At 36.6% G+C, this 72,089-nt stretch overlaps 3 protein-coding genes across 4 annotated transcripts; all 3 read left to right on the top strand.

Annotated features, from left to right (window-relative positions):
- Positions 1 to 33,575: 33,575 nt before the first annotated feature.
- Positions 33,576 to 35,036, top strand: LOC127098067 (F-box/kelch-repeat protein At3g23880). Its single transcript, XM_051036568.1, has one exon. It carries the CDS (start codon positions 33,710 to 33,712, stop codon positions 34,904 to 34,906), a length of 1,197 nt encoding a protein of 398 aa, XP_050892525.1. The 5' UTR covers positions 33,576 to 33,709; the 3' UTR covers positions 34,907 to 35,036.
- Positions 35,037 to 37,580: 2,544 nt separating this feature from the next.
- On the top strand, positions 37,581 to 40,107 carry LOC127098066 (thioredoxin-like fold domain-containing protein MRL7L, chloroplastic). Of its 2 annotated transcripts, XM_051036567.1 has the most exons (6): positions 37,581 to 37,748; positions 37,890 to 38,035; positions 38,143 to 38,699; positions 39,087 to 39,168; positions 39,271 to 39,382; positions 39,492 to 40,107. In XM_051036567.1, the coding sequence occupies exons 2-6, from the start codon at positions 37,892 to 37,894 to the stop codon at positions 39,617 to 39,619; spliced, it is 1,023 nt and encodes a 340-aa protein (XP_050892524.1). In that variant the 5' UTR covers positions 37,581 to 37,748; positions 37,890 to 37,891; the 3' UTR covers positions 39,620 to 40,107. The 2 variants fall into 2 exon arrangements, with proteins under 2 accessions (XP_050892524.1, XP_050892523.1); XM_051036566.1 differs by lacking the exon at positions 37,581 to 37,748 and having other exon boundaries at positions 37,755 to 38,035.
- Positions 40,108 to 44,693: 4,586 nt separating this feature from the next.
- LOC127098065 (uncharacterized) lies at positions 44,694 to 53,687 on the top strand. The gene is made up of 11 exons (XM_051036565.1): positions 44,694 to 45,268; positions 45,822 to 46,105; positions 46,192 to 46,386; positions 49,186 to 49,532; positions 49,960 to 50,251; positions 50,624 to 50,782; positions 51,236 to 51,601; positions 52,657 to 52,722; positions 52,835 to 52,883; positions 53,042 to 53,165; positions 53,258 to 53,687. Exons 1-11 carry the CDS (start codon positions 44,935 to 44,937, stop codon positions 53,367 to 53,369), a joined length of 2,328 nt encoding a protein of 775 aa, XP_050892522.1. The 5' UTR covers positions 44,694 to 44,934; the 3' UTR covers positions 53,370 to 53,687.
- Positions 53,688 to 72,089: the final 18,402 nt, after the last annotated feature.

Genomic DNA, 72,089 nt, shown 5'->3' with positions numbered 1-72,089 from the left:
GCAGTGTTTAGCAACCAATTTCCTTTCTAGTGTGCGTGGATCCCGTAGAGTACTACGGATGCGTAGGGTGCCTAACACCTTCCCTTCGCATAACCGACTCCCGAACCCATTCTCTTTGGTCGCGAGACCATGTTCTTTCCTAGGTTTACTTCGAGCGTTTCCTTTCCCTCTTTTGGGATAAATAACGCACGGTGGCGGCTCTGTTGTTTCTTTCTTTTCCCGCCGGTTTTTCGCGCGATGCGACAGCTGGCGACTCTGCTGGGGACGTAGAGAAGTTGACCTATGCTGGTCCATCTTCCCTGAGCGAGTCTCTCCTAGCGCTTTCTAGGATTAGGGTTTTGGTTGCTTTCTGCTTGTTGTATTTTGTTGCATTCATTGTATATATTTACATTTATTGTTTGCATTGATTGTGTGCATTGATGTTTGCATTCATATTCATTATTCATTACTGGTTGGCTGTCTGTTTTTCTCTGTGTGGGGGGGGAGTCAGTTGAGGTAAAAGGTCCAATACCCAGACCATGAGTGCAATCTAGGATACCTAGGAATAGAGTGATTCATGGGAAGCGGGTGGTGTACGCCACTTAGCGGAACATTGATATCACGAGCAGTTCAGACTCTGATGGGGTATTATCGGTGCATACATCGGGTGTGCACAGGATAATATTTCTTGAAAGGGTTGTTTATCCTGCGTTTCTCTCAGCCTTACCCTGGCCTAGACTACACCCGTGAGTGGGGAAGGGTTATTCATTACAGGTACTGTTGGTGACTCGGTTCTGTTGGTGACTTGGTTCTGTTGGTAACTCTAGTTCAGACGACAGTTTTCAGTTGACCTTAAGTTGGATTTATGTTCCGATTTTGGCTAAAGTTTCAACCCAGCAATCAGAGTTTGCGCAACCAGCCAGTCCAGTCTGCATCATGTGCATCATAGCATATTTATTTTTCAAAAGAAACGCATTGAAAAAAAAAAAGGTGAAAAAAAAAAAAAAAAAAAAAAAAAAAAAAAAAGAAAAAAACTAATCTCTGCATGCATATCATTTCTCAGGTACATTCACGAGCTTGTCTACTGATAAAGATGGCGACAGTCCCAGAGCCGAAGCGGAAGACCTGTGTCTATGTTTTCCATCGTGAGCCGTTGACTCCACTAGTCGAGTTGGGGAGCCTTGTGATAGGTGACCGTCTGAGGAGTTTTGTTGGGCAGTATGGAGATATCTTGACATTGTTGAAGACAGTAGTGGATCCAGTACCTCTGCAGACGCTACTTCAGTTTTATGATCCAGAGCTCAGATGCTTCACCTTCCAGGATTATCAGCTTGCACCTACCCTTGAGGAGTACTCTATCCTGTTGAGTATCCCTATTCAGCATCAGACTCCCTTCTTGGACGTCCCAAAGGAGGTCGACTTCAGATTGATTGCCAGAGCTCTCCGGTTGAGCGTTGAGGAGGTTGGTAAGAATTGGAGGCCCTGTGGGGAAGTAGTAGGTCTGCCTTTGAGGTTTCTGTTGAGGATTGCCAGAGTTGAAGCAGATAATGGGAATTGGGAAGTTTTTCACGCACAGCTAGCTGTCATGATCTATGGGATCATCCTATTTCCCAGTATGCCGAACTTCATAGACCATGCTGCTATCAGCATCTTTATCAGAGGGAATCCAGTCCCTACCCTCCTTGCTGATACTTACTATGCCATCCACAGTAGGCATGGTAAAGGTGGAGCCATTAGATGCTGCTTACCTCTTCTGTACAAGTGGTTCATGTCGCTTCTGCCAGCCAGTGGACCATTTGTAGATACCCAGAGCACTCTGAAGTGGACTCAGAGGGTCATGTCGCTCACTTCCTACGACATCAGATGGCAGTCATACCGAATGGACGTGAGGGATGTTATCATGAGATGTGGAGAATTCCCGAACGTGCCACTTGTGGGGACCAGGGGTTGCATCAGCTACAACCCAGTTCTCTCCCTTCGCCAGTTAGGGTTTGTTATGAGTCGAAGACCTCTCGAAGCCGAGATAGCTGAGAGTGTGTATTTTGAGAAGAAGGATGACCCTGTTAGGCTGGAGCAGATAGGGAAGGCCTGGAGATCAGTTGGAGTAAAGGATGGGTCCATCTTGGGGAAGAAGTTTGCCATAGCCATGCCCGATTACACTGATTGGGTAAAGAAGAGAGTGGAAACTTTGCTGTTACCCTACGATAGGACGGAATCATTGCAAGAGCAACCACCCTTGATCCTTGCGGATAGTGTGTCTGCTGAGCACTATAAGCAAGCCCTGATGGAGAGTCGGCGTCTGAGGGAGAAGGAGCAAGACACTCAGATGGAGTTGTACAAAGCTCAGGCTGATAAGCTGCATTTGGCCCATCAACTCAGGGAAGTGCAAGGAGAGGATGCTAGCAGAGCGAGGGGGAAGAAGAGGTCGTATGAGGAAATGGAGTCCCTGATGGATGCAGAGCATAGGGAATGTCTGAGACTGCAGAGAGCAGAGGTCGGTTATCAAAAGAAAATCAGAGACTTGGAGAAGCAACTCAAAGACAAAGACAATCAGTTGAAGAAGGAGATGGAGTTGAGACAGAAGTCAGAGGAGTATCTTGGAGGAGAAGTCTTGGAGCTGAGGAGACAGTTGAAAGAGAAGATCACTCCGCTACCAGATTGTTCAGAATGCTCACTGTTGATAGACCAGTGTCATTACCTGAAGACCCTCATCCCTGAAGACCGTCTGCCTTAGACTGTATCTTTGTATTTTGTTGCTGAATCACCTCCAGGCTTGTTGGATGGGATTCATTGGTGTGTAATCCATCTCTTGGATCTTTATTGTTGAGAATCACCACCAGGTTTGTTGGATGGGATTCTCTTTTCTTTGTACTCTGTTTTCGAACATTCAGTTGTATGACTTCTTTTGTACCCTTATTCATATATAAGGCTGTTGATTTTCTCTGTTGCTCTCATTTTTCCCTGTATTCTGTTTATCTCTTTCTTGTTGCTGCAGGTTGCCATCTTTTTCAAGATGAGTCAGGCTCCTTGAATGCCTGAGAAATGAGCATCTCATGTGCATCATGCATATCATTAGACATCATAATCATATCATTTGCATAACAGGTGTTCTTGTGCAGTCTTCTCACTGTGGGTTCCTGTGTTCAGGCAGGATAGCTGATTCAAGACAACACCGCTACTCAACAAGGCTCAACCATCAACGCAACATGGATCAAGTACAAGCCGAGTTGGCAGAGATGAGGGCAAGCATGGCCCAGTTCATTCATATGATGCAAGGGGTTGCACAAGGCCAGGAAGAACTCCGAGCAATGGTCCAGAGGCAAGAAGCTACATTGCCACCGCCCAACCAGCCTCTGCAAGAAGGAAATCCAGTTCCTGAGGTCCCTGCCGTTGCTATTCCCGTCAACGACTATGCTGTAGGTGAAGAGTTGAGGGGTATCCGAGTCAACGGTCAACCGATTGCTCCAGATGCTGTTAGTCCCAGAGTCATCCATGCTCCGGTCCGTAACAGGATTCCAATTGTTGACAGACAAGAGGATTTGTTTACTATGCTCAGTGAAGACGACAACATGTTGGGTAGAAATGATGCGAGAGATTGCAAAGTAGAGGCCCTAGCTGAGAAGATCCGGGCAATGGAATGTCAAAACTCCCTCGGTTTTGACGTTACAAACATGGGATTAGTTGAAGGACTTAGAATCCCGCATAAATTCAAGGCGCCGTCATTCGACAAATACAACGGTACCTCTTGCCCTCGCACCCATGTGCAGGCATACTATAGAAAAATATCCGCATACACAGACGATGAGAAGATGTGGATGTATTTCTTCCAGGATAGTCTATCTGGGGCATCCTTGGATTGGTACATGGAATTGAAGCGGGATTCAATTCGGTGCTGGAGAGACCTGGGTGAGGCCTTCCTCAGGCAGTACAAGCACAATATGGACATGGCTCCAACCAGAACTCAGTTACAAAGCTTATGTCAGAAGAACAACGAGAGCTTCAAAGAGTACGCCCAGAGATGGCGCGAACTAGCTGCGAGAGTTCAACCCCCTATGCTGGAAAGGGAGTTGACTGACATGTTCATTAGCACTCTGCAAGGTGTCTACATGGACCGGATGGGAAGCTGCCCATTCGGAAGTTTTTCTGACGTCGTTATCTGCGGCGAAAGAACTGAGAGTCTAATCAAGGCTGGGAGGATCCATGATGCTGGTTCCTCATCTTCTTCAAAGAAACCCTTCTCTGGGGCACCTCGCCGTAGAGAAGGAGAAACCAATGCTGTACAGCACAGAGGGAGTGCATACAGAGCTAACAACAACAGGGACCAGTATCGTCCAATCGCCGCAGTGACCATTCCTGCGCCTCAACCGCGTCCACAACAACAAAGGGTTCAGCAACAACAACCGCAACGACCTCAACAACAGCAACAACAACAACAACGTCCCTTCCAGCCTCAGCAGAGACAGAGGTTGAATCCTGATAGAAGATTTGATCCTTTGCCCATGTCGTACGCAGAGCTACTACCCGAACTACTCCGGTTAGGGTTTGTAGAGTTGCGTACGATGGCAACTCCTACCGTACTGCCACCCGGTTACGATGCAAATGTAAGATGTGACTTTCACTCTGGGGCACCAGGCCACCATACTGAAAGATGTCGGGCGTTTCAGCACAAGGTTCAGGATCTGATTGATTCCAAGACAATCAACTTCTCTCCGGTTCCGAATGTGGTAAACAATCCTATGCCACAACATGGAGGGCATAGGGTTAATAACATTGAAGATGGAGAAGCTGAAGATCTGGTTGTGAATGTTGAAGATGTCCAGACTTCCTTACTGATTGTCAAGGGCCGATTATTGAAGGGGGGTGTTGACCCGGGCTGTAATGAAGATTGTGTGGGCTGTTCAGAGGTTGTCAACGGTTGTGACCAGTTGAAGACTGGTATTCAGAGGTTAATGGACGAAGGCTGTCTACAGTTTAGCCGTGCTACCAGAGATAATGGGGCAGTGTCTACTGTCACCATTTTTTATAAGCCGGCTGAAGGAAGAGGACGTGGGGCTGTCAGTACACCCACCACCAGCAATACTCCGGTTACCATTTCTGCTCCGGTAACCATCAGAGCACCTGCTACTATTGTTGCGCCTGGCAGAAGGCAGAATGAAAATAGTAGGGCTGTGCCCTGGAGTTATGACAACGCCTATCGCCGGGATAGGAGGGCTGGTAATCAGACAAGGCCAATTGTTCAAACACCAGTTACGATCAGTGCTCCTGTGAGGATCCCTGCTGTTACAAGTCCTGTGGTGGACAATGTTGGAGGACAGGGAGGTTTCACAAGGAGTGGACGACTGTTTGCTCCTCAGCCTGTGAGAGATGCTGCTGCTGAGTCATCTGCAAGGGCTAAGGGCAAGCAAACAATGGTTGATGAAGAACCGGCTCAGAAGGAGGCTGAGGGTTCTTTCCAGAAAGATGTCGAGGAGTTTATGAAGATCATAAAGAAGAGTGATTACAAGATTGTTGATCAACTCAACCAGACTCCGTCGAAGATCTCAATACTCTCTTTGCTGATGTGTTCTGAGGCACATCGGGACGCCTTGCTGAAAATGCTGAACATGGCATACGTCCCGCAAGAGATATCGGTCAACCAGCTGGAGGGTGTTCTAGCAAACGTGAGTACCAGGCATGGTGTAGGTTTCACTGACCTAGACCTAACGCCTGAGGGCCGTAATCACAACAAAGCCTTGCACATCACTATGGAGTGCAAAGGTGCAGTATTATCACATGTGCTAGTGGACACCGGGTCGTCCCTGAATGTCCTTCCAAAGCAAATACTGAAGAAGATAGATGTCGAGGGAGTCGTGCTCACTCCCAGTGACCTGATCGTGCGTGCATTCGACGGATCCAAACGTTCTGTGTTTGGTGAAGTCACCTTGCCAGTGAAGATAGGTCCTGAGATCTTCGACATCGTGTTCTACGTGATGGACATTCAGCCTGCTTATAGCTGTTTGTTGGGGCGTCCTTGGATTCACGCCGCTGGGGCAGTCTCGTCAACTCTCCATCAGAAGCTCAAGTATGTCTGGAACGGTCAGATTGTGACCGTCTGCGGTGAAGAGGAGATTCTGGTGAGTCATCTCTCCTCATTCAAGTATGTGGAGGTGGATGGCGAGATCCACGAAACCCTGTGCCAGGCATTCGAGACTGTGGCATTAGAAGGTGTAGCTTGTGCAGAGCAGAGGAAGCCAGGTGCTTCAATATCATCGTACAAGCAAGCCAAAGAGGTTGTTGACTCCGGTAAGGCTGAAGGCTGGGGCAAGATGGTTGACTTGCCTGTAAAAGAAGACAAATTCGGCATTGGGTACGAGCCTCTCGCAGCAGAGCAGCATGTACAAGCAGGTCCGAGCACCTTCACCAGCGCTGGGCTGATGAACCATGGAGACGTCTTTGCTACTGATGGTGAAGATAGTGGTTGTGATTTGGATGTCTGGGTCCGCCCTTGTGCACCAGGCGAGGTCATCAACAATTGGACGGCAGAAGATGTAGTCCAAGTTACTCTACTGACAGAGTAATTTTCTTTTGTTTTTATCATTTTGCATGAAAACCCTACGTTCTGCCCAAGGCGTAGTGGTTCATTGTAGGGCCACATCATGTTCAATGTTTATAAATAAAGGACGTTTTTCAATCAAATTTTGAGATCTTTGTCTTTCTATTTTCGGTTTTCCACTTTTTCAAAAAAATAAAATGGCAATGTTTTTGTTTTTTGTGACTTTATTGAAATCTTTTTCTAAAAAAACAAAACATTAAACATGCAGAAGTGATCTTTTGGCACCCACTGTGAACGACTCTGTTATGGCTCAGTATGATTTCAACAATCCCATCTACCAAGCTGAAGAGGAGAGTGAGGAAGACTGTGAACTCCCTGCAGAATTGGTCAGACTACTGAAGCAAGAGGAAAGGGTCATCCAACCTCACCAGGAAGAGTTGGAAGTCGTCAATCTGGGTACTGAGGACGCCAGAAAAGAGATCAAGATTGGGGCTGCTTTAGAAGACTCTGTCAAGAGGAGGCTAATCGAGATGCTGAGAGAATATGTGGAAATATTCGCCTGGTCATACCAAGATATGCCGGGTCTGGATACAGACATCGTGGTGCATCGGTTACCTCTCCGAGAAGAGTGTCCGTCGGTCAAGCAGAAGCTTCGCAGAACTAGTCCTGATATGGCTGTCAAGATCAAAGAAGAGGTTCAGAAGCAGTGGGACGCAGGTTTCCTGGCTGTAACCAGTTACCCACCGTGGGTTGCCAATATTGTTCCCGTGCCGAAGAAGGATGGCAAAGTCAGAATGTGTGTCGATTACCGGGATCTGAACAGGGCGAGTCCGAAAGATGATTTCCCATTACCTCACATCGATGTATTGGTGGATAATACGGCTCAGTCCTCGGTATTCTCTTTCATGGACGGTTTCTCAGGCTACAACCAGATCAAGATGGCGCCAGAGGACATGGAAAAGACGACATTCATTACACCTTGGGGCACGTTCTGCTACAAAGTGATGCCATTTGGGCTGAAAAATGCCGGTGCTACCTATCAGAGGGCAATGACGACTCTCTTTCATGACATGATGCACAACGAAATCGAAGTGTACGTGGATGATATGATTGCGAAGTCCCAGACGGAAGAGGAGCACCTGGTTAATTTGCAGAAGTTGTTTGACAGACTGGTCAAGTTCAAACTGAGGCTGAATCCGAACAAGTGTACGTTTGGAGTGAGATCCGGGAAGCTCTTAGGCTTCATTGTCAGTGAAAAAGGGATTGAGGTTGATCCAGCTAAAGTCAAAGCCATTCAAGAGATGCCTGAACCGAAGACGGAAAAGCAAGTCCGTGGGTTTTTAGGGAGGTTGAACTACATTGCAAGGTTCATATCTCATCTAACTGCTACATGTGAACCAATTTTCAAACTACTCAGAAAAAATCAGGCGATCAGATGGAATGATGACTGTCAGAAAGCTTTTGACAAAATCAAGGAGTACTTACAGAAACCTCCAATCCTTATCCCTCCAGTTCCAGGGAGACCACTGATCATGTACCTTTCAGTCACCGAGACTTCGATGGGGTGTGTATTGGGACAGCATGACGAGTCTGGTCGAAAAGAGCATGCCATATACTACCTAAGCAAAAAGTTTACCGACTGTGAAACCAGATATTCACTGCTCGAGAAAACTTGCTGTGCTTTGGCCTGGGCTGCTCGCCGACTAAGGCAGTATATGTTGAACCATACTACTCTGTTGATTTCTAGGATGGATCCTGTGAAATACATCTTTGAGAAGCCAGCTCTCACCGGACGTGTCGCCCGTTGGCAGATGATCTTAACCGAATATGACATTCAGTACACGTCTCAGAAGGCCATCAAAGGTAGTATTCTGTCAGACTATCTCGCTGAACAACCGATCGACGACTATCAGCCTATGATGTTTGAATTCCCTGATGAAGACATCATGTACCTAAAGACGAAAGACTGTGAAGAACCGCTTGTCGAGGAAGGACCTGATCCTGATGACAAGTGGACACTGATGTTTGATGGGGCTGTGAATATGAACGGTAACGGTGTTGGTGCAGTACTGATCAATCCCAAAGGTGCTCATATACCTTTTTCTGCCAGACTGACATTCGACGTCACCAACAACGAAGCTGAGTATGAGGCTTGTATCATGGGAATAGAAGAAGCCATTGATTTGAGGATTAAAACACTTGACATATTTGGAGATTCAGCTCTTGTGATCAATCAGGTCAATGGAGATTGGAATACAAACCAGCCGCATCTGATTCCGTATAGAGATTACACCAGAAGAATACTGACGTTCTTCAAGAAGGTGAAGTTGTATCACGTCCCCCGAGACGAGAATCAGATGGCTGATGCTTTGGCTACTTTATCCTCTATGATAAAGGTTCATTGGTGGAATCATGTGCCACATATTGCCGTGAATCGACTCGAGAGGCCTGCATATGTGTTTGCAGCCGAGTTAGTTGTTGTTATTGATGATAAACCGTGGTATTATGACATCAAGAACTTCCTCAAGACTCAAGAGTATCCCGAGGGTGCGTCGAAGAATGATAAGAAGACCCTGAGAAGGCTTGCTGGAAGCTTTTATCTGAATCAGGATGATGTGCTATACAAGCGGAACTTTGACATGGTCTTGCTCAGATGCGTGGATAGACACGAAGCAGACATGTTAATGCAAGAAGTGCACGAGGGTTCGTTTGGCACCCACGCTGGAGGTCATGCAATGTCGAAGAAATTGCTGAGAGCCGGATATTATTGGATGACTATGGAATCCGATTGCTTCAAATATGCTCGGAAATGCCATAAGTGTCAAATCTATGCTGATAAGGTGCATGTACCACCAAGCCCGTTGAATGTCATGAACTCGCCTTGGCCGTTCGCCATGTGGGGCATCGACATGATTGGAAGGATAGAGCCTACTGCTTCTAATGGACATCGCTTCATCTTGGTCGCGATTGATTACTTCACCAAGTGGGTAGAAGCAGCTTCCTATGCCAACGTCACCAAACAAGTGGTTGCCCGGTTCATAAAGAAAGAAATTATCTGCCGTTACGGAGTTCCTGAGAGAATCATCACTGACAATGGTTCTAATCTTAATAACAAGATGATGAAAGACCTGTGCAGAGATTTCAAGATTGAACATCACAATTCTTCTCCTTACAGACCAAAGATGAATGGTGCTGTAGAGGCAGCTAACAAGAATATCAAGAAGATTGTGCAGAAGATGGTCGTTACGTACAAAGATTGGCACGAGATGTTGCCTTTCGCTTTGCATGGGTACCGTACCTCTGTACGTACGTCGACCGGGGCAACCCCCTACTCCCTTGTGTATGGTATGGAAGCAGTCCTACCAGTTGAGGTGGAGATCCCTTCTCTGAGGGTATTATTGGATGTCAAGCTGGACGAAGCCGAGTGGATTCGTACAAGGTTTAACGAGTTAAGCCTTATCGAAGAGAGACGGTTAGCAGCTGTTTGCCATGGGCAGTTGTATCAGAGAAGGATGAAGCGAGCCTTTGATCAAAAAGTGCGTCCTCGGACATTTCAAACTGGCGATCTAGTTTTGAAGAGGATCCTTCCTCCCGGTACAGATAACAGGGGCAAGTGGACCCCTAACTACGAAGGTCCATATGTTGTGAAGAAGGTCTTCTCCGGTGGAGCCTTGATGCTTACAACTATGGATGGTGAAGACTTTCCTTCCCCTGTCAACTCAGATGTAGTCAAAAAATACTTCGCATAAATTGACCCGCTGGACAAAAAGAACAAAAAGTCCAGGCAAAAATGGGCATCCCGGCGAACCAAAAAAAACAGAAAGAAAAGGTTCGGGCAAAAGTTAGGGATAAAAATAAAAAAATTTGTACACCCGGTAAGTCGAAAACCCGCAAGGGCGGCTTAGGCAAAAATGGGTATCCCGGTGGATTGAAAACCCGAAAGGGCGATCCAGCCAAAAGAGGGATTAAGGCGAAGACTACAGTCTGAGTTATCTGTACTTCGTCATGCTTCGTCAGCTACCATCTCGACAGATGTGATCGGTCCAGTCATTCTTCTCAGAAAGCAAGGAATTGGGAGGAAAACTGATGGTCTATGAGTTATAACAGAGTTGGGAAACAGTGGATGCCGTGTTCACATTGCCATTAGGATAGTTTATTTTTCCTTTTGCGCGCAATTACCTCTTCCTAGGAATTGCTTCCCAATGTATTTGCCTTTTCAGGCACACTTTCAATCAATAAAAGTCGTTATTCAGATAAATTGCTCTCTTGTTTTTACTTTTACTGTTTTGTTTGCAAAAACGTCCGATTTTTGATAAACATTGCATATAAAAACATGAAGGCTACACAATGACGTGCAGAAAGATTAAAACATTTGAAAATCATTTTGAATGTTGAGGACACTTGACCATATTTTGTCCATGTACTCCCTGGGGCATCTGTTGTTCCGATTTGCAGGTCGTCACCTGTGAATATCTTCCCCAGTAAGGTCGTCACCTGTGAGCATTCCCCAGCAGTGCTTTCCCCAGACAGAATTATTCTCCTAGCTGGTTTTGTTTGAGCCTTCCCCAGCGAAGCAATCATTTCTCCAGCAGAGTTCATCCCACCAGTGGATTGGACTAGTTTTCATAGCAGACGGATATCTACGTCCCCAGCTGAATTATTTCACTTGTGAATTGTGTGGGTCGTTCCCGGCAGAGTAACAGATATTCCCCGAAGCAGAGTTCATCATATCTGAGGATTGTCTGAGCCTTATCCCCAGAGAGTTTTCTTGGTTTATCTTCCCCAGCGGAATAGTGATTTCCTCAGCAGAGCGGTTATTTCCCCAAGCGGAAGTTTTTGTGGTCTCGTTGGACTTTCTCCAGCAGACTACCTGTATTTCTCCCTAGCAGAGTTGATTCATTTCTCCCCAACAGATTTGCTTCATTACTCCCCAGCGAGTTGCCTTGTCTTCCCCTAGTGGATTTGTATTGTTGGCTCCCCAACAGTTGTTTTGTTGTCCCCCAGTGGATTTATCTTGAAGATTCCTCAGCACAGTCGTCCTGTGTATTTCTCCCCGCAGAGTTCTTATCATATTGCATTGCATATAGTAATCATTGCATCCTCAAAATTGCGTAGCATTTCCATTCCATATGGAGCATTACGCCATAGAAAAATTCAAACATATGCATTCATGTGTTCGAAACCACATCAGACCGTATTCCCCGGCAGAGGCGGATCATCTTTATTCAGCATCAGCACAGCAAATCAGCTACAGTTGCTTCGACAGCATTCAAGAATTGTTTATCCCCACAGAGGTTTATTTCCTCACCCGATGGTGACAGATAGTCTGTTTCTCCCCAGCAAGACCCCCAGCAAGTGATCAGTCTTGCCTTAATGTATCCCAGATATTGTTCTTTGTGATACCAGTAAGTGTCATGTCAACACCCGCGTGTGTTCTTTGTTTGGTGTCGGTAAACACCATTATTTCGGTGTCGGTAAACATCGAGTCTCACCCAGTCATCGGTAAATGTCTGGTCGTTTTTTGGTGTCGGTAAACGCCATTGTCTCGGTGTCGGTAAACATCGAATCCCACCCCAGTCATCGGTAAATGTCTGGTCAGTTTTTGGTGTCGGTAAACACCATTGTTTCGGTGTCGGTAAACATCGAGTCGTTCCACCCAGTCATCGGTAATTGTCTGGTCATTTTTTGGTGTCGGTAAACGCCATTGTTTCGGTGTCGGTAAACATCGAGTCTTTCCATCAGTCATCGGTAAATGTCTGATAATTCCCCAACTAGAAATTCCCAGTAGAGTCATCTGTAAATGTCCTACCCGGTTTTCAGTTGCAAATATGTGTTTGTCTCACCAGTAAATTTCTCATCCCAGTCATCGGTAAATGTCTGGTCATTCTTTTTGATGTCGGTAAACATCATCTTTCGATGTCGGTAAACATCGTGTCTCATCCCAGTCATCGGTAAATGTCTGGTCATTCTTTGTTCTCTTGTTAATAAAATCAGAAATCCCCAGAAGTCGTCGGTAAACGTCTTATCTGGTATCACCACAAAGATTTTGTTCCTCCCCAAGCGGAGATGCCATCGGTAAATGGCCCAGTTCTCTTTGATATCGGTAAATATCGGATTTTCAGTTGCAGCAACCATCGGTAAATGGTCTGGCTGAAGTTGATATCGGTAAATATCAAGTTTTAACCATCGGTAAATGGTTTCCTTTTTCCAGAAGTTTGTTTCCCAGCAACCATCGGTAAATGGTTCTGTTTTTCAGAAGTTTGTTTTCCCCAGCCACCATCGGTAAATGGTCGTGCTGAAGTTGATATCGGTAAATGTCAAGTTTCTAGCTCTTCAACCATCGGTAAATGGTTTTGCTTTTCTGAAGCTGTCATGCAGTTGTCATCGGTAAATGACGTGGTTTTCTTGTATTATATCCAGTCGGTGCAAATTTCTACGGTTCTTGGTATTCAATCCCTGTTTACCCTGAAAGTCTGACAGCCACTGCTATCATCCGTTCGGGTTCCCAGCTGATTGAATAGGGGCAGCTGTAGCACCTCAAATTTGCACCTATCATTGTGCATATCATTTCATATTAAGTCATAGCATATCATGATACATTGCATAGCATTTGCATTGTCCCCAGTTGCCTCAAGAGCAAGCAAGCAAGAATTAGGTCAAACTGATCAGGAGATCAGTCAACCAGTCAAGCAAGGATGTTTCTCAAGGAATCAAGGTCCTAGGGTTTGTCCATCATGTTCACATGCCTTTGGGGTCTTTTTGAAGTGTTCAAGTCAAGGGTTGAAGGCTCAAATGTCATCAGTCAATGCAAAGCCAGGTCAGAAACCCTAGACAGTCAACAATCAGTCAAAGCAGTGGATGGTGGCCATTCTTGTGGAATTTGGGCACCATGATCAATCATCAAGAGTTCATACAACTTGAGACATCATTTGAAGTCAAGTTCTCAAGGAGTTAGGGTTTGGAATTCATCAGAAATGCTTCAGTCATCCAAAACCCTAGAAAAGTCAAACTTGGTCAACAGTTGATTTAATCAATGATTTGGTGGATAGAATTGATTTGAAGGAGCTCATTCATGCTTGTATAAGCCTCATCTATCATGTCAAACCTCATCATGGAAGAAAATCAAGTCAAAACAGAAATTTTCCAGAAATAGAAAGTGGACCTGTAATTTCAATTGCCAAAAATGGAAACTTCTTGATCTTAAACTTACATCATGATACAAGCTTCAAATGAATTTTTGCCCAACATGAAAGTTGAAGATCTTGTTCTCCCATTTTCAAAAAGTCCAAGAACTCTCAAATCCCATGTATGGTTGTCAAGATATGATCCAATCATTTTCACCAAATTTTGAACTTCAACTGAGCATATCTCTCAAACCATAAGGCCAAATTTGGTGGGGTTTTTTCCTACAAACCACATTTTTCATCCTCTTTCCAAAAATATAAATTTCATGACCTAAAACCTTGCCAATCAAAATGGCATTTTTGGACCTATTCCTTTAAAATTCAAAGTTTGACCAAACTTTGACTTTTTGAGTTTTTGACTTTTTCTTGACTTGGCCAATTGGGAAATGTTCTAAATCACATTTGTGACTTGTCTCAAGCCTTGAACCATGTTCATTTCACTATTTCACTACCATTTTGGACAAAATTCAAAGTTGGCATTTTTATGCATTTTGGTTCATTGAGTAAAAGCAAGTACAGCAGTACATGTACAAACCACAAACAGCAATTTGGAAAGTTTTTTTTCTGCTCATTTCAGGCCCATTCGACCAAGTATTGCACCTCCATTTTCCACATTTTTCAAATTGGCAAATTGTACCATTGGTTTCAATAAGCAAGGACATGTTAACATTTGATGTGCAGACCACAAATAGCAACTTAGTTGGTCATTTGCTGTATGTACCAAGGCCCATTTGAGCAGCCTACACACCTCCATTTCCATTTGCTCCACTTAGCAATTTTTGCAAATAGGTTCATTAAGTCAAAACCAGATTACCATTTGATTAACTAACTCTAAACAGTCACATAAAAGCATTTGCTCAGCTCATTCCACAACCCTAAGTTTTGCAGCCACACGACAGAAAACACACTCTCACTCTCTTCTTGCAAATTGGCATTTGGAAAAACTCTGAGCAGATCATCAAAGCACACAAGTTCCTCTTGCTTCCTTCATTATCTAGACAACATCTTGAGCACATTCTCATCATCATTTCTCAACTGAAACACCTTCCCTAGCTCTGCATCTTCAAGAGCACTGTTAATGGCAGATATTGGGCTGGACCAGGTTATGTATTCTTGAGCTATTTTTCTGCAAGCATTCAACCTTTGGAAGCTGTGTGACTACCTGTTTCGAGCTATATCCCTCAATCCATCACTATTTCCAGCTTTTCTTCAAAAACAAGTTAGTTTTCAATCCTTTTCTTTCTCCAAACTATATCATGTTTTTGGTAGGTCTTATCATGCTGAGTACACTACAATTTGTTTTACCTGAAATGATGATGTTATAAGGGAGAAATCCGGATTTGTATTTTTGTACATGAAGTTGTTCTTACCCGATTCTTGAAAACTATGGTGTTTTAGTGGTCATGTTTGATGGTTATGTCATGCTTTTTGTGTGTAGGTTCGAATGGTATGGTTAATTCATGTTTCTGGGCATTTCTTTTTTTTTATGAGTAGGTTGATGATGAAGATCATACTGCCATGATAAACCCTAGATGTTTGTTCCAGAAATTTACTTGAATGTGTTGGTTCACTGCTTGCTTTAGTTATGAGAATGTTAACACCATGCTATTGTATGATGCTTTGTTTTAATGTTGGCTGTTGGTGTTGGCTGCAATTGCCTTGTTCCTAAAACCCTAAATGTTGCATGAACCTCTGCTTATGCTTGGTCTGCTGTCAATTAATGCTGTAGGATGATGATGTTGCATGAACAAACTTGTACCAATGTCATGCTTGCTTGCCATGCTATTTAAGTTTCAATTGATGATGACTGATTGATGATGTTGAACACATGCTGCTGTTATTTTTAAAACCCTAGTTTGTTTCTAAAGTCATGTTTGCTGTTATTACCTGTGATTGCATGAACATGCTGTCATTGCCAGGTTAATGCCCTGCTGTTTGAAATCCTATGAACTCTGCACAGAAAACCTTCATGAATTGCATTTGGTATGCTGTTGTTTGTTTGCTGTATGGACATTACATGAATGCCTTGCCATTGTTAAAACTCTAGCTGCATGAGCATGGAATTCCCAGAATTGGCATGAAGTTGGGATTGTTGTATGTTGCTGAATGATGTTGTTGGAACACTAATGCCATGATGTTTGATTGAGTTTGCTGAATATTTGTGTTGGTGATTACATGAAGATGCTGTTGAAACCTTGCTATTGTTAAACTTACCATATCCAGAATTTTTCTCATGACTTTGTTTGTTTTGTATTTAGTTAATGTGTCGTGGCCTTGATCATTTGTTAATGCTTTTGTGCATGATGCTGACTGTTTGCATATGCCCTGCTGCTGTTTTGGAAATCCATGAACACTGCCCAGAAAAATCCATTGAATTGTGTTTGTCATGTTTGGTTGTTGCTGGTTAAATGTTATATGATGAACTTGATGCATATACATGCCACTGCTTGAACATTGTTGTTGACACCCTAGAGCCATTTCCCATATTTTCTTGTTGGCTGCTATGGTTCTATGTTGTATGAATATCACATTTTGTGTTACCATGTTGGTCTACATAAGTTTGTTTGAGATTTGTTGGCCATGATAATTGATTGAGGTTGAGCATTTGAGCTGCCCTGCTGACAATCCCTAAGGGTTTTCTAAAAATCAGAATGTCGAATTTCCATTGATTATTTTGATGTTGTTCATGCTGCTTACCAAATGCTATGCTGTTGTGTGTTTAGTGTTTGAATTTAATTGCATGATGATGGTTTTATGCTGGTCGAATGTTGTATGAACATGAAGATGTTAATGCCATGCTTCCCAAACCCTAAATGCATGATAATTCCCAGAATGTTGGAGCTGATTGGTTGTTGTTGTTGGTTCCATGCGCATGCCACTGTTCTATTGATATGAGAACCAATCACAACATTTTATTTGCCTTGCCAAAGCTGTGTCGTTTTAGTTAGTGATGCTGAATATTACCAAACTGCCATCATTGACTCTTATGTTGACCAATTGCCATACCATCTTGTTCATGTTTGCATCATAATTTCATCCAATTTCCACAATTTATTTCTCATTCAATTTTCATCAAAAAATTATGAAATTTTTTACACATGATCACAAATGAGTCTAGAATTTAATTGTGAATTTTAATTAATTTTCCATTGGTTGGTTTTTAATTGACAATTATTTTCTTGACATACATGCATAAATGACACATTGAGCCATTCCTTTTGTGAAATTGTCATATTGCATCCAATGAGCTTGAAATTTTTTGTGGTAAAACTAGACACATTGACCTTCATTTCCATATAAAGTTTGTGCATTTATCATTTGTGGATTGAGGGTTATGATTTTCTGAAGTTATGTGTTGCATTTGGTGTCATATCATGATCATGTATTTTCACAAATTTTGTTCACACACTTCCTTACATCCAAATGACTCCAAATTTTGCATGAATCATCTATCACATGTCTAGTTTGTGTATGAATTTTCTTGGAATTAATCTTGCTGTTTTCCATTTGATTGAGAATTTTCTTCCATACTTGGTCATTTGTTGACTTTTTGTGCTATGCCTTGCCAAAACTTTTGTGAAATCCTCATACTTTATCACATGATCATGAAATTTCATATGTGATAACTAGACATGTCAAGCTTTGCATTGGTGTTAATCTCATTCATTTCTCTTCTGTTTTCAATTTGATATGATTTTTTGAAGTTGACCTATGCTTGTTGACTTTCACCTTGCTTACTTGAATTTGGTATGACTTCATGATTTTAATTGACTGCCTTCCTCTCATCCAAATGCCATGAAATTTTACATGCTTGCCATGTTAGATGTTAGGATTGAGTGTGATTTATTTGATGATTTTTAAAAATGTTTGGGTTGACTTTTGATGCAAGTCATTCTGTTGACTTTTGTGTGCTTCCCTTTGCCATGTTTTGACTTCAAATATCCATGAAATGACAATGATGCATGATTTGAATGTGGGCCCAATTGTGATTGCTTTCTAATTGGTTGACTTTGACTTTGAGTTGACTTTTCCTTGCTGCCTTGACTTTTTCTTTCATCTTTGACCCTAGGCTAGCCCTAGTGGTCCTTTGGACTTATGTTGAGTTCATCTGTTTCAGGTTGAGCATAGTGCTTCCAAGATCATACCAATTTGATTGATGTTTGTTTGTCTATATTGTGCTAACCTTTTGTTTTGTAGGTGACTCATGTAACTTGAGTCTTGCTTTGCACAGTTGACCTTCTGTGGTTGACTGTTTATCCATTCCTTTTGGTTTTAATTGTTGAACTGTTTACTGATTGGTTTGACTTTTGCAGGTACTTTAGTTGCCTAAGTTCTTTGAACTTGCTTGCTTGCTTTGCTATTTAGCATTTGCTTTTGAGGTATAAACACTTCTTCTTCATGTAGTCTGGAGACCCGGTCTGTTATTTGACCGGGCAAACTGTCTGAAGTCCTCCTTAAGAGGCAATGCCTGTGTTTGTTTAAAATTGTCCCAAGCAGGAAAAGTCCTCATTTGAGGCAATTGGTGGAAGGTAGGGATAAGTAGCCTATCCCCCACTATTCAGTGTGTCCTCTCTCTGCTCCCATTACATGGTTGAAGCATCGAGATAAAAACCCAAGATCTAATCGAGTCAATAATGGGGAAAGAGTTCCATCTTTCTGAACTCCCCCACTTTCTATTATTTGATGCTCTCCCTGATTAGGGATAGAAGCAATGAGGCACACCCCTCATCTCCTTTCATCTGCTTCACCTTAGCCTCTCAATGGCAAGGTTAAGAGCAACACTTACCCCATTCCAGTTGGCCCTAGTGCCTAACCTTTGATATTTGAGCCCCCCTTGTTGGTGTGTTTATCTTATGCTGTATGTGTTTGTGATTGTTTTGTTTGCCTCTTTAGGCTTTAGTTTGTGCTTGCCCTTGTGCAAGGTAGGTTGTGTGGCTTAACCCTTGTGTGAGCCATACTTAGAGTTGTTTGGCCGAACTACGGCAACTCTGATTCTCATGTTCAGATGAGATACGTAGGCACGAGATGCGATGTCTTGCCGAGTTTTGACTAACGACTAACAGCTAATCCGTGCTTGCTTTCGCCCTCGTTGCGATCGAGCCTTTTCCTTTCTCTCGCCCTCGTTGCGATCGAGCCTTTTTCTTTTCTCTCGCCCTCGTTGCGATCGAGACTTTCCCTTTCTCTCGCCCTCGTTGCGATCGAGTCTTTTTTCCCTGCTGGCCGAACTACGGCAACTCTGATTCTCACGTTCAGGTGAGATACGTAGGCACGAGACGCGATGTCTTGCCGAGTTTTGACTAACCACTAACATCTAATGCTTTTCTCTCACCCCTGTTGTGATTGAGATATCCCCTTTCTCTTGCCCTAGTTGCAATCGAGACTTTGCTTTTTCCTGTGTCTGTTCAGGATAGGTTGGCCCGCGTGCCATTTAGCTAGAAACCTTAACTTAGGGTTGACTTTGCATGACAACATCTAGGCTCGAGTCGTAGTCTCCCTAGTGATGTGTCTCCCTCTGTTATCTGGTTAGGCTAGATCCTTGTCCCTGCGTAGGGGAACTACATCGCCCTGATCTTCATACCAGATGAAGTATGTAGGCAGGAGATTGAGCTGATCTCTCCGGGCGCCCTTTTTCCTTTTTGTGTGTGTTGCTCGACCTTTGCTAGGCTCGAGTCCCCGTACTCCTTGGCATTTGCTGTCTGTGTGTGTGTTGTTTGACCTTTGCTAGGCTCGAGTCCCCGTACTCCTTAGCATTTGCTGTCTGTTTGTGTGCGTTTGACAGTTATAGGCTGAGTCCCCGACTCCCTATCTATCTGTTGTGTTGTTTAGGTTCGGATGTCAATGTAAGTCCAGTGATTGGCATTTGGGCTCCACGTTTGCCTCTTTGTGTGCGTTTAGGTTCGGATGCTGACATAAGTCCAGTGATTGGCAGTCGGGCTCCACGTTTGCCTGTGTTTTGTTTTGTTTGCGTGCGTGTCAGCCGAGCTACGAATGCTCTGATTCTTCTCTCGTCCGAGAAGATACGTATGCATAGGATGCGACATCCTAGCGAGCATGTGTCGTCTCCCCAGTCCGAACTACTTGGACTCTGATGTCTATGCTAGATAGACTAAGTAGGCCCAGGATGCGACATCCTGCCGAGTTCAGTTTCAGTCAGTCTCTTTCTATTCTTTCAGCCAGTTGTGTGTGTGAGTTTTAAGCAGTGTTTAGCAACCAATTTCCTTTCTAGTGTGCGTGGATCCCGTAGAGTACTACGGATGCGTAGGGTGCCTAACACCTTCCCTTCGCATAACCGACTCCCGAACCCATTCTCTTTGGTCGCGAGACCATGTTCTTTCCTAGGTTTACTTCGAGCGTTTCCTTTCCCTCTTTTGGGATAAATAACGCACGGTGGCGGCTCTGTTGTTTCTTTCTTTTCCCGCCGGTTTTTCGCGCGATGCGACAAACAGTTATGGATGAAGCATTGCTTAGCATCATCTTAAGAAAAAATGTTTTTCATTTTTGAAAAGGTTTTGAAGGGTATCGTGTGGTGGCGAGAAAAGGGTTTGATTGATTTTAGGTTTTGAAAGACAAGTATTTATAACTTGCAAGCTCTTACAACTTGAGTCTAATACTCGAGATTACGACTAGACTTTTCACCTATGTAATCTTTTTCTTTCAATTTCATTAAGAAAAGAGTTTAAATATTTACAAGTGTTTTGAAAGGGAAGACAGACACTTATAGCTTGCAAGCTCTTACAACTTGGGCATAACATTCGAGGCTATGATTGAATCTTTCACCCATGTAGTCTTCTTCTTCCGATTTAGTTATGAAAATGGCCTGATATGGTGACAATGATTAATGAAAAATGGTTTGAAATTGTTTTGAAATTGATTAGAAGTGTTAGTGAAATTAGTATGAAATTGAAATGTTAGTAAGATGTTAAGCATGACTATTTACAATGTGTGATAACATGAACATGGATAAAGCAATTACCTAATTAAAATACTAAACACATGAAAATCAATCAAATCAAACGTCAAGTAATTTACTAATTAATTGAAATTTAAATAACCTCATCAAATAAACTCATAATTAATCAATTAACTACTAAAAAAATGAAATAAGATCAAAAGAATAAAAATAAATAAAACACGTGAGGGGTGGAAGAAGTTATTTTAACTTCTTATTTTTTTTCTTTCTTTTTCATTTTGACCAATTTCTCTAGTACCACAACCCCAAATTTATTCGTTGCTAACTTTCAAGAGCAATTCCAAACTTATTCTTTTACATCAAACGAGTAAAATAATTATTTCTATCTAACCCCAAAAAGGATGGACAAAATTTATCTTTCAAGTCAAATGACATTTTAATAAGATCATGTCACCGAAAGAATGATTTAGGCTCAAAGTGGTTAAACAACGAATATTATCATATGGAAACACGATGGCTCAAAGGCTCAAGGTTTTTAGAAATAATTGCCTCAGTGTGCATTTTACAGACCAATAGACTCAAAATTAGAAATAGTGTAAATTCTAGAAAATGACTAATGTATGAATACTCTCATAAGAAGGAAAAGTAAATAGTGGGAAATATTTGACTAAAATTTTACTAGCTAAGGTATTTGGAGATTGAGTACAAGTAGTTAAATTCCCTTTTCTTCATCACTTTCAATCTACAAGGTAACTTCAATGTCGATTTCTTTCATTCATTCTTTCTCCGACGACTTTTCTTTTCTTTTTCATCATAACACTGGCAAGGTAGTAAATTTAAAACCGAAAGAAACAACATAAGCAAACAAGTTCATTAACTTTAAACAAAGAAAAGTACAAAGGGGAACAACTTATCAAGACCTAACTAATACTCTTCTTTAGATCATAGTACAAAGGGAAATAAAAAAATAAAAAACTAAAACTGAAAATTTCTAAGTCACATGTTGCCGGAGTTGAAATAGTTGATGAGATTCTGAATATTGTCTTGAAATTACTGGTTATGTCAACAATTTAGTTGTCAACAATTCTAGAAACCAGCTCCGTAAACTCTTCGTTTCACACTTCACAATAGTAAATGATATTGGTAACATTTGATCATTTGAATCCCTTCCAATGGCTGCTAGTATTTGTCCTCCATAATAGCCCTTTAAGAAACACTCATCCAGTCATATAATCCAATATTAACCATTATACCACTCATAGTACGAAGAACACATTCCTCTTGTCAAAAACACTATCTCCTTTTGTTTCTACGAAGTAAAAATCCAACTGTCCCAGAACTTTGGTTATTTGACATTAAAACACTACTTGGATTCTTTGAAATTGGAGAGAGACTTTGAAGAAGATGATGGACAAACTCTAGAAAATGCAACAAAAGCGGTAAGATGAATTTTGAACAAGATGATTTTGAATAAGATGATGAACACATGAATAAGAAACGAAAAAAGAAGAAACCATACTAGGCATTTATAATACATACGATGACTCTGATTTTTAATCATTACATTGTTTCATTCCACGTAGGTAAAAGTTAATGTTTTTTCACAAGTTTTAACAAAAATGACCAACTAGACTAACATAAGTTTTTTTCAAGAACTAACAAGTAACATTTTTTGTAAAGATAAGAGACTATAGTAAAATATTAAATTAAGAGATCAAAAGATGCATTAAACCTACATTTTATATCTAATAAATATTAAATTGTTTTTTATCTTCATAAAACTCTAAGGTTTTTTTTTCTCAAACCAAAAACTATCTTATTCTTAGACCGACCCTGCTTAACTTTGTTTTTAAAGCCTTTATATCTATGCACTATCAAAAACTATTATTTTCAATAACAATAAAATAAATATTTAGATATATTTTTTTAAACTAACTTAATTTAATTGAATACATATACAAAATGTTTTTTTTCGATACATAGACGAAGTTATAATAACTACTAAAAACTCACACACAATTCTAAGTATTAAGATTAATTAAAATTATGATAATAACGTCTAACCTAACAATATCGATTTCTGTCAATTAAATTAAAATTTGTTTGACAAAATAAATTTATTTTATTAATACATAAATATTAATCTCATTCAAATAATATAATTATAAATTTATATTTTAAACTAATACTAACGTGTGCTATAAAAGCTTAAGTTAAAAAATTATGAGGAATATTTATTTTAAAAATAATACATTCAATTTTTATAAATTAAAAATATTAGACTACCTTTGTCTTTTATATATAAGTAGTGTAAATCAGAAAATTTTAAAAAAATTAAAAAATAATATTAATTTGTTAGTAATGGTATTGTTTTTAGAAAATTGTCTCTTAAGATAGAGAACTAATTTAAGTTTTTATGATAGAATATATTATGATTTTTTTAAAAAGTAATCATGTTTTAATCATGTTTCAAACAAAAATAATTCGTTGATAAAAAGTGTAGCTAGATTCATTGGCGTCATATAAGTTTTGTACACAGTAGTCGACGTCTGTGGTGCATGCATACAATTTTTATACACAGTAGTCACTGTCTGTGGCGCATGCATACAACTTTTGTACACAGTAGTCACTGTCTGTGGCTACTGCGTTGTCTAAAAAATCACAAACCGAACCGAACCAAATTGAAAAAACGCAAAAAATCGCATTTGGTATGAATGTTTTGGGGCTATTTTTTAATAAAATCACATGGTTCGGTTCAATTTGCAATTTGTATTTTGCAAATCGAACCAAACCAAATCAAATCACATTTTGTTAAAACTCAAACTTCACTTAACTCATATCCAACACATACTTAAACTTATTATGCATTAGTCTTACGATTACAAACGATTTTCTCTTCTTCATATTTAGGATTTAAGTTTCAACATTCTCAAATGTCTCTTAGCAGTATCGCGCCTTTTTCACTAGGTACATCTCGCCGCTTTTTCTTTATCTCTACTATATTATATTATTTATTTTCCATCTTCTCATTTTTATGCTATTGTTCTCTCTTCGAATTTCATTTTTATCGCAATTCTTCTTCTCAAATCTCTCTTATCTCATGTTCTTTCTTTTTTATTTTCACCAATCTCTCGTCTCCTCTATTTTTTTTGTTTAGTTATAATGCTTTTGATATTGTTTTATGTTTATTATTCTACTTTTGTCTAATATGATTTTTATATATTAAATGGAAAATTATTGTACAAATATGATGAATTTTGTTCTTATTTGGTAATGTATGAATGACTAAATACAAAATTATGTTGTCCTCCATATATGTATGTTTGACTCAATAAAAAATTTGTAAAAAATTGAATCAACCGAATGAAATCAAACCGCATTAGTTTGATTTGGTTTTATTTTTAAAAGTCAATCGTACCAACGCAAATCACACATTTTCTCTCTCTTATGGTTCATATGCTTTTTAGTTTTAAAACCACCAAAATCGCACCCCGCGAACTAGGGGTGTTCATGGTTTAAGAACTGAACCAAACCATATTTATAGTTCAGTTCAGTTTATAATAACCATATCAATAAAAATGCAGTTAACTGTTAAAATGATTTCAATTCAGTTTAAAACTAGTTTGTGTTTATAAATTAGTTTATAATAAAATAACAATTATAAACCAATTTTATAATTTGCACTATTTAAAAAAAAATATTTTTATAAAAAAATATTAATTTAAAATTATTTTTTATAATATTTTAAAATATTTATTTAAAAATAAAGAGATAAATTTTTTATTTTATGAAAAAAATTGGAATAATTGTTTTTTAAATTTCTGGCATAAAATAATAAAAAAATCATTTTAATTTTAATTTTTCAAAAATAAAAATCCAGAATAAATTTTTTCTATTTTTTTTTCAAAAAAATAAAATTTTCAAAATAAATAATTATATTATTTTTCTATATAAAAAGTTTCAGAATAATAAATTATAAATTTTGGGGGGGAAATTTTCACTACAACTTTTTTTTATTCTGAAATTTTTACTTTAAAAAAAATATATTTTTTCATAATTTTTTTATTTCATAAAACAACAATTATTTATTTTCTGAAAAATAATTTTTTTTATTTCAAATTAAATTATATTTTTTTAATGAATAAAAAAATTCATTTTCAATTTTTTTTTATAAATACAAAATATTTTATTTTTCATATTTTTTTTCTAAAAAAACTATACTTTTTTTTTATAATTTTAATTTTACAATTACAAATATTTTTTAATTTTTTTTTTTTTACTTTCAATAATTCTTCTTCTTCTTTTGATAAAAAAATTATTTATATAATTAAAACAATTTATAAAAGAAAATTGGTTATGAGCCGATTTTAAACTGAATTAGAATTGTTTGATTTAAACGGTTCAGTTCATTAACCATTCAAGTGACTCTTTTTTTAAATAACCATTTAAAAAAAATCGAAAATAACAAATATTTAAAAATAATTACCAAAATAACCACTTTTAAAAGAGAATGCGACAGATGAACTGACGCATCCCCTAAGTTAGCAAAGGAGGTGCTCAAGGCATTGGCGCATTCATTGGGCTCCTCATGAGGAGGCGTCAATAGCATTGTCGCATGCATTGACCCTCATGAGGAGGCGCCAATGCCCCTGGCGCCTTAGTGGTGCCTTAAGTGCAGGCGCCAATGCCTCTGGCGCCTGCGTGTTGTGTATCTTGGGCGCCAACCCTTTTGGCGCATGTATTTTATGTCCAGTCTGTATAAATATCATGCCTTGGATGCAGTATTTTTCACACAAAATCATCCCTTACTACCATATTTTCTCTAATTCAAACCCACTTACCTTCAAGTTTATGTGTTTTAACCATGTATGAATACATTCAGAAGCGAAATGCCGATGTAATATTTTCCGCCGTTGCGACTCCGGTACAGATTCGACTCTGGAACACATATACGTTTGAACGTCTTAATTGGACGTTGTACAATTGGTTAGAGGGAGAAATTGGAGAGGGTGAACGGATTAAAAGAATACAATGTCTTGTGTCCACGTTCAACCAAAATGAAGAAGTGCGCGAATGAGTGGGTATTAAGACCGACCAAGACGCTCGTAGGATGATGCATTACATGTTCACAATTGTTTTGATGGTTGTAATCGCATAGTTCTTGTATTCTAGTTGTTTTAATTTTTTGTGTCATTGTTTATGTAATGGTACTTTCGTCACAAACGTCTAATATGGAATAAATTTAGTTTTTCATATATTGCAATAGAGGTACATGTGAATTTATCTGGTTGTGCTCGTTCCAACACTAGGGCGGTTATTACGATTGTAACCTGGCTGACGACATAAACTACATAATCTAACCATTTTGTTCGTCGTATCCATTTCGGTTCGAATCCGGATACTGTTTGGGCGATCCTTTTTCTTCCTTCGCATAACTTCGTTGTGCCAGACGATGTCCCATTGATATTCTGGCCAGTAATCCTCTTTTGTCACTACGGAAAAACTAATTTTATAAACATTTGATAGGTTGGTGACTTTGTAAACTTTAGATAGCAAGTAGGATGGATCCCTTCGAACCTTTGAGCATGTTGCAATGACATGGGAGCAGGGCATACGAAAGGCTTGGAACTTTCCGCAGTCGCACCAACCTCTATCTAGTTCGACTTTGTATTGTTCCATCGGCATGCCCTCATTGTGATCCATGGACTCAACAACACCATACCAACCTTTAGTGCGGTCAAACACCGTCTTATCTTTGATTTCCTGCATGAAATTCTGAGCAATATGTCTAATACAGAACACATGCGTCGAAGGAGGATTTTGCCAGCCATTATCAATGTTATTATATGCACTGATGATTGAAGGGTGTCTGTCGAAGATCAAACATAAGTTAGACTGAGCTGCAACATGCAATCAGAGATTTCTTAGGAAAAAACTCCATCCCTCAGCAGTCTCCCCTTTAACTAGGGCAAAGGCGATTGGAAAAATGTTGTTGTTCCTATCTTGTACCACTTCCATCAGTAACGTTATGTAGATGTTTGATTGGCTGCATTGTATGGTAAAACACTAGCTGGATTCTAATGTCTTGACTGATGTCATGACATGCTGTGGAGATGTTTGTTTGACTGCATTGTATGTTAGAATACCTAGCTGTACTCTGATGTCTTGGCTGATGTCATGACATTCTGAGTAGTGTACTGCATGATTAACTAATACAGGATTCATTGAATGTCAAACTGGATGTTATGACATTCATCCCTGTCAGCAGATACTGAGGAATAGAACAGGTGGTGTTCTACTATAACTCAGTATTTGTTATCAGTCTGCTTATCAAGGAAATAACAGACCTGGCATAAGGCCTACTGTCTGAATGTCAAACTGGATATTATGACATTCATCATTGACAACATATACTGAACAATAAGCAGATTGGTTTTCTGCTACATTTCAGTATGCAACTCAGTCTGCTTATCAAAAGGATAACAGACCTGATGTAAGGCTCTATGTGTGAATGTCAAATTGGATGTTTTGACATTTATTAATGCACGCTGATACTGAAGTATGGACAGATTGGTTCTGTACAGTACAACAAATTGTACAGTCTATTTTCAGGAAAAATAGACTTAGCATATGGTTAATGATTTGGAAGTCAAACTGAATGTTGTGACATTCATTCCTGACAGCATATGCTATATTGTAGGTTGTTTAGTTTTTCTGCTTCAGCATTTTTCTCAGGCTAAAATCCAGGAAACCAACAACCAAGCTACAATTAAGGAACCTAACAAATAGCCTATTTGTTAGCACACTAATATGTGGAAATTAGTTAGAATCCTATGTGGCATTATTTGTGGAGGTCTTGAGATATTTTAGGAACTAAAAGATTAAAGACCTTGTTTGTAGCAGAAAGTTTCTGCTGACTTTGTAACAGCAAAGAACAAGTTTGCTGCGATTTCTGAAGGCCCAAATCCAGTTGGGTGATTAGGTTATAAATAGCTTATTGTAACCTAGTTTTTGTAAGCCTCCTAGAATGAAAATTTAGGGGTGTGTGTGGGGTAAACCTCCTAATCTGTGGGGAAGGTTACCATGTGTTTCTCAGTGTTCAAAGCTGAGAGTATTTGTAACTCAAAGCCTGTAGGCAAGAGTGATTTTGTTCTTGAATGAAGCTGTGAAGCAAGTTCAAGTTGTTTAACATTACATTGTAATTGTAGTGATAGGAATGGAAACTGGAGGTTTCTATCTAGGAGTTCCCAGGTATAGATTGCATTGGGTAGGGATTAAGTGAAGAGTTGTAAACGGGGGAGTTTAACTCTGAATTAATACTGCTGATAATGGATCTTCTTCCTGGCTTGGTATGCCCCCAGACGTAGGTGAGTTGCACCGAACTGGGTTAACAATTGCTTGTGTTTTTACCTTCTGCACACTATATTTTGTCTGTTATAACTCAGTCTGGTTTTAGTCTGTTTATGAAGGGAATAACAGACATGACACATAGCCTGCAGTCTGAATGTCAAACAGAATGTTATGACATTCATCATTGACTGCTGATATTGATGGACTGGCTGATCTGTTACAGTTCACTCATCTGTAATGTTGGGACAGGTGATGTTCACACCAATGTTGAGACATCATGCTGATAACTGGGCAGGATAAATAAACATAAGGGCTATGTTTGATCTCTACTGTGTGTTTGCACTAGATGGACAGAACTGGATGTTCTTCTTTCCTGTGTTTGCATTAGCAGATGTTGTAACATCTGTGAATGTATGCATATGAGTACTGGATCATAATTTATATAACTGTCGTGCTGTATTTGCAAAAATGTTAGATCAGATGTCATGATATGGAGTTGAACATCTGAACTCTGACTACACCAGAATTTCACGTTCCTTTGTATTTCCCGTATAACCATGTACCATCAATTTGTATAATTGGTTTACAAAAAGAAAAACCTACGATGCATGGTTGATATGCCTAGAAGAGACGGTGGAATATTCTATTTCCAACAGCACACGTCCCGTCTGGTGTATACGCGGGTAAGGTTTCTAACTTGATAATAGTCCCGGGAGCATATTGTTTTAGATCCAACAAATATTTTGGAAGTTGTTTGTAAGACTCCTCCGAATTTCCAATTACTTTTTCAACAATCTTTGTCCTAGCTATCCATGCCTTCCTATATGAGGGAGTGTACTCGTACTCTGCCCTAATATGCGAGATTATTATACTCACCTTTAACGACGGATTGTCGCCAATGACAAACAATATTTCATTGCATATTAGTTGAGAACTTAATTTTCGATGATCCTGCATTGGGTTTGTCAGCATGCATGCGTGATCTGGACCCATTGATCCAATCTCTCAAGACTCTCTCCTCTTCCGATACGAAGCTGACAACCTAAAAAGGCAGTGCTCATTCGGACAATAAATTTTATACCTCAATGCGTTAATTTTGTCAACTCTAAAATCAACTGATAGTTGCATGTGTAATTTCTTAATGGCTTTTACACATTCCTCTTTTGTGCGAAATGTGTCTCCTTATTTCAAAGATCCTTGCATTTGCACATAAGGATTGTACCGTATATCTGATGAAGATTCATCAGAACCCAAATTCAACCTTGTCATGTGTTAGGGTGGACAATATACACGAGTAGATGATATTGGCTCCTGTTCCTCATCAGTGTTCACCATTGAATCAACCATGATCTCGGCTTCTTCTCTTTCGTCATTTGGAACATTCACCTAAGCTTATTCGTCATCAGTTTCACAAAACACTTGTGACTGATCAATGAACTAAGACACTTGTTGTTGATGTAGTAATATATATAACTCTATATAATTGTAATCGGATTGTTCGTGACTGACAAACATATGTTGAACATCATCATCATCTCGAATCTTCTTCTGATAAAATTTCACCTGGTTTTCTGCAAATCAAACCGGATTTTCATAGATGATTTGACCCACATTACTGCACTGCAATTTATTTTCTATTCTTTGTTTCAGATGTAAAAAATTTGATCGTCGATTTATTGTAAACCGAGTTACCTCTGTGTTTCGAAAACAAAAAACGAATAACTGGTGATCAAATATTTCACCTTCGATATGGGCACTGGTCATGTAATATTGTGTGGAAGACATTTTTTAAAAATCTAACTTTCTTTTCTTTACTGAAATTGAATGCATTGCTAAGTTGTTAATCCGCACAACCTAAATAGCATAAACATTGAACGCATTGATGACTTGGTTCGTTTGTACAGACTTGACCATGCATGCAGTGACAAGAGTGACAAGAATGCACATGCGCCCAGGGAATCTTTGTGCCCTAATATTCCAAACAGGCGCCCATTCCCTAGGGCATAAAGCAACATGGGCTCCAAGAGGAAGGGCGCCCGTTCCATTCATTTACACCAAGGCGCCAAGAGGAAGGGCGCCTCTTCCTTGCATGTGACTAATCACATGCAGGTGCCAAGAGGAAGAGCACCTCTTCCTTGCATGTGATTCTTCACATGCATGCGCCTAAGATAAATGCTAGTCTACTTTTGTCTTTTGTCATTGCATGCAACCAATCCCATGCTTTGTAGGTTACAAACATACTATCTATAAATAGCCTTCAAATCACAATATCAAATCATCTCCAACACTACTCGTCTATACTCTTTCTTTGTCACACTATTTCTCTGCCACACTCAAGCTCTGCAACATCAAATTATATCTCTATTAACTATGGGTGATGAACACAGAGGAACACTCGAGAATATCTCGACATTTGTATGTTATCACTCTCTTTTTACTTATTCCGTTTTTAAGTCGTATACCTTTGTTATATATGTTTGTGTTATGTATTTCTTCTTCTTATTGCATTTCTTACTTATTTGTTATTAGGATCCAAAGCATTTTAGATGCCTTGTACATGAATATGTACCCCACGATCCTTTGATAGAACCATATATTAGAGGATGTGGATTTGGAAATCTCCTCAACATTGTTTCGTACTCGGTGGACTACAAGTTCATTCTTGCTTTGTTGGAGCGGTGGAGACCCGAGACCCACACATTTCACCTTCCGATCGGTAAGTGTACCGTCACACTTGAGGACGTATACATGTTGTTGGGTCTCGATATAGATGGAAAGACCGTGAATGGTAGAGTTAACCAAGACAACTCTATCTGCAATGAATTATTGGATGCTCCTTTGTTAGATGACGAAACTGAGGGAGAATCATATGGTCAAGCAAGGGGGCAAGGTATAAATTTAAAATACCTTAAACAATATTATGCCAGTATAGTATTGTCCGAAGATTCAACTGAGTACGAGAAAATAATTAAAGTTCGGTGTTATATTATGATTATAGGTGGTAATTTTTTGTTTCCAGAAAGTACAAGTAATTCAGTAAATATTATGTATTTACCTTTGTTACGCAACATTAATAAGGTAAGCACATATAGTCGGGGTTCAGTTGTGTTCACCCATCTATATAGTGCAATGTGTAAAACTGCAAAAAAGAATACCTGTACTTTTTTCATGTGCGTATTTGCTACAAGCTTGGGGTTGGTCAAGAATGTCGTCGCTCGCCTCGATAAACGAGAACTCATTCATGTTCCCGTTTGCAACTAAGTAAGTCTAACATTTTACCATTTAGTTAATTATATTTTATATTATAATTAACAGTAAATAATATTTTTCACTTTTTTTGATCTAAGGTGGTCAGTAAGGGGGATGAACTATAATAGGTGTCTGAAACACGCTATTGTATTCCATCGCAATCTATTGGACCATATTGGACATGACGATGTAATACTCCTACACAACTATATTTTAATTTAAAAATGCTTATCAAATTATTTTTCATCTAATTGTTTCGTATTGTTCTACAGTTTATCTGGAGACCATATATGGGTCTTGATCATGATGTGAATCATGACGATGTTGCAGTTTAGACAGCGATGACACTACGGTGAAAATACACCAGAGTGATCGGGTCAAACTACAGTTCAGCATGCAACAACAGATTCCAGAACCTCCCACATGTTTGGGGAATTGGCATAAAAAAAGGGTTGATGCACAATAAAATTATTCTGAATGGAGAGACTTTGCAAAAGAGATGTGTCGTCAATGGAAACACATCTTAAACGAACCAGTCATCCATGGTGCAAGACCAACTCAACAATATATGACATGGTTTAGGTTGATAACAACTCAATAATTTGTATCTGAGTCGCGGTATTTGATGGATGCCAACTAGCTTCGTCATCGTACGCCCCACAATAATTCCCCACCTAACACCAATGTCGAACCACCCAAACCGAAGAACCAACCTCACAACATCAACCTACCACATACACACAACAACCAAACACCCAACCTCACAACCCGTTCATGTCATCCACCCAACAACCAACCATTAAATGTCGCAATCCATTCATACCACCCACCCAACCACAAAACCAAGAATCAAACCCTGCAACCACAACCGTCTATAGTCCAAATGATTCATATGAGTCACTTCATCGTATCCCCCCCACCAATGACCACTCAAACATCCCATCACCAAAACACACAACCATTGTTTAACTATAGTACGTCCCAGGAACCATTGCTTCGTTTCCAAAACGATTCAATGGTCCAATTTGGGCAACTTTACCGTCCCCAATCCACCCAACCCCAACGACCTAACTACGATGACATGGACACCGAACTCCATTACGGAAGCGTCGTTGGCCAGAGCCCCTTCGGATATTAGGAAGAAATGATGACACATCTATCAAATACCATTGGAACTTCTGCCGGACCTTCCCACCAGCCATCGTTCGATCAGGTCAGCACACAAAGACCTCAAACACCTCAAGCAAATCGTGGGAGACCTCGGAGACAAACTAACGCACCTGGATGTGGAACAGGGGGACGTTTTGATTGGGTAGATCATTAGTTTATTGTCAGTTCAATGTAACCAATTATTACCACATGAATAACTTTTTTACATTATTCTTTTTTATTTAATAAATAAATAAAATTAAAAATTCAAAAAAAATTAAAAAAATAATACAAGGGGTGTATGCGCCAAATGAATTGACACATACACCACATGCACCACTAAGACGCCAGGGGCATTGACGCCTCCTCATGAGGGTCAATGCATGCGCCAATAGCATTGGCGCCTCCTCATGAGGAGTCCAATGCATGCGCCAATGCCTTGGGCGTCTCCTTTGCTAGCTTAGGGGATGCGCCAGTTCTTGTGGCAGATCCTCTTCTAAAAGTGATTATTTTGTTTTTTTTTTAAATATGTGTTATTTTCAATTTTTTTAAATGGTTATTTTAAAAAAATCATTCAAGTGGTTCAGTTATTTTATGGTGCAATGCAATTCAGTTTAGTAATATAGTTTGATTGACCATATTTTTGCACACCCCTATCGCGAACACCCCTAGCCACATCCAATGGCATGACCTATATGCATGTTGGCGTTTGTGTACAAAAGTTATATGCATGCGCCAATGAGTCTGATTACACCACTTGTCAACACATTTTTTTGTTTGAAACATGATTAAATTGATATTATCGTTACCGTCCCAAAATAAGTGTCATATTTGACACTTTCTTACAAATTAAAAAATATATAATAAATATAAGAGAAAAAAATAATTTTATCAAGATATCCTTATCAACAATTGATATATTAAAATTAATATTAATTTAAAATGAAAAAATAATAAATATAAAATATTAATTAAAAGATACAATAAAAAATAAAAATAAAATTGCATTGATGAAATAAAGTGATAAATATTCTAAAGTAAATAATTTTTTTAAATGCCATAATTATTTTGTGATTGAGGATTTTTTTTTGAAAATATAATTATTTAAAAACATGGTCATTTAAAAAAATTCATATATTGTCATTAAAAAATAATGTAAAATAAATATTAATTTGTTGGTAAAAAAAAAAATTAGTTCAACTAAAAATTCAAAGTGTTAACAAAATCTTTATAATTTCAGTCGGCTGAACTTTTCATTTAGGATTTTGATACTGCGGCTGGTGGCGAAGGATATGGCCAAAACGCCGCCGCCGTTTATAAAGAGGAAACAACCCCAACAAACCACCGCTTACACGGATGAAACAACCCCAATCAACCCTAACATCACCGCTTACACCGAGGAAACAACCCCAATCAACGCTAACATCACCGCTTAGACAGAGGAAACAACCCCAATCAACGCTAACATCACTCCATCTTCCTTTCGATCTGGTGGAAGGAATACTGTGTAGGCTTCCCGTGAAACAGCTCATTCAATTCTGTTGCGTCTGCAGGTCATGGAATTCTCTTATCTCCGGAGATTCCAACTTTGCCAAGAAGCATCTTCGGTTGTCAACCTCCCGCCACAGCCGCCACCATGTTATCATGAGCTCTGCGCACAAATCGCCTGAGTTTGTTATATGTCATTCCCCGATCACCTCTCTCTTCAGCTCTGCATCCCCTATGGAGTTCAGGTACCCTCTAAAAGAGATTCGTAACAAAGGAGATCATTATATGGAAACTTCCGCATGTGACGGCTTGTTATGTTTTAGGATAGATAATTCTTTAGCTCTTTTATGTAATCCTTCTATTAGAAAATTTAAGATATTGCCTCCTTTGGAATTTTCAGACCAAAGATTTGACCAAATCACATACACATTAGTGTATGATGGTTTCACCAATAATTATAAGATTATTGCTATTAATACTAGTAGTAGAAAAAAAGAAGTCAATGTTCATACTCTGGGTACTGATTATTGGAGAATGATTCCAGGCTTCCCAGACCCTGACCTCATTCCTAGGCGTAGATCGGGAACATTTGTGAATGACTATGTTAATTGGTTGACATATGATTCTACTTGTTGTGCATTTTTAATTGTTTCTCTTAATTTGGAGAAAGAGTCTTTTCAAAAGCTTGCACTGCCTGCCTTTGATGCGCAATACAGAACCTCTTCTATGACCTTAGGGACATTGAGGGGTTGTTTATCCCTCCTCATTGACAGAGGGGACAGGTTTTCTGATATTTGGATTATGAAGGAATATGGTAATGAAAAGTCTTGGATTAAATTGTTTAGTGTTCCTCACATGAGAGAATGTGGTTTTCATGGATATATCGGGGCATTATATGTTTCAAAGGATGATCAATTACTTATGGAGTGTTTGAAGATGAGGAATTATAGTTTGGTTGTTTATGATTCCATACATCATACTTTTAAGATTCCTAAATTTCAAAACAACATCTATGGTGAAATGACACAAAAAGTGTATGTTGAGAGTTTGATATCACCATTGTAGTTGTTGTGTTTCGATTATGCTTATTCTTATTACTACTGACTTCATGAGTTAATATGCGGCTTTAGAAGTTGCTATGACATAACACATTGTAACAATGGTTTTCTCTTATTATGTACTCTATTGTTCCCAATTTTGTTTTATATATCTTTTGTTGGTTTCTACAACCTGCCATTATGTTTGATTCACATTAAATAGTTGCTATGCAACCGTCGCTCTCAAACAAATCTTAATTCGATATCACATAGCGATGGAATGTTTAAAGTTGGAATAAATTAAGTCCTTTGCAATTATTAATTCTAGGTTCTGAAATATTTTGGTATGGTAATTGTCTGCTAATGGTATGAACTTTGCATTTTTTTATCAGTTGTCTCGTTTACATGTGAATTGTCACTAACTAAGATTCTAAGGAATGGGATCCCAATTGATTCAATATCATAAGATTCTTATTTGTTCATGAATGCGGATCTAATTTTCTGTCAACCAGAATGTTGAAAAAAAAAGAATATTTCATTGGATAAACATGTGGACATGTGGTAGCCATTCTCAATTCCAAAAATTTAATCAATTCAACACTGACTTCAATATTAGTTATTATGAATATTATAATGTAAGGTTCAGGCCTCCAATATGACAAAAATCAGTTTATAGAAGGTTGGTTTTCTCCACTTAACATTGACTCTCAGCATTTCTGATAAAATGAATTGATTTCTGGGTTTAGTTGGAAGAACAATTTGAAAAGTTGGCAAAGATGATTTAAGAAAAGTGGTTCATTCTTTGAAATTTGGTCCGGCTTTGAAACTAAAGCAGTTCTCATTTCCCAGTAACATCATTATTATCATGTGTTATGATCATAGCTTCATATTTATTGATTATGGTTACCGGAGGAACCTTATGCAAAGGACTAAATAGAGGATTAGGGACTCTTTCTGCCGGATTGTTTGCATTTTTTTATTGAGTATCTTGCGGATGCATCCTGTCATATTTTTCCAGTCTTTTTCATTGACGCTGTGGTTTTTGTTTTAGGTAATCATTTATTGCACCATGAAAGAAACTCGACTCTTACTTTAGTAATACAATTATAAAAAAAAAAGAAAAATTCTGTTTGTTGAGAGATTTCAATTCTGTCCAAGCTTTCTGTCTTGTGGCTGAAGCTTCCCTAATGTTTTGCTTTACAATTTGTTCACTGTTGGTTTTTCCCGGAGCTGCAGCTACTTATAAGAGATCCATTCTTTATATCCTATAGAAGAATCAATACCACCATGGTGTTATGATTTATCTTTTGACCTTTAATTTGATAAGTGTATCAAGTTACTGCTTTGATGATGTCTTGATCATGGCAAAAAAACTGCATCTCTTCCACCTGCATAGGCCTTGGTCTTTGTCTTGTAATGAACCAATTTGTATTTCCAAATTGGGCATGGGAAGCTTGAAGGCTTGGGTAAAACAAGTTTTACATGTGCCTCAATTCAATTCCAATTTAATTTCTATGCACAAATTGATGATGAGTGTAATTCCAATTCAATTGAACCAAACCAAGATAATTTATTTTAAATCAAACCATTTCAATTTGATAAAACAGTTTGATATACCGTTTTGAAATTCTAAATTATACTGAATAGGTGGAAGATTTTTTTTTAAAATTGAACAATTTCAATTTATTCAAAATCAAATCGAATTAAAATTTTCGTTTTGAAATTCTAAACTGTATTTGAATCGTTAGAAGAACATAATCATTTAACAATTGAACCGAATCATTAGAAAAATGGTACGATGAGAAATTGAAAAGTATAATGCTCATCTTGTTTTCTAAAGGATTCACTGAAGTTGAAGGAGAATATTTCAATTACTCATTCACGATTTGCAAAGATTAACAATCATTAAAAATTAAATCCCATTATTAATTTGTTTTGGCTTTTTTTAAAAATAATTTTTATAATAAAAATGTATAAAAAAATTTATAAAGAAACTTTTCATAATAATAAGAAATTAGTTTTAAAATGTTATTTTAGACATTTCATCATATTGAAAAAAATTTAGATATTAAATTTCAAAAAAATTTTAAAGCTATTTTAAATAGCTTTCATAAAAATTATTTTTAAAATATAATCTATTTAAAAAATTTGTAATTTCAACTATGTTTTATTATTGTTTATATTATAAGATGTTCAAGTCTTTCAATTTTAAAAAAATAAATATAAAAAAACTTTTAATATTTTAAAAAACGATTTTGTACCATCCACTTTTGAAATAATTTTTTTTTAAAGCTGAAACATTGTCTAATATCCTGATTAAAAAAATCATTAATATTAATTTCATGATTTATGATCGCTTTCTATAATTACATTTTTTTAAAATTTAGATTTTTTTTTAAATTAAATAAAAAAATAATTTATATAGTTTTTTTAATGATATTTTAAATATTTCATTATTTTACTAAAAAATTATATCAAAATTATTTAAATTTAAAGTTATTTCAATTTTTTTAATTTTTTTTTTAATATATATCTTTTTAAAAATTTAAGGTTTTAACTATGTTAATCTTCCTAATGTATATTTAAGCCAAAAATAATTTTTTTATTTATAAAAAAATCATTTCTTAAAATATAAATAATTTTTTTTAAAGTCTCCACTTTCTCATTAATTTAAGTAACCTGAATATGACAATTCTTGTTTGAAAAACAATTATATTTATGTTTCTTAGCTTTTCAAGAAAATCAAAATCAGTCATTTTAGATAATTATTTTCTAATGTGATTCACATAAGATAATTGAAAAACCCTCTGTGGTACTATCTAAAGAGATAAAAAAACCCTGCGGCGAAGCACTTGTTCAAGAACAGAAAGGTAATCAAACTGCTGCTTAACATAGTTCCTATGATTATTGTTCTTCCATACTTTCAATGAATTTAAATCATTATTATTGTTAATCTTATTATCGTCAAAAAATTACTTTGACCATTGAAACTTTCATTTCTATGCTTGAAGAAATGGCACTCACTTTACCCTTATCATCTTTCATTTCACCAATGAAAGAGATAAACTTCAACTTCCCAAATTCATTTTCTCTTTACAAGGACAAACCCACCAACAAATTCTTCAATTTCACCCTTTTCTCAAAACCCTCTTTGCAGGCAAGTACATGAATTTCACTATTTCAATCTAAAGTTTACTTTTTTATTTTTATTTTCATACATATTATATATACATGGTGTTGAATTTCTCTATTTCCATAAAACAGGTTGGTTATTCCAGAATAACAAGAGTTCAAGCACTCAAATCGGATGGTACTAATTCGAAAAGAAAAGGGCGAGAACCATATAGTGACAGTGATAGTGATGATGATGAAGATGATGCGCCGTCTTCCTCGAAAGAAAATGACCCTTATGCTATGAATCTTGAAGAGAGACAAGAATGGAGGAGGAAAATTAGACAGGTTATGGATAAGAAACCTGATATTCAAGAAGTTGCAGATACAGAAGAAAAGAAGAAGAAAATGCAAAAGCTTATTAATGATTACCAACTTGTTGTGGAAGAGGAGGATCCTAATTGGCCTCAAGATGCTGATGGTTGGGGATTCAGTCTCGGGCAGTTTTTCGACAAGATTACTATCCAAAATAAAAAGAAGGAAGATAATGATGATGGTGATGACAATGATGTTGATGATGATAAGGAAATAGAGTGGCAAGATGACAATTACATTCGTCCTATCAAAGACATAAAGGCTGCGGAATGGGAGGAAACCATGTTCAAAGACATTAGTCCTTTGATTATTCTTGTGCACAATCGGTATCGAAGGTTTGTTTTACTTCTACATTTAGTCTCTGCTAGCTTGTTATACTCGTCTACATTCTATAACTTAGCCCTATAGTTGCTTGAGTAAGTAGATGATTTGGTTTTCCTGCTGAATACTTTGTGTGCGAAGTGAGTATCTTTTTTTGGATTTCCGATTTTTTAGAGAATAAGAGATGCGGTTTGAGAGAAAGAGATGGTTATGTATATCTATTATGATTCTGATGCTAAGAACATGAGAGACCGCCCTTAACTTTCAACCTGATGTGCGGATAGCCTTGGCATTCGGCTATGACATTGCTGTTATGGTTTTGAAGTTGGAGTGCTCTTAGCATGTTTACAATAAAGCTAGTTCAAAACAATCTTTTCTAACTTTTTCACATTTATTTTTAGGCCAAAGGAAAATGAAAGAATTCGAGATGAACTAGAGAAGGCTGTGCATATCATATGGAACTGCGGATTACCCTCACCGAGAGTAAGTAATTAGTAAATTCGTGCGATCATTCCTTTAGTTTCATCTGTTTTATCACATTGATGATTTTCTTTGTCTGATGATTTATTATGTATCTTATGAAAGTGTGTGGCGCTTGATGCTGTTGTTGAGACTGAACTAGTTGCAGCACTTAAAGTATCGGCTTTCCCAGAAGTTATCTTTACTAAAGCAGGGAAGATTTTATTCCGTGATAAAGGTGTTCATCTATGTTACCGAAAAAACAATCAATAAAAGAAATTCACCTTTTTCATTTATTTGTTCTTCTCTATATCTACCTGACAAATTTCCATTTTGTGGATTCTCAGCAATTCGCAATGCAGATGAGTGGTCAAAAATCATGGCCTTCTATTACTACCGCGGAGCCAAACCACCGTGTTTGACAAACATTCCAGATCTCCAAGAAAATATTCCTTCTTTTACCATTGATAATTGAGTGTCTTGAAAAATTGAAGAGCTCAAAGTTTCTACCAAGGCATATATTGCTGAAAATTTTCCATTTAACAATGCCTTTTACAGTCTGGCATTGTGTAAGATATGCAAGGGAATGAATGCATAGCTTCATTGACTGCATACTATATGGGATGGAAGTTTTTGGCCTGATGCATAAAACTGGATCAATTGATCAAAATTTGATCTACTTACACCGCACCCCTGAACTCCTTAGTTAAGAAGACTTTCAATACAAGGAAAGGGGTCGAGTCAGACTCTGATATCACTTTTGAGTTATGAGGGGTCTGAGGACACCACGTATAAAGAGTTAAAGACCCGTTATCTTATCCAATGTAGAACTATGCTCACATTTGATATTCCAACACTATTTTGAACAGTGTCCCTTCATTTCAAATACATTCTCGTTTTTATCAGAACTAATTCATTCACCAATCAATGAAAAATTTGTCAAAGTTGTTCTTCCCATCTCAATACATGTATCGCTCCCCTAGCTGTTCCGACATGCCATTGGTATTTTACAATTTGTAGTTGCTTCTTCTTTCAGAACTCACTACCACTATGTGTTTTCAATTTTGTACTTTTGAGATCTTAGGTTGCACTCTTGGTATTTGACAAAAAGCCTCCAATATTTTTTTTTTTGTATTTTAGAACAGTTTAATGTGTATATTGGTACCCGTAGTGACAGAAGAAACTTATGAATCCATTACCCATTACAACATTCTTTCTAATCATTGATTAATTTTTGAACAATTGCGAAAATTGGACAATTTTAAAATCGATGATAAATCGAAATCATCCTTAATTAAATTTAAAAAAAAAGGTTGTAGATTAAATAGATTTTCATTCCCATATTACTCTTTTTGCTTATGTTCCTAAGAGAATAGATGTTGTTTTTAGTTTGTTTGTATCTTTTAACTTGTGAATAACCTATGAGTATTGTCTTTATACCTTTGAGAAATTATTTTCTCATGCAAACGTTTTTCCCCTTCATTTTATCTGTTGAAAAGAGGATCAAAAAGGAATTCATTCTCATTGAATTGTACAAAAGTGAATGAAATATATTTCCTGTGTAGTGACTACATATTTGTCCAAAGTGTAATTTAATATTTTATCAAGATAACTAAAGGTAAAAACTAATTTAAGTAAAGGAAAGGTAATAGCTCCCCTCAAGTTGGATGGTGTATGCAGTATAATTTTAATTTGGACAACATAGAAGAAAAAGCAGGCAAGTGAAGAGGTTTGGTAAACATCGGTCATTTGTGACTTTGATGGTACAGAGAGCAGATGAATCAATTTTGACTGCAATTTTTCCGAGATAATATGATAGTCTATCTCATTATATTTGTTGCGTTCATGGAAGGTAGATGACAGATCTATTGTCACAATAGATAGAAGCTGATTGAGGAAAGGTAATGTGAAGATCTTGGAACAAGGATTAGAGCCATTGTAACTCACACATTAAAGAAGCTAATGCACGATACTCCGCCTCAATAGATGAACGAGAAATAATATTTTGTTTCTTAGACTTCCAAGAAACGAGAGAGCTACCTAACAAGACACAATAGCTAGTTATGGATCTCCTAGTGTTCGGACAACAAGCCCAATCAGAGTCGACAAAACCATGAAATTGTAAAAGACTTTGACTAGAGAATAAGACTCCCTTGACATGACAGGATTTCAAATATCTTAAAATTTGGGTAGCAGCTTGATAATGAGACACTAAGGAAGTGGAAACATATTGACTAAGGTGTTGAGCAACAAAAGAAATTTTGGCCTTGTGTAAGTCAAGTAAAGGAGCCTACAAATGAGCCTTCTATAGCCAGATGAATCATCAAAGGGAACACCATTAGTGGCAGACGATTTTGTGTGAGGATCAAGTGGCAATATGGCAGACTTAGAATTATGAAAATCAGTGTCTTCAAGAAGCTCAAGAGTGTACTTTCTCTTATTCAAAAAAATACCAAAGAATGACCTAACAATTTCCAGGCCAAGAAAAAATGAAGTTGACCAAGGTCTTTGATCTTAAACTGTTGATCAAGAAATAGTTTGACAGATTATATCTCTTCAATGGAAGTGTCTGACAAGACAATATCATCGACATGGACTGATATAGCTGTAAAAGAAGTGTCATGAGATTTGGCATAAATGGAATGACCAACTTGAGAAGCTTTATAACCCAGAGAAATAAGAGCAGCCGAAAGTTTGAAATACCATTGACGACTGGCTTGGTTCGACCTATATAAGGACTCGTTCATACCTTGGAAGGAGTGGCATAATATTCAGAAGGAAGAGACATATAAACCTCATCATATAAGTCACCATGCAAAAAGCATTGTTGACATTCAATTGTTCAAGATACTAACCATTAACAACATCAACTGTTAGTAAAACACGCACAATAGTCATCTTAGCTATTGGGCAAAGAGTATCAAAATAGTCAACCCTCGCCATCTAAGTGTGACCTTTGGCCACAAGCCTTTCTTTGTACCTTTCTATGGTACAATTAACATGATACTTGATTTTATAAACTCATTTGCAACCTATTGGAACCTTACCACAAGGAAGATCCACAATAATCCAAGTTTTATTTATCTAAGAGTTGTGATCTCAACATCTTCCAATAGTAAAACTTGGAGACTTGGTTGTAGGTTTTGGACTTAATGTTGGAAGAAATATAACAACAAAATAATTTGTAAGTAGGAGAACAAGCATTATAAGATAAAACATGAGAGAGAGGGTGAACAATATTAGTAGAAACCTGGTTGGTACAACAAGACTTAGTATTGCAATGATAGTCCTGTAAATAACCTGGAGACCGTTTTAGACGAGTGGACGCTCTAATAGGAAGAGGTATAGAAGGCTCAGAAGCTACAGGAACAGAAGCAATGTGGGGTGATGGTTGAGCTGCTGAATTTGGAGCAGAGTTAGATGTAGGAGTAGTTGAAATTGGAACAAAATTAAATGTAGGAGTAGCTGTAAAAATATGAATAGGTAATGGTCTGAGCCCATCATACACATTAGTATATAACATTTGTATTATGAGCATTATTTTTGGTTCTATTTTAATTTGACTTCATTGTATAATCTGATTTTATTAATTTATATATGTCGTTTTCATATTATTCTGAAAGTTTATGGTTTTCTTTATATAAAATTGAATATGACAGCATATGTATAATACATTGCCGATTTAATTAGTGCATCTAAAACAAAGTAAAAAAAATACTATTCGGTGAGGTTTTAAAGATGCATCTCCGAATTCTGTCTGGTGTAAATACAAGGATGCATCTCCGGATCAAATTATGTCAAAAAAGGATGTTTCGTTGAAGAACGCACGAGGTTTACATGAAATTGTTCTGGAGATGCATCTCTGAAATAAATGTTTAAAAATATATGAGGTTATACTGAAGTCGTCATTTGGTGAGACACGAGGTGCATTCAGAGATATATTTTTGGAATTACAGGGACATTTTCGAATTTTTATAGGGTACTTTTTCACCCCTTAGGGTGGGGTTAACAACTCCCAAAAATATATTATAACCTTATTTAGAGGGGTGACAGAATTTTTATTTTGGAGTTTGTGTGGGATTGAATAAGTATGTAAGCTATATTTCAAAAGTTGACATAAAAAAAAGATATATATAAGAAAAGGGAAAAGAAAAGTATTATATTTTTCTTCCTACTTCAAATGAAAGAGAAAAATTTCAAATAAGTAGAAAGTCAATTAATTGTTGTAGAGTTTAAAAGTTTGTATGGGGTTGAATAAGTATGTAAGCTATATTTGAAAAGTTGACATATATATATATATATATATATATATATATATATATATATATATATATATATATATATATATATATATATATATATATATATATATATATATATATATATATGGAAGAGGAATAACAACCTCACTATCTTTCAGAATGAGATGCATAGAACAGTTAGATATGCTTGAGGGTTAAATCTCCTTCAACTAGGAACATGATAATCCCATGGCTAAGAGAAAATTCTAGAAGCGCGATCAAGTGGCCAATTGATACATTTTGACCATTTTATTTCAAGGTGGTCAGATAGAGAGAGGTACAATCGATCCAGAACACTACTCATTCCGATTTGTATATAACAAATTCTTAGTTAAGCCGTTTACATAATTTCATAAGATTATTGATGATCTTGAGAATATTGAGGTGAAGATTGAAGATGAAGACAATACTCTACTCTTGTTGAACTCATTATCCAGATCCTTTGAGCACTTCAAGAATGTTCTTCTTTATGGCAAGGAAAATATTATTACTTTGAATGAAGTCCAAGCAGTTATGAGATCCAAAGAATTTTTAAAGATGAAAGATTTGAAGATTGGTGACAATGATGAATGCTTGAATGTCTCAAAAATGAGTAGAGAGATGTCCAAATCAAAGAGGTTTGACAAGTCAAGGGTAGTATGTTTCACTTGTCATAAAACCGACCACTTCATTAAAGATTGTTCGAAAAAAAGAACAATGATGATTATGTTCAAATTGTAGTTATTTCTGATAAGAATAATTATGAAAACGTGGATGCGTTAGTGATATCAGATATTAAAACTCAACTTCATCCATTTGTTACGATTATACACCCAAACTATACTTACAGTTTGTTTCAAAAATTTGTTCAAATATTAAAATCTGAATTCCTTTATTTAAAATTCAAATTAACTCATTTATTATTACATAAGTAATAAACACATACATAATAGATGCAATTTTATATTATATTGGGTCCAAATTTATACAAAAGTTAATTTCGAATTTCCATAAAATTTAAGAGTATTACATGAAGACCAGTGAACATCCCTTATACTTACATCACCTAAAACTAAATTTGAGACAATGGTTTTTTTCCATAAAATTTTAAAAGAATTTAGAGATAAATTTGATAAAATGATAGTTTGAGACAATGATAGTTTGACGAATCTAGTCCATTCAATTTTAAAATATTAAATCAATTATTTAAATTAAAAAAAAACCCACTTCCTTATTATATATATACTTGAGAATTTGCCCTTTCACCCTATACTTGACTAGACTGCAGCCACGGAGGCACGACGAACTGGGTTGAGTGGCGTACTAAACAAACCACCACTCTTCTTTTCTCCTTCTTCATGATTACGGAAAATTCTTTTATCTCATCATATTCATGATATCGTGTCATAATTTTTTTTATTTTTTTAGAAAATAGTACTAGTAAATGTGAGTAAGGTGAAGTGGACTAACTAATTAAAATCCAATAAAATAAATAACAATAGTTATAATAATGCTACATCAAAATCTCCGGTTAAACATTAGCCGTTTTTTCTGCATTCCTCTAACCTTCTCCGTTCTCCTCTCCTCCACTCTTTCTCTCCCTTCCGCCGCGCACTCTCGCCACTACAACCACCGCCGTCCGATGACTTCACCTCCGCAGTCACTCTCCCAGTCTCACTCTCCGCTTCCTCCCCCGGTGGCGAAAAAGGTAGAGCACGTCATGGAGCTTTTCAATGATGTGAGAATCGACAACTACTACTGGCTCCGAGATGATTCCCGCTCCGATCCCGATGTACTGTCTTATCTCCGTCAGGAGAATGCGTACACACATTCCGTCATGTCCGGTACAATTTTTTCTCATTATCTTCTCTGTCGCTTTCACTGTTTCTTTGCTTATTGTTGTTAGATCTTGGTTCTGTTAATTCAATGCACCGGTTTGGTTTCTAAACCCCAACCGAACTGGTTTAGCTTCTAGAAGAGTAGAACCTAACAGGAACCAGTTTTGGTTTTAAGAACTGAACTGGTTTGAAATGGCTCTGGATTCTGAATTATATCATGCAATGTGGCATTGTTAAGTAAACACTAATGTTGGATATTGAATATTGTAAAACGAAAGGAACTGAGTGCTGACTAAGAAATCCAAACTCGCTAGCACCGAAAAAAGTGTGTCAGTGTCGGTATCCAAAACCGATGCTAATACTTGTGATTATATTTAATTTATTTATTTTTTCAAATTATTACCGGTGTCGACACGGTAGTGTTGGTGTCGTGTTTCCAGTGTCTGAGCTTTATAAGATCCTAATGCTATATCTATGCACACAAAAGCAAGCTTTTGAAGTTTGAAGGAGGTTAATTCAAGTTGCTCTGATAATGTTATATGCATTTTTGATTTTCTAGGAACTAAGGAAATTGAAGATAAGCTTTTTGCTGAGATAAGGGGAAGGATAAAGGAGGAGGATGTGTCTGCACCTGTACGCAAAGGGTCTTATTACTATTATACAAAAACTTTGGAAGGGAAGGAGTATGTTCAACGTTGTAGACGCCTCATATCCGATAACCAAAAGGTTCAGTCTGTAAATGACACCATGCCAACAGGACCTGGTGCTCCTCCAGAGCATGTTATTTTGGATGAGAATATCAAAGCACAACAACATGAATACTACAGTGTTGGTTCTTTTAAGGTTAGATCATATCATTATCATGGTATTTTTATCGTGCTTTCTTCTGTATTCTGACTTCCAAAAACCTGCTTTTATTTTATTTTCAGGTTAGCCCAAATAGCAAGTTGGTAGCATATGCAGAAGACACCAAAGGAGATGAAATATATACTGTTTATGTCATGGATATTGAGACTCAAGCTACAATTGGAGAGCCTCTTGTTGGTGTAACATCATACCTTGAATGGGCTGGTGATGATGCTCTAGTTTATGTAACAATGGATACTATTCTTAGGCCTTACAAGGTGAGGAGTTCTTCTTTTGACACAATATTTAACTGTTTGGATCTAATCGGAACTTCTGATTCAAAAACAAGAACAACAACCCAAGCTTTTCATGATTTCACCAAGAGTCTGTCCTGGTTTTACTTTTTCTCTAATTATTAGGTTATCTTGTACCCTCCATCTTCTCAATTCTTTTGACTGGAGCTTTTATTGTTTTTTTTTTCTTTTTCATAAGTCCAAACAATCGATTCATGATCCTACCAACTTCTCACATGTCCAAACTCTTGGGCAATATTTTAAATTTTAAATTTTTTAGAAGTGAAACTGGCTGAATTGAGTTAGAAGATAAATTAGACAGATAGATGCTGAAAACTAGAAGAAAGGGTTTGTGATTACAATTTGTTCAATTTGCAACTGAAACTGGATGTTTTCTACTTATTTCATAGCTGGACACAAGTTCTGACTGATTATCTGTTTGGGCTTTTTTATGGAAAAAAATGCATCTTAATTAAAAACTGCTCAACAAGTTTTACAATTATTTGGCAAGTCTTTTCAGAAATAAGCAAAAATCTCAAACAAAGTGTTAGACCTTAAGAATGACTAGGAATCAAAACAGAATGTGACTGTTCTATTCTGTCAAGCATCGATTTCAGGCATAGGAACAGCCTAATTAAATGTTATCTCTAGCAGTTAGAGAGTCTAAGAGAAGCCATTAGTAGAGTAACGGTTATTATTATTATTATTATTATTATTATTATTATTTTTATTATTATTATTATTATTATTAGGAGCAGTTACAAAACTTAGGCAGAACAAAAAGGGAAACAGAACCATGTTTTAGGGAGGCTGAAAATCAGAAAGAGGTTATATTTGGGAGGGAGAGACCAAGCTCTCGAATTCTTGGAAGGGAGAGAACCAAGACTCTCGAATTTCTTGGAAATTCATTGTAATTACTATTAAATTTTATTGTTTTGGTATCAGTTTCTATCAACTTGTATCAGAGCACTTCTGATCCGGGAGAGGAAAAAAAACAGAGAAAAAATGGAGTTGTCATCAAGAATGGAAGGAATGTTTGACCTTGTTGATGAAGTGTTGAAAGAAATTAGAGATTGGAGAAGAGAACTCAAAGAGTTAAGATTAGAAATACCAATCTTTGAAGGAAGGGATGTTGTTGGATGGATGATCAGGGTTGAGAAATATTTTGAGGCAGGAAGTGTATGTAAAGAAGAAGATCAAATACCAAAAGTTGCGCAATGGATGAGTGGTAAAGCCGTCACATGGTACCAATTGTGGATTTCGGTCAATCCAAGTTCCACTTGGGGAAATTTTAAAGATGCAATTCTCAAGAAATTTGGGTCAGAAATTGATTCAATAGATAATGAAGAACCAAATGAGAGACCATTACCGGAATGGTTAGTAGACCAAAAACCTCCATTGTCAAAATCACCTGACATCAGCATGGCGGTGTTTACTGATATTCCTAAGATAAAGTCTAGGAACGAGAACATTCTACTACCGGTATCGCCGTTGCCTCAACAGCCGTTCACTAGAGGGCCGCTGACAGCAAGCAAATTTGATCCAGGAGAAATTCTTCATGTTTCATGTACTACTCAATCCTTCTGCTTCAAGTTATGGGATCCGGGAGGATACATTTTTCCTACCGTGTATTTCTTTCACCTTGAGGACAAGGTGATAATTTAGGGGGCAGTATTGTTAGACCTTAAGAATTACTAGGAATCAAAAAAGTATGTGACTGTTCTATTCTGTCAAGTATCGATTTTAGGCATAGGAACAGCCTGATTAAATGTTATCTCTAGCAGTTAGAGAGTCTAAGAGCAGCCATTAGTATTACTAGAGTAACAGTTATTGTTATTATTATTATTATTAGGAGCAGTTACAAAACTTAGGCAGAATAAAAAGGGAAACAGAACCATGTTCTAGGGAGGCTGAAAATCAGAAAGAGGTTATATTTGGAAGGGAGAGACCAAGAATTCTTGGAAGGGAGAGAGAACCAAGACTCTCGAATTTCTTGGAAATTCATTGTAATTACTATTAAATTTTATTGTTTTGGTATCAGGTTCTATCACAAAGTTGTTTCAGTGCTTTTCTCATAAGCCAAAAAATATCCGCTTCAGAAAAGAGAAGAAAAGAAAAATGGCTCCAAAAAGTGATATCATTAAGTTTCTTTTTTCCCCGAAGTTGAAACAAATGCAACCCAGGTCTTGCTTAAGCATGGTTTCTGGATATTTGAATATATACAAGGTGTTAAGAATGTGGTTGAGCCTAACTCAACCCTACAAAACCGGTTGGTAGAGTGAGGACTCTTAACACACACCCTCACGCCTAGGACTGGACATCTGGAGCGTGGAAATAAATGGTGGGTCCTGATAGCGGAAACCATAGTAGGTGGTCCACCGGATCTTAAACGAGACTCTAATACCATGTTAAGAATGTGGTTGAGCCTAACTCAACCCTACAAAACCGGTTGGTAGAGTGAGGACTGTCCACACTTATAAACACATGTTCACACCATATATTATCCGATGTGGGACTCTTAACATGATGTTTTATTTGACAATTAATTTTGTATGTCATAACCAAATTCCTTTGTTTTTCGCCACACTTCTAAACCAACCAGGACTCTTAACATGAGGTTTTATTTGACAATTAATTTTGTATGTCATAACCAAATTCCTTTTGTTTTTCGCCACACTTCTAAACCATTTATCATTTACCTCATGTGTGTATAGGTTTTAGATTGTTTCACAGGGTATGGAATATCTTATTTCTCTTGTTATGCTAACATCTTAACTGATACAGGCATGGCTTCATGTGCTGGGAACAGAACAATCAAAAGATACCTGTCTTTACGAGGAAAAGGATGATACGTTTTCTATTGACCTTGAAGCTTCCGAGAGCAAAAAATATTTGTTTGTTGCATCGGAAAGTAAAATTACAAGGTTCAATTTTTATCTTGACATTTCCAAACCTGAAGAAGGTCTTAAAGTTCTGACACAGCGTGTAGATGGTATTGACACTACTGTCAGCCATCGTGGAGATCATTTCTTTATTAAGAGGAGAAGTGATCAATTTTTCAATTCTGAGGTTGTAGCTTGTGCTGTCAACAACACCTCCTCAACCACAGTTCTTATTCCCCACAGAGAAAGGTAGCACAAAATTTGTATCACTGCTTAGCTGTTTCCTTTATTTTGGGCAAAGTATTGAGTAAGTTATAATGATAGTATGCTTGGCTTTTGAATGTGGGGTCACTAGGTTGTGTGTTAAAGGATATACAACAATATTAATGAAATGCTTTCCGAAAATGTTGGGTTACTAGAACTTTATGAACAGTTCTTATACGGAAGATATCTTCCATTTTCAAAATCCATACAATTACCTTTGAGGATTAAAAGTTTGGTCTTCACCATGGAGTTTATACAGTGAACTTATTTGTTGCATTATTTTTATATATCACCGTTCAACATCCTTAATTAATTCCAAAAAGCGTTAACATGAATAAAAATGTAAAGAATTGAAAATCTTGGAGTGTGTGTCTTTTGTATATCACCTAAACTTACATTGAATTTTCTTTAGTGTGAAGATTCAGGAGATACAACTTTTTAGCGATCATTTTGTTGCATATGAGAGAGAAAATGGTCTACCAAAAATAACAGTTTATCACCTTCCATCTATTGGCGAACCACTAAGAAGTCTTGAAAATGGTCAGGCCGTTAGTTTTATCGATCCAGTATACTCAGTGGATTCTTCAGAGTCAGAGTTTTCGTCAAGTATCTTGCGATTTTCATATAGCTCATTGAAGACGCCTCGCTCTGTGTATGACTATGATATGAAGGCTGGCATTTCTGTTTTGAAGAAGATTGACCCGGTAAGTTCAATTGGCAGTTAAACTCCAAGCTTTTCAATTTTGCATCAGGTTGTATGAAATTCAATTCTAGAGACTTGTTTAAAATTTGGTAAAACTATAAAGACTTGTGGAGTAATTTAATATAATTAGGGTCTTGCTAACATATCACTTGCTATAAGGGCACTCTTTAAGGATTCTAAATGAAGAAGTTACTTATTTAAAGTTAAGTATAACTTGCTATTTTTTACCCTTATAAAGCGCCCTAAGGCACTCAATAGCATTTCACATATAATGATTATAATGATGATGACGATGATGATAGGATTTGCTCATTTCCTTGATTTTGTTCATTTATTCTCTATACTTGTATTAGTTGTCTCCTATTGCTTTCAGGTTCTTGGAGGTTTTGATGCAACACATTATGTCACTGAAAGGCAGTGGGCACGTGCTTTGGATGGAACTTTGATTCCCATGTCACTTGTTTACCGAAAAGATCTTGTGAAGCTTGATGGATCAGATCCGTTACTACTTTATGGCTACGGGTCTTATGAGGTAAATAAGAGTAGCTGTTTATATGAATTAAATTGCACATAACAATATGCCAATTTTGAATTCCTTGTACTGGCCAATGCAGCACATCAATGTTTATCACTTGAATTCTTAATTTATATGAACTTTTTGCATTAGCTTTCTCTTTCCTATCCCGTTTTGTTGTGTGCAAGAGTGTCTTGGACTTTTTTTACTGTTTCAGGATGAGTTTCGGACTCCTTTCTGCCATTAATGATTAGACAAACAAAGTTGGTTATTTATTTGTTTGTTTATATAGTTATGTTCTCTCTATTGTATATGGGCACTATTTGTTAGTCAGCCCATTCCTTTGGTTAAAAGGATTTGGAGTCTAAGTAGCATATTCCATTCATGAATCTGGTGTTTATACTTTATACTTTGAACTTGTCCCTTTCTGCGTCTTGAATTTATAATTTAGTGAGCTTAAATTGTCAACAGATATGCATAGATCCCAGTTTCAAGTCATCAAGGCTTTCATTGTTAGATCGAGGTTTTATATATGTTATAGCTCATATACGTGGAGGTGGTGAAATGGGGAGGCAGTGGTATGAGAATGGGAAGCTGTTGAAGAAAAAGAATACTTTCACCGATTTTATTGCATGTGCTGAACATTTAATTGAAAAAAAATTCTGTTCCAAGGAAAGACTTTGCATCGATGGAAGAAGTGCTGGGGGTTTGCTAATTGGTGGAGTGCTTAATATGAGACCAGATTTATTCAAATCTGCTGTTGCTGGAGTTCCTTTTGTGGACGTTGTGACAACAATGCTTGATCCAACTATTCCTCTCACTACATCTGAATGGGAGGTAATTTTCTTTCTCTTAGTCTGCCATTCCATACCATCATACGAAAATGATTCTCGCAAGTTAATTGGATCGTAGCAACTATATATGTGACAACAATGACTGATAGATATAGTCTTGTTATAATAACTTAGCGTGCTTATGATTGCCTCTAGGAAGCATAAGAAAACACCACTTTCAGGGAAGATGTAACTGTCAAAGAAGCATTGACTTATATTTTCCTGATGAATACTCTCCTAACAGCATAATTCTTGTATTGTGTGCATTAGTATTTTTTGATGAATCGGTTGAAGACATGTTGTAACTTGTAGGAGAGGGGAAATATGTTGTAACTTGTAAGAAAATGAAATGATCTGTTTGAGTTTTCTGCTTTAAAAAATTTATTGTACTGTATAGAGTGTCAGATGTGTTAATTTAAGGGGAAATCACACTCGCATCCCCTAAAACCTGATTAAATGTCACACCACCCTCTTCTACTTTTAGTTGATCAATAACCTCCCTTATTTTTTTTTATCTCATGTCACTTGCCTCACTGTCCAATGCTGCTGGTTATTTTCTGTTTAGAAGAAATTGCAGCTACATCCCTGTTACATGTTACTGCCGTATTATTTTTGCACAACCAAATTGATTTAGAAAAATAAACCAAATCTTTGCTGCTGTATCATATGATTTTTGTGTACTAACTGGTTTGGATCTGCAGTCAGCTTCCATTTTTCATTTCCAAAACAAATTCAACTTGGTTTCCAGGAAGTTACTACTAGTAGCTTCCAACTTGGCGCATTAAAGATATTTTCACCATGAAATAGAACCAGAAAATGTCTCGGTTAATCCACATGAGCTGTCATAATTTGTTTTTTAAACTGAAGTTAAGAAGAGGCACTATTTATATAGCCACCTATAGTCCTTCAGAAATTATTATTAAGTATCTGAGTTTTATTTTGCGTGTGCTATCAAAGTTCTTGAATTTCATTATTTAAGCAAGTTCAAAGAATATCATATGCGTTGATTCAATTTGTTTTTCTTTTGGCAATTGAGGTGAATTCCTTATGTTATTGCAGGAATGGGGTGATCCCAGGAAGGAAGAATTCTACTTCTACATGAAATCATATTCCCCGGTTGATAATGTGAGAACATAACCTGCACTTAATGGCTTGTATACTTTTTATTCTCTCCTGTATGGAATGATCTTTAGGAATCATGCTTTGTTTTTGTTATTCAACTTCTCCTTCTATGCAGGTAAAGGCACAGAATTACCCACACATTCTTGTTACAGCTGGTTTAAATGGTAATCATATATGATTCATTTCACATAATTGTTACTGTTTCAATATGAAATGCCAAATCATTCTAATTTTTTAATGATTACTAATAATTTATGGAAACTTATATTTTGATTTTACATGTGATAACACATATTCATATCACTGCTTGTACCTTGTGTAGATCCACGTGTTTTGTATTCTGAACCTGCAAAGTATGTGGCAAAACTAAGGGATTTGAAAACTGATGATAACATACTGTTGTTTAAATGCGAGCTTGGTGCTGGACATTTTTCGAAGTCGGGAAGGTAAAGTGTATAACACTGCTGTTTTTGTTTTAAAAGCTTGATTAATATTTGGCGTGTCTTACAATTACTTTTTTGTGTGTGTATGAATGTAGATTTGAGAAGCTTCAGGAAGACGCCTTCACTTATACATTCTTCCTAAAGACTCTAAACATGACTAAACGAGATACGAAAGACGCCGAAGCAGTGAAGAGATGGAGTGATTAGTTAATCTATGGCTTAAGTGAGGCCAGAAGCATATGATACCCTGGTTCTAAGCCTGTGATGTGAGACACTTGGATAGTATGGAGAATCACATTTCTATCAATTTCTGGACTTTCAAGGAGAAAATCTGAAATTACCTTGTTTGCAAACAAACCTGTTAGCAATGCATCTTATTTGCTGAGTCTGTGACATTTTGTGCTTGTTTTGATCTTAATATAATATATAAATAAAACAAGTAAATCTTTAAAAATGTCTGAATTTGTCTGAACACAAACTATGTACAATTTTATTTGGTATGAAAACTATTTTTTTCTATTAAAAGTTTCTTTTATTGTTTTTCTATATCAATTTTCTAAATAAAGCAGAAAATAAGATGGTGTGCTGATAATTGACTGTAAAAGTAGAAAACATTTTCAACATACATAGTTTTAGTGTTTGGAAATCTTTCACTTTTAGCACTTTACAAGAAAAAAGAGCACAGATTTTACAATTGTAAGACAGACCTTCCGACACTGTCATTTTTCTCTGTTTTTTTTTCTTCCAAGTGTGGTCCTATTTGAATGCAATTTTTTGATTTTTTTTAAAATAATCATTTTTTTCAATTAAAATTTTAAAATAATATTTTTTTCAAAATATTTACTGAAATAATCATCTTTCATGAAGCATGCGTCAGTTGGACTGACGTATATATTTTCTATTAAACATAGGTGTCAATGGTATGAGCGCATCCATTGAAAATTGTATTCATTGGTGCATGCATGTGAAGGTGCCACAAGCAATGGCGCATGCATGTGAATGCGCCACATGCAATGGCGCATACATAGTGCTTTTATGTGTGCGTCAATACATGTGACTACTGCTCCACCACTCTATTATAAATACGACATCTCCCTCCCATAATTTTTCACACAACTTATCCTCTCCTTCCATTTTCTTTAAAATGTTTGCGTATTCATACTCGTGTCCTTATATTCACAAGAGAAATGCTGATTTAATCTTTTCAGCAGTGCAACCTCCGATGAAGATCTAACTTTGGAATGTAGATACGTTTGAACATCTTAACAGGACCTTGAACCGTTGGTTAGATGGAGACATTATAGATGGTGAAAGAATTAGAAGAATTCAATGGCTTGATACGGCGTTCAACAAAAATGGAGAAGTTCGTTTATGGGTCAATATTAAAACTGACAGAGACATTCACAAGATGATGTATACTTCTCACAAAATTGTTTTGATGGTTGTAATCGCATAGTTATGTTGTATTTGTTTGTGATGTTATTTTGTTTGTTGTGGTATCTTGTGTTATTGTTTAATTATTGTATTTATTCTACTTATCATATGAAATGAATGTTGTTTTTAATATAAAGCAAAAGAGTTACAATTAAAATTATCTTGTTGTACTTGTTCCAACACTGAGACAGTTGGTACGATTATGACCGGACTGACGACATGAACTACATAATCTAACCATTTTATTCATCATATCCATTTCGGTTCGAATACGGATGTTGTTTGGACAACCCTTTATTTTTTCGCATTATTTCATTGTGCTAGAGAATGTCCCCTTGATATGCAGGCCAGTAATCCTCTTTTGCTACCACTGAAAAGCTAAATTTGTAAACATTGCAAAGGTTTATGACTTTGTAAACGTCGGATAGTAAGTTGGAAGGATCCCATCGAACCTTTGAACATGCCGCTATGACATGGGAGCAGGGCATACGAAAGACTTGGAACTTTCCGCAGTCGCACCAACCTCTATCTAATTCCACTCGATAGTGTCATATCGGCATGCCTTCATTGTGATCCATTGACTCAACAACACTGTACTAACCTTTAGTACGGTCAAACACTGTGACCACATGTGTGTTAGCTTTGACAACTTCCTCTTTAATGAATTCCATTGAAAGATCACTGAACAAATACCCAGATTGTAACACTGAACTCTATTTGGAACGTCTGATCTCAAACAACGTCCCTAGCCTAAAATAGGTTGCTCGCACTAAAGCGGTTATAAGTAGGTTTCAGATGCATTTGAAGACAAAGTTCATTGATTCCACAAGATTTATTGTCACGTGGCCTCATCGTTGACCGTTGTCGTATGCCTTGATCCATTTTTCCAATGGAATATTTGTCGCATCCGCGAAAAACAACCGGCGGACTAAAACAAAACAAACAGAGCCGCCACCGTGCGTTATTTATCCCAAAAGAGGGAAATGAAACGCTCGAAGTAAACCTGGAAAGGAAATGGTCTCGCGACCAAAGAGATGGGATCGGGAGTCGGTTATGCGAAGGGAAGGTATTAGCACCCCTACGCATCCGTCGTACTCGACGGGATCCACGCTCAGAAAGAAAGAATAAGGTTGCTAAAACAAACGTTGTAAACATCACACACACACACACTGAAAACAACACAGGTGGGAGAAGAGGGGAAAGGGCTCGCTAGGATATCGCATCCTATGCCTACGTATCTCATCTGGAATGAGAATCAGAGCTACCGTAGTTCGGCTCACGCACGCCGAAACAAAACACACGCACAGACGCTGAGACATCAAAACAAACACACAAACAGGCAAACATGGAAACCGAATGCCAATCGCTGGACTTACATCAGACTCCGAACCAAACAAACCCACACTGGAAACCAAATGCCAATTGCTGGACTTATATCGGACTCTAAGCACACAACAATAGGATACGGAATGCCAATCGCTGGGCTTACATCCATCTCCTAACACACACAAGAAGGATAACAAACAAACAAGTTACTAAGGAGTCTGGCACTCGAGCCTAGTAACTGTCAAGCAAACACACACAAAAGAAAAAGGGTGCCCGGAGAGATCTCGTACGACCTCCTGCCTACGTACCTCATCTGGTATGAGGATCAGGGCAACGTAGTTCCCCTTAATAGGGGAGAAACTTCTCCTAACCAGAGACTGGGAAATGACAAACTAGAAGGGAGACTGACTCGAGCCTAATAGTTATCATGTAATCCACAATGGTCCTAGGTTGAGGTTTCTACCTAGCTTGTACAGGCAGCAAGCTATCCTAAACAGGCATAAGCAAAGCAAACATACACACAATTAGCACACACTATATACAAACAAAGTGGGCTCACACAAGGTTACACTGTGAAACACAAGCCAACTGGAATCAGGTGTAGTTAGCTCTTAACCCTAACATTGAGAGTTAGGGTGAAGCAGATGAAATGGGAAGTGAGGGTAAGACCTCACAACTCTTATCCTTGGCCTGGGAGAGCTTCAGACAAATGAAAGTGTGGGAGTTCAGAAAGTTGGAACTCTTCTCCACATATGACCGACTCAACAAAGATCTTGGGTTAATATCCACAATGCATCAACACAAGGTGTGAGCGCAAAGTGGATGACACACTGAATAGCAGGAGATGGATTGCACATCTCTTTTATCTGCCAATTGCCTTATCAAAGGACTTTTCCTGCTTGACACAAGAATAAACATACCCAAGCATTGCCTCTTAAGGAGGGCTTCAGACAGGTGCCTGCCCAAGTAACAGGACAGACTACATGAAGTCAGAGGGTTATACCTATATGGTTAAGCAACCAAGCAAAAGCAATTTCAAATTGAACTTAAGCAAAACTTATGTACCTATTGAAACATCACACTAGTCAGTTAAACTGTACAGGCAAACAGACAACATGAATATCAACAGTCAAACCCAATGAGCAAAGGCATAAGCCACCAAGTCAAACTCAAATGAGTTAACAACCCTACAAAACACACAATGTTAGTAGTCAAAAGCAAGCATCAAATGCTCAAGTGAGGTTGCATCATGAACCATATAACCTGGATGTTCAACCTGAAATCAAAGCTCAAAGATGAGACAAACTACTAGGTCAAGGCCTAGGGTCAAAGAGGGAGAAAAAAATCCAAAACAGAACATGAAATTTGACATGAATCAACTTCAATCAATCAAGAACATAATCCAAAAAATCCCACATCAATATCAATTACCAATTTCATTTCTTGAACCAAATCTGGCAAGGCATGCAAGTTGTGATCACATTGAGACAACAGAATGAACAAATGCACAATAAATCAAAAATGATTCAATAAATTTTGGCAAAAATCATGGGTAAACAGAACACACAACATGATCAACACCCAAAAAATTAGAGCATTTGGACATGATTAGGCATGGTAATCAAATTCATCAAGTCAAGGCAATCAAAACAAGCTCAAATAGGACACCAAATGCTACATCAACTTAGCACAAGCCTAAAACAGAATTGGAACATGCTAAAAACTTCAAACTAAAGCCACAACAAACTTTAACATGTCTAGAAACAATGTGCAAAATTTCACATTCATAGGATGAACAACCAGCATTTCACAAATCAATGAAGTTCAAGACCCTTCAAAAGTTCACAAATGACAATCCAGAAAGAAAAATCTCAAACAAACCAGAAACCGATCCAAAAATTCCAAGAAAATTCATGACTAATCACAACATGCACAAGAAGCATCATACAAAAAATCAAGGCATTTGGAATTTATTTGGCAAGGCAAAGAAATTAAACAAGTTGGACATCACAAGGTGTGACACACATTGTCACACCTACATTCACAAGATCATATCTCAGCAATGGCACATGATAAAATTGCAAACTCAACACCATAAATTCAAGCCAAGAGTCTAGTTTAAGCATGTCAAATTTCATAGACATTGGATTAAAACTCATCATTTCACAAATGAAATAGTAAGGCAAGGTACAAAGTGAACATATGCACACAAACCCTAGGGCAAAACAAAATCCAGCCATGCACAAATTGGGGAAAAATGCTAATAAAAAACTAGAAACAATAAGGAGCATGATGCAAAAATTCCCACATTATTTGGATCAATATTAATTTAGTTATGAATTTTTGAAGTGGAAAAAAATAAAAAAAACATGTGAGAATCAAGTACATGAATGGATGAAGAAAATGAAATAAAATGTGAATGGCATTTTGAAATAAGGTCACGCCTGGAGTCGAACCAGGCGCCCTTTTGAAATTGGCGCCAGGGCAAAATGCCCCCGTTTCATTAACTTTGGCCAGAGCCAATCACAGCGCTGCATGAGCGCTTCCATGAGCCAATAGGATCAAAGCCCTAACATGAACCTAAGGCAACGCATTGGAAACACACAAAACCGTGGCCAAAAATCCTGAACCATCTTCTTCACAAACGCAGCGCATGAACAGTGGATCTCAAGAACAATCATGAACATTTTTTCCAGTTTTTTAAATTGAACACATGAATAGCTAGATCCTTCATCCTAGAGCATGAATCAAGCAAGAACTAAGCGTATAACATCAAAACAAGAATAGATCGAGCAAATCAAAGTTCAATCACCAAACTTCAAATACATGGTTCTCACTCAATACAACACCAATTTGCACGATTCAAAGTGCAGATTATTCAGCATTAAGAGATCTACAAGATTCATACAACAATTTCAAGAAATAAAGAGATCGAAAAAGTGACCTCTTGAAGTGCAGCTTTGGAATTTGCTTGATTCAGGCTGTGCAAAGCTCCAATGATCCTCTTGAATGCTTATACAAGTGTTTGGAATGGAGATTGAAGTTCAATTGCTCACGATTCCACAGAATTTGAAATTCACCATTATTGTGTTCTTGCTTCAAGCTGCTTCAGTTTGGACGAATTGGCTTGGATCTTGCTTGAATCTTGATCAGTGATGATACTAGATGATGAATTAAGCAAGAAAATGCAAATTGATTTGAAGAAATTGAGAAAAAAAATGAGAGAAAAGTTTGATGAAATTTTGTAGATCTGAAAATTATGAGGTGTTCTTTTGCAATTCTGTTAGGGTTTTAGCTTATATACTCTCTATTAATCAAGCTCTAATCATGCTTAACCAAATGCTAATGAAAATTAGTGAAATCAGGTGTTTATGCAAATTTGGTCATTTCACCCTTGCATGGTAAATATGAGTGAACAGTGCACGTTTTTTGGATTAAACTCACTCAAAAGATCATTTTAGAGCCAATGCAAGTGATGGAATGTATGGACAATGCACCAATTTCAAATTATAATTTTCCCTCCAAAAATCCATTGAATTTCCAAATATTTATGTGAATGGAATGCATGCCATGTAATGCCAATTTTGGAAACTAGAAGTTGAAACAAGAATGTTGCAAAAAGAGCCACTTGATTTGGAGTTTTGATGAAGAAGTTATGCCCATTTGAAGTTCCATGTTCACTTGACCAAGTTTTAATCATATCTCTTCAACCACACATGAGAAATTGATGATCTTGGACTTTTTGGAAATGGGAGAGAAAGATCTACAACTTTCATGTTAAACAAAATTTCATTTGAAGTATTTTTGATGATTTAATCTTGAGGAGAAAACCTTTCCATTTTTGACAATTTTGAATTACAGGTCACTTTCTATTTTTGGAAAGTTTTGTCCTGACTTTATTTTCTTCAATGTTGATGTTTGAAATGTCAAATGAGACTTGTTAGAACATGAATGAAGTATTTCTAACCATCTCCCACCTCCAAATCCAACAATTGACTTTGCAGTTGACTTTTTAGGGTTTCAGATGACTTGGCCATGCACAGATGAATTTGAGCCTCAATCCCTTGATGAAATGGCTCCAAAAATGAAACCTTAGCTTATACAAGCTCAATAAAACCATGTAATGATCCCCATCTCAATGAAGACCTCATCTCCTTGGCAAACCCTGATTGACACAATGCAACTGATTAGGGTTGACCAGAGGTCAAAACCCTAATCCCAAGGAATATGATCAGGAATAATGAACCTCTTGGTGATGATAAGACCATGATGATGGTGATGTACCATTGCAATCAAGATTATGATCAATCTCCTTGAGGAACCAAGAAACCCTAATGGAAGCACAAACCCTCAGATGATTAGTGATCAATTCATGAGACCCTCAGGCTTGAATCTTTTAACCTCTTTATCTGCTGAACAAGACTTAGGAGGATGACTTGCTTATTGTTTCCACATGATATGCAAAAATGCAATGACTAATGTCCTACAAAATGAAATGCAACATGCTAAGCTAGTCCCAAGAGAGGAGGGCAAATTTTGAGGTGTTACAATATTGTCGATCCACCTTACTGATGTCTTCGTGGCGATATTTGAAAGAAGGTTCTGTTAATGCATACTCTACATTGACAACCTTCTTCCGCAACGTTTTGTCTTTGATCTTCCGCATAAAATTTTGAACGATATGTCGAATGCAGTAGACATGCGTCGAAGAAGGATCCTGCCAACCATTATTAATGTTTTTGTAGGCACTCACTATTGAAGGGTGTCTGTCTGAGATCAAACATAAGTTAGGCTGAGGAGCAACGTGCAATCAGAGATTTTTTAGAAAAAAACTCCATCCCTCACCAGTCTCCCCTTCAACTAGTGCAAAGGCGATTAGAAAAATATTGTTGTTACCATCTTGTGCCACTGCCATCAGTAGCGTTCCTTTATATTTCCCGTACAACCATGTACCATCAATTTGTACAACCATGTTCCTTTTTATTCTTGCGCCTATTTGCTACAAGCATGGAGTTGGTCAAGAATGACATCACTCGCCCCGCTCAACGAGAAGCCATTCACATTCCCATATGCAACAAAGTAAGTTTATCTTAAGTCTTCTTATTTGTTAGACTTTATACTACAACTAATTATAACTAATATATTTTCAATCTAGGTGGTCAATTAAGGGGATGAACTACAACAGGTGTCCCAAACATGTTGTAGTAGTCTATCACAATCTTTTAGACCACATTGGACCAGACGATGTATTACTACTAAACAACTCTACTTTTAATTTAAAAACTTATCCAATTACATATCCTCTAATCATGTCAAATTCTTATACAGTTTATTTGGAGACCGTATCTGGGTCTTGATCATCAGGTTAACCATGATGATGCAGTTTGGACAGCAAAAGCACCAATCATCCGATTCACTACTGTGGAGATGCACCAGAGTGACTGTGTAAAACTGCAGTTCAACATGCAATAAAAAATTCCAGAACCTCCGACGTGTTTGGAAGATTGGCATCAACAAAAAGTCGATGGCCAATGAGATTATTTCGATTGGAGAGACTTAGCAAAAGAGATGTGTCGTCATTTGAGGAATCGACGATAACACATCTTAAACGAACCAATCATACATGGTGCTAGACCAACTCAACATTATATGGCATGGTTTAGGTCAGTTACAACTCCATAGTTTGTGTCTGAGCCAATGTATTTGATTGATCCATGCTAACGAGCTTCGTCATCAAATGCCCAACAACAAACCCCACCCAAGAATAATGTCAATCCACCCAAACCCAACGACCAACCTCACACCATCACCCTACCATATACACCCAACCACCAAACACCCAACCTCGCAACCAATTCATGTCACACACCCAAACTCAAAACCAGGAACCAAACCCTAACCACCAACAATCATACACAACCACCACATCTGTCTATAACCCAGATGGTTCATTCGATTCAATCTCATGCCATCGTAGCCCCCACTTTTGAACACCCGAACATCCCGTCGCCAAAACAACCAACCATTGTTTGACTTTAATACACCATAGGAACCATTGCTTTGTTTCCAAAACGATTCAATGTCCCAATTGGGGCAACCATACCGTTCACAATCAACCCAACCACAACGGCCCAATTACGACAACATGAGCACCAAACTCAATTACGACAACGCCGTTGGCGGAAACACCTACAACTATTGGGGAGAGATGATGAAAAATCTATCAAATACCGTTGGACCTTCCACCAGACCTTCACACCAGCCACCATTGCATCATGTCAGCACTCAAAGACCCCAAACACCTCAGAGAAATCGTGGAAAACCTCGAATGCAGGTTAACGCACCGGGATGTGGAACATGAGAGTGTTTCAATCGGACGGATCATTGATTTTCTAGGTCGATTGTTATGTATTTTAACTTTATATTATAATATTAATAATTATTTTTCATTTACCTTTTTAATTTGATTATTTATAATTATATAATTTTATAATTTTTTTTATATAGAGCATGCGCCACATGCATTGACGCATACACGTATTGTATGCATGCACCAATTGCATTAGCTTCATTGGATGCATGGAAATAGATTTGCTAGTTCAACTGACATATGTTTTGATGAAATATGGTTATTTCATTAAATATTTTGAAAATAATTTTTTTAAGAATTTTAATTGAAAAAAATAATTATTTAAAAAAAATCCAATTTTTTATTCCAATATTGTTGTCTAAAATCATTTTAAAATTAGATAAATAAAAAACAAACAAAATTACAAAATAAAAATATCACAAAAATAGATTAAACCAAATTATAAATACTAGTATTAAAAATAAATATCATTGAATAATAAATTAACATAAATATATCATATTTATAAAAACTAAGTATAAAAATATATATATTTGAATCGATTTTAAAAATTCAATTTGAACCGATCCGTTTACTTTTTAAAAAATGCATTTAAATACATTCAATGATATTCAATTTTTTTTATTACAATTTTCATTATTTTTAAAATTAATTTGTAATTTTTATGTGAATCAATTTCACCCCTATTCATAATAAATCATAATATGGAATGGATGCAATGTCTTCATGTAAACGATTTAACTTTTCAACAAACACACGTTGTGTATGGTCATGGAGTGAATAAAGATTTCGTGATAAATATAGTATACAAATCTTATCATGTCCTATATTCAAATCAAAAGTATTCGTGCAATTTGAGACCAATGTGAGACCAATTCAATGTCTACAAAACTTTGTAGGAGCCAAAATCTCAAATAAATGAAAACACAAAAATCAAGAGAATGCTTCACGGGAACAAACTACACCAACGGTATCATAGTTGATACAAACATTTGAAATTGTAACACGTTAGGCCTTCTATTTTTTGAAAAAACACATCCATGTTCCCTGGCTGCAACTAGTCTAACTGTCTGTCTTATAAAAGATTTTTCATACGTCATTTCTTAACCAACATTGTAAATCGGTGATGGCAAATGTCACGTAGGACCCTTCCATATGAAACAGTGGTTTGGACTATAATGTTTGCTTTTAAGAATTTTGGGACCATGTTCTTAAAGTTCTTTGCTCAGTTTGTAAAATCCAAATTTCATCCCACATGGACCAGTGTCGTTCATGGCGCAATCAGCGCAGTCTAAGTCCAGACACTCTTCAATTTTCCATCACTTGCGGACAAAATATATTGAAATTCCAAATACATAAGATTGCTATCTCATTAATATTTGGACAAATAAGAACAATGCGTTATATAGGTGTGGTTTTGAATTGAAAAGATATCATTAAATTTTATTTTAAAACATAAATAATTTGTAAATGTTTACAAAGTGAAGGTAGGTCATTGAGATGCTTCTTGAGGAGTATAAAGTTTTGTGAAGGGAGTGAGCTTCTAATAAAATTTAACACCATCATTGGGGTTGTCATCGATTCAGTCGGATCTGGATTTAGATTAAATCTCATTATCTTACAAATGAGTAGAATATTGAACTTACAAGAGAGTTAGTCATATATGACTAATATCTAAAAATTTGAATAGAGATATGACATCTCTCTTATTGAATTTGAGTATTGAATTAGTTATTTTGGATGGACATGTGACATCTCTATTGTAAAATTAGAACATAAATTAATTATCATTCTTTTCTTTCTTAGACTTTATGAGAGATATTTTTCTTTAAATATTCAAGTGGTTCCGTTGTCATATTTTAAAATGATATTTGTAACAAAATATGTCATTTTATAGAGATATTTTTCTTTTAATATTAATAATCTTTTTGAACAATTTAAAATAATATCACAAAAACGTGTAAAATAAAACAAATTTGTATTTGATTCAACCATGTAAATTCTTTTGGTGGCAAAACTTTTTTTTGAATATTTTATAAGTAATAATTTTATCAATTCAATGATATTTCGATGAGATGATAGAAATCTCTTTTAGGTGTTTTAGAACTCTGAAGATTGAACATAAATCATAAAAATCAACTAGGACCGGTCCAAGGATAAGACGTTTTAAAGTATGATTTTTTTACTTTAAAATTTAGGGCAAAAAATCTCAAAAAAAAGTTATTTAGTTTTAAATATATAACATAACATATTTATTACATAAATTGTCCTAGTTGAGTTGGTAAAAAAAAGAGTCTATTTTCTGGGTTTTTGATTAAATTCTTAACTATCACAGTTAAAATTTTGTAATTTTTTTTCTTCAAAATTTCACTTTAAAAATTGTTTTACATTTTTAAATGGGTTGGATCGACTCTGAATACATCTGTTGGATATATTAATCAAATATTTTGTATTGTTCATTCATATTAATTGTTAACTCGCCTTCAAATTTTGAATGACGGTTAGAGATAATTTGAAATTTGATTTAGTTAATTGAATATTGTTTAAAATAATTATAAATTAGTCATAAATTATCTGTCAGGCCTGCTCTATCTCAAACCTCTGAAACATGTGTGACCTGCATATATCTCTTCAATGCATATTGGTCATCAAGTCTATTGGCTAGAAACCTTATCAAGTTTAAGCACAAGTCAATCAGTTGGAAAGCAACCTTCTTTATCATCTCTTATGCAATTTCCTTAGCTGAACAACTGTACCAATATGAAGTCATCAATTTCAATGCATGACTTCAGATTCTTGAAAATGTTCAAGATTACTTTGCATCATTATATTGCCCATTCAATTAAATAAGTTATCTAGCATCCGCCTCACATCAAATGGACCAAGTGCAATGTGGATTGTGCTGCCACTTCTTACATGGCTTCACGTGACGGCCTTTTTAGGAACAACCAGGAAGATTTCATTGGTGCCTTTGTTGAGCCAGTTTGTCATAACTCAACTTTCTTTGCGGAAATGTTTGATGTTCTATGTGCAATTGGGTTGGCTCACCACTTACATTTCATAAATCTTTGGATAGAGTCTGACTTAATGCTTGTTGTGTAAGTTTTCAAGAACAAGACTGTTGGGGAGAGTTTTTCACTAAGGAGCATTGAACATTGTGGGACTTCTTTTTTTTTAGAGCAACACCTTTGTGAGAGATACACCACATATTCACCCAAAACCTTAAGATGATAGGTGAATGAGTTCTCTCACTTATAAATGTTCAAGTCTTCATATTTCCAACCAATGTGGGACTATTACCCACACTACTCACACTTGATACATTCTCAACATTCCCACTCAAGTGTGAGTCCATAATGCCCCCCTCAAATGGAAGCTCTTCTTACTTCCACAAACTATTGTATCACACATAACGTTTCTTATTCCCCACCCTGGCGCTCTTGACACTCTTCAACGAAATGTTTCTTACTCACCACCCTAGTGACGCTGTTGACTTTCGATACAAGTTAGTCGGTCCCTTTCTCAAACCAAAGGCTCATGATACCATTTGTTAGATAGAGTTTCTAATTAGGGAGCATTGAGCATTGTATGACTTCTTCTTTTTAGAGCAACACCTTTTGGAGAGACACACCACATATTCATCCGAAACCTTAAGGTGATAGGTGAGTGGATTCTCTCACTTATAAATGCTCAAGTCTCTATATTTCCAATCAATGTGAGACTATTGCCCACACTACTCACACTTGATACATTCTTAACAAAGACTCAAGTCCCTTGGAGCCTAAGAAATCAGTGGTCTAATTGTCTAGGTTATGCTAGTAACATGAACTTAATGGTAACACACATATAGAAAGAGGGCAATGCTTGCGTGAACTCTTTAGCCAATGTTGGTATCAATCTCCAATGTTTGTATTTTTGGTATATTATGTCATCTTTCATTCGAAATAATATGGTTAAAGACAAACTAGGAATTTTTAGATTTAGATTCAAAATTTATAAGAGGGTTTCTTTTTCCTCCTCTTTTTGTTGTAATATTTTCTTTTATACATTTTGGGCGATGCTAATTGGTCACTAGCTTAAAAAGATTATAAATGTTATATTATCATAAAAATAGAAAAACCATAAATAAATAAAAGGTTGAAAATGACTACATGATAAAAGTTTTCAATGAAATGGACAATTATGATTTTTCAACGAAGATAAGAGGAGAACTTGAAAAAAAACATTTAAGTCAGTATTTAAATAATGTTTTTTTTAAAGGAAATAAAGTTGAACTACACAAATATGTATAAAAGTATTAAGTATCATTATGTTAAGTTAGTTTTTCAGTTATAGTTGTTACTCTATTATCCTACTTTCTAGGAATGTTAGTTATTTTAGTTATTTGACATGCAAGTAACCTAATCTTGTATCTATATGTGAACGAATAATAAATGAATCAAGTCTCAATGTTTTCCATTCAATAGATATCAGATATTCTATTATGGTATCAGTAATGTATAATTTAGAAGACTCATCATTTTCTTTCATTGAGCTTCATCACCATCTTCAACATTGGCAGATCATATTCAAGATGATCCCAACAAACAACAAAACAATCACAACAATTATGACTATACTAACATCAACCATAACAACAATAACCAAATCAAAACCCCCACTCTTGATTAATCAAATCCATACTACATTCATCCGGGAGAAAATTTAGGTGTCATTCTTGTTCCTCCACCACTTTCTGAAAACTATTATGAATCTTGGAGTTGTTCCATGAAACAGGCTCTTTTAAGCAAGAACGAGATCAAATTCATCAATGGTAAGATCTCAACACTGGGTGAAGATGATCCTTTGTTCGACACATGGGAACGACGCAACAACATTGTTCTTGCATGGATTTTTTTCATCTTTATCACCTGATATCGCCCAAAGCACGATCTACATTGATAATGCAACACAACTTTGGGTAGACCTTTCCAATTGATTTTCAAAAGGTGATAATTTTTGTCTCTCTGATTTACTGCAACAAATTCACCTCATTCATCAAGGTGACAAAATTGTAACGGCATACTTTAATAAATTAAAAACTTTATAGGAAGACTTGGAAACCCTCATATCTCTTCCCAGTTGTACTTGTGGTGCAAATGTCACAATCAAAAAGCAAATAAACATGGATTATGTTATATGCTTCTTGAAAAGTTTGAATGAAAACTTCAACCATGTCAAATCCAATATCCTCATGGTTGAGCCTCTTCCCGGTGTTACAAAGGTTTTCTCCTCGGTCTTGCAACAAGAAAGACAATTGAACACTAAAATCGCCACTAAATTTTCCAAGATACTCTTCACCAACATAAACACTCAACAAGACAATGGAAAATTCCAATAGAAACCAGAGAAAAGTCGTGGCAATTATCAAGGTCGATGTATCTGCAATTTAAAGGTATGTTCCTTCTGTGGCAAGCATGGCCACACACTAGATACATGTTATTTGAAACATGGATTCTCGCCAGGCTTCAAGTTCAAGGATAAGGTTAGATCATCAAACAATGTGGAAAGCTATGATGAAGATCGGTACCAAAATACTCACACCAATGATCATCAAGAAACAAGGTTGAAATAACACCTGACATCTTCCTCTGATTTATCTCTCCCAATATTCATCATGCTAGTAGTTCCTTGGGTAAGAATTGGTTCATTGATACAAGTGCAACAAACTACATTTGTTCTTCCCTACATCTTTTTTACTCTAATCAATACATCAAACCTATTGCTATAAAATAACTTAATGGATCTCACATTCATTCTACAAAATCTAGAACTGTCAAATTGATTGAAAATTTAACATTATACAATGTTATCTTTGTTCCTAAATTCAGTTGCAACTTGATTTCTGCATGCCGATTGTCATCTCATAACAAATGCAATCTTATAGTTTATCATTGTTTTTGCATTATTCAGGATAAACCTTCATTAAGGATGATTTGGATTGCTAGATTTTATAATAACTTTTACATACTTCCTAAGGATTATCACGTTCATATTCCTCAATACATTGATGTAACTTTCAATACATGTAACTACAATGTGTCCAATAAGTTTAGCCTTTAGCACCATAGACCTGGACACCCTTCACACAATGTTATTAATAATATCAAACAAATATTTCCTGATATTTCTGATCATTCTAATACTATTTGTGATTATTGTCACTATTCAAAACAAACCAAACTATCTTTTCCATTAAGCATAATCAAAATTGTCTCTTCATTTGAACTAATTCACATGGACATTTGGGGTTCATTCACACTTTCATCTGTCCATGGCCATTCTTATTTTTTGACTATTATTTTGGGTGAGAATATAGACACAAAGAGGTATAGGAGGGGGATTGAATAGACCAATCCACAAAAATACACTTTCCAAAACATATTAGGTCCCATAAATAAAATTAGAGATTTTAAGTAACGCGAAAGCAGAACAAAACATCAAGAGAGCTTAGAAATATCTTAATGAATTAAATCAACTAAGTTATTACAAAGATATCACTAAGGACTAGTTTATTTCCAATGCAAGTAAATTATAAGATAATCAAATTCGTTTTAAAATAAAGCAATTTAAAGACACTTTACATAGATGTTCATTCAAGACATAATTGAAGTTATGATGATCCACTAAGATTGATGAATCGCAGACCTAAGCTTACACATTAAATAGTCTAACCTAAATGACATACAAACGATGCAATAATGCACTAACACAATAGGAATATTAATGAATGTTGAAAAATTAAAGGAGATAACAGAAGATAAAAAAGATACATAGAGATATATAGTGATTCGATGTTCGTCATCACTTTCCCTACTCCACTCTTCAGTGGTATTAAAAAACAATTGGGAAATAATCACGACCTTCCACTATTTTGATAAGTTTGATATAAGTGTTTTGATTACAATAAAATATCACACGATAATTTCCTCTATTGATGCAGACACTCAAACTGCTACAAAAATAAGATCCCCAAAGATCTTGATCCAATAGCCTTGATATCCATAATAATTCTGCTTTAAGTCTTCGTATGTTGCAATCCACCTTGATACCCATGACTTCTTGTTCGAGCGATTACCATAGCTAAGCGTTAATTGGACAACTCAAGACTTTTTCTACGATCAGTCTTTCCGTAATCTCACCAAAGTTGGATAACCTCCAACTCCTCCTTACAAAGAATATGTACTAGACTTCACAAAATTATTCCATGTAATATAGTGAAACTCTCTTCTTGATAGATACCAATAAAATCCAAACTGCATTGAAGAAATGATACTCGCACCTGTTACAAGCAGTAAAATTCACACAAAAACATTAGATACCCTAATGTACCACTAGTCTCCCTCAACCACTCAATCTTTAGAGATGAAGGTCCATAACAATGGAAAAATGACTAAGGATGAAGATGATGAACAGTGCCATGGATTCTCACAAACACTCTAATTCACAAGGTGTTAATCAAGGAATTAGATGTAGGTGAATGAAGAACACACACACACAATGTTCTCTCAAATTTATAGATAAATGGGTCTTGGATCTTGATGGATATCATGAGCTTGATCAACCATTAATAACTACAAGATTGATCAACACACTCTCTCTATCTTCCCTCAAACAACAACAAATTATACAAGAACAAGGTGTAATAAAAAGAAGTGAATCTTACATTGATTAACACTCAAGAAGGTTTTTTAGAAAATAGGAGAAAGATGGAAGGTGCTTGTAATAGACACACTAGAGAAGAGAAGATAATTTGACATTTTATCTTAGTTGATTTCACCCACATAGTTCCACGCACTTGTTTTGGATTAAAGAAACAACTATTTAAATCTAAGATGGAAAATTGGTTTTATGAAACTATGATTCGAGTCAAGAGGATATCATGATTCGAGTCAAGTTAAATTCATGATTCAAGTAAGTTTAAACAGATCCAAATACTAGCTTCATGGAGAGTTGTAAGTCGTTTTCCTGATGATCAAGTTTCCTCGGATGGTACTTTTGGTTCATTTGTTCAATGCTACAAGTGCAATTTTTGTAAATCTAAAATAAATAGCATCAACAAACTTGTTTATTAAAGAAAAACATAAATGTATTGGTACAAAGGGGAACCAAGTATTGTAGCTAATACTCTAGATTAACTTGAGAGATTGACTTTTTGAACATAAAAGGGAATATCAGAAATTAATACAAATTCTAAAAACTCCAAATTAACATATCATTGGAGCGGAAAAAGTCTTGCACGTATTGCATGGTGTTGTTGAAGTCTTGATTTTGTTTGATCCACTTTGCCCTTATTTGATTGATGATAATGCTCGAGAGGAGCGACTTGTATTTGGATCCATTGTCTAAAACAACAACAACACTAGAAAGTGCAAAGAGATTAGAAAAAATAGGATTAAAGAGAGTTTTTAGTCTCTTCTTCTTTCAATCCTTTTCTCAAGTCTTTGTCCTACTGCTCCTAAATGTGACATGCTTCAAAACAAAAATAATTAATTGAAATAAACTGAAATTTAAATTTTACAAATGAAATAAACACGTATCTAATGGGTTGTCTCCCATTAAGCGCTTCTTTAAGTTCCTAAGCTTGACCTTTCGATTTTTGTGTTAGGGTAGCATATATGACACAAAAAACACATCATCCTTTTCTTCCTTTTGTTTGGTAGGAATTCCATTACTTTCAATAATTGAAGGCTTTTCTTCCATATTCTCTTCAGCTTGATATTATTGAACAAGGAAGCAATCTCATCCAATACTTTATCTATTTCTCCTTGCTTATCAGCCTTGTTGTTAGAATTAGGTATACTCTTTTATTGAAGATCTTGTTGTTGGATATCTACTTCTAGATAAATTATTAGATTTGGAGCTTCATCTAAAACGATATAATCCTCGTCTTTCATTCTTTCTCTTTTCCCAAATATATGTTTCACCTCTGCTTCTTTTAGTCTTGTTTCTATTTCTTTATCAAGTGTTGTGCACTTTTCTTATTCTTTCTCTTTTTCAACTCCTTCTTCATTGACTACCTCACATTCCTATTTGAATTCTCTTTCAATTTCCTTATCTCTAGGACTATCTAAAATTTTCCCATCGAACTCCCCAATAGAGCTCAATTTTAATCTTAATTGGCTAGATACTAAACCAAGTTGCATAACTAAGTTCTCGAAGGATGCTTCCATGTCCCTTTACAAGTTTTCTTGCTGCCTGTTGATTTTCCGGAAATTGATTTGAGTAATCTTTATGAACTTGGTCAAGGTTTCTTCAATTTGAGATGGTGAATCTTCCTCCCATGAATCCTCAGTGTTGACGTACGGTTCTAGTTCAGAATAATTTCTCACATTTTGCAGAACGAGATTTTTTGCTGCAAGTTCCTTTGTATAAGCTTCAAACTTTGCTAAGCTAACAAATATTTCATCTTGCATGATTGTCTTGACCTTGCATACAAACAAAAAGAAAAATACCTTAGTAGCATTGCACTAGATAAAAAAATAAAACTAAAAAGAGAAAGAATGGGAAAGAAAATTTAAGAAGAAATAAATAACTAATTATAAAAAAATATTTATAATTGAAAACAAAATTAAACATTGCACAAGCGTCACTTTGTTGAAATTATCAACAGTCCCGACAACAACGTTAAAAACTTGATAGCTTCTCGGCAAGTGTACCGATAATGTCGAAGTAATAAAAAGATTGAATCCACGTGGAATACTATTTAACAAGACAATAATTGTGCAATATTGAGAAAATACTAAATTAGGGGGGGG

This window comes from Lathyrus oleraceus, chromosome 6 (genome assembly GCF_024323335.1).
Source record: "Lathyrus oleraceus cultivar Zhongwan6 chromosome 6, CAAS_Psat_ZW6_1.0, whole genome shotgun sequence".
NCBI classification, from domain to species: domain Eukaryota; kingdom Viridiplantae; phylum Streptophyta; class Magnoliopsida; order Fabales; family Fabaceae; genus Lathyrus; species Lathyrus oleraceus.
This window is presented reverse-complemented; position numbering and strand designations above follow the sequence as displayed.

Bases quoted from the DNA above. Each gene is read 5' to 3' on its own strand.
- LOC127098067 (XM_051036568.1), top strand. From the start codon at position 33,710: ATGAAACAACCCCAATCAACCCTAACATCACCGCTTACACCGAGGAAA.
- LOC127098066 (XM_051036566.1), top strand. From the start codon at position 37,880: ATGCTTGAAGAAATGGCACTCACTTTACCCTTATCATCTTTCATTTCA. The intron at 38,700-39,086 runs GTTTGTTTTACT...ATTTATTTTTAG, and splicing joins GTGCACAATCGGTATCGAAG to GCCAAAGGAAAATGAAAGAA. The intron at 39,169-39,270 runs GTAAGTAATTAG...ATCTTATGAAAG, and splicing joins GCGGATTACCCTCACCGAGA to TGTGTGGCGCTTGATGCTGT.
- LOC127098065 (XM_051036565.1), top strand. From the start codon at position 44,935: ATGCTACATCAAAATCTCCGGTTAAACATTAGCCGTTTTTTCTGCATT. The intron at 50,252-50,623 runs GTAAGTTCAATT...TATTGCTTTCAG, and splicing joins TTTTGAAGAAGATTGACCCG to GTTCTTGGAGGTTTTGATGC. The intron at 53,166-53,257 runs GTAAAGTGTATA...GTATGAATGTAG, and splicing joins CATTTTTCGAAGTCGGGAAG to ATTTGAGAAGCTTCAGGAAG.